Source organism: Rhinolophus hipposideros, assembly GCF_964194185.1.
Source record: "Rhinolophus hipposideros genome assembly, chromosome: 14".
In the NCBI taxonomy this organism is placed as follows: Eukaryota; Metazoa; Chordata; class Mammalia; order Chiroptera; family Rhinolophidae; genus Rhinolophus; species Rhinolophus hipposideros.
This window is the reverse complement of record NC_138060.1, coordinates 20,943,974-21,016,062: the sequence shown is the minus strand read 5'-3', so window position 1 is coordinate 21,016,062 and position 72,089 is coordinate 20,943,974.

Here is a 72,089-nt window from a genome sequence, read left to right as displayed (position 1 = left end):
AGCTCTAATGCGTCTTTTGGAGCAAAAATGAATATAAGACATGATATGATATGATATGATATTTTATGATATGATATGATATGATATGATATGATATGATATGATATGATATGATATATGATATGATATGATATGATGATATGATATGACATAAGACCTGGTATGTTATGTTATGTTATGTTATGTTATGTTATGTTATATTCCTAGTCTTATATTATATTAAAATAAGACCAGGTTTTATATTAATTTTTGCTCCAAAAGACGCATTAGAGCTGATGGTCCAGCTAGGTCTTATTTTCGGGGAAACACAGCAGATAGGTAGATGTACAAAGCTATGTGTATAAGATATTCATTGCAGCAGTATTTATAACAGCAAAACCATGGAAATAACATAAACGTTCATCAATGGGAGACCAGTTAAATAAATTATATACATACAATGGAACTGTCAATTGTTCAATAAAGGAATCTCTAGCTACAGAAATAAAAAATTATCCGGGATACATAAGTACATTTTAAGGACTAGAGCAGGGCAGTGTTTACAGTATACACAGTTATATTCTAAAAAGTGCATATTCTGAATATACACAGAATAAAGTCTATTCTAAATATGAATATACAATAAAGTGTTAAAGTTTTTATTTCTGGGGGAGAGAAATAAGAAATTCAGCGTCAAGGTTTAGAGAATCCGAACAATAAATACCCTTATGAATGTGCTGCCTGTAGGTGTGTTACCTAGGCAGAAAAGTAAACAAGATTTGAAGTCTCCTCATCCTCTAACTTACAGAAACTTTTTGTGGACTCCAACTTTTTTACCAGGACATTCCTAGTACGTCTAAAACCAATATAGACTCAATTTACATGTACTCATAAGGGGAAAAATTCAGAAGAAGGAAATTTTATAACTGTAGTTATTTCTGTATAGTGAGATTATGAATAATTATGGGTTTTTCCCCTGCATTTTCATAACTTTCTACATTAAATATATCTATCATTTTATAAACTGTAAAAAAGTTATAAGTTATAAGATTTTATATGCCACAGTTAAAACACTAGGTTAGAGAAAGATATACCATGCTAGCACTAATTAAAAGAAAGCTAGGGTAATTAATATAGAGCACTATAATTTCAGACAAAACAGAATTCAGACCAAGGAAACTTACCAGGGCTAAAGTAGGGAATTATGTAATGATGAACTGGTCAATCCTTCAAGAAGATATAATCATCTTTAACATGTATGCACCTAACAACAGAGCATTAAAATAAGTCAGGCAAGAATTGATAGAACTGTAAGGTGAGATAAACAAGTCCATTATTATATTTGTATGTCAAGCACCTCTCTTTAAATAATTGATATATCAAACAGACAGAAAATCAGTTATAACAGAAATAACCTGAAAAAAGTTTATCATTCATCTTGATTTGACATTTATTGAATACTGCATTCAACATCAGAATAGACATCCTTCTCAGACTCACATGGAATCTCACATAGACCACATTCTGGGCTATAATACACACATTAACAAATCTAAAATTAAAAAATGTATATTCTCAGTCCACAATTAAACTACAAATCTATAACAGAAAAGCAGATGGAAAATCCCCAAATATTTGGAGATTAAACAACACACATATAAATAGCACATGGGTCAAAGAAGTCTCAAGAGTAATTTTTAAATATTTTGAATTCAATGAAAACGGAAATGCAATTCACCAAAATTTGTAGAATGCAGTAAAACTGATGGGAAATTTATGCCATTAAATTCATATATTGTAAAATAATAAAAAGTAGAAATTAATAATCTCATCTTCTACAATGGGAAACAAGAAAAGAAGAGCAATTTAAACCAGAGAAGAAAAGAAATAATAATTAAAACAGAAATCAATAAAACTGAAAACAGGAAAACAACAGAAAAAATAGTAACCAAAAGCAGCTGGTTCTTTGAAAGAATCAATAAAATTAATTAACAAACCTCTACTCAAGCTGAGAGAGAGAGAGAGAGAGAGAGAGAGAGAGAGAGAGAGAGAGACAGACTGATGACTAGTGGCACAAATTTGATTATTTAGATAAAATAGACCAATACTTGAAATATACAAACTACCAAAACTCACAGTGAGAAATAGAAAATCTGCTAAAGCCTAAATCTATGAAACAAACTGAATCAATAATTAATACCCTTTCCAAAAAGAAAACACCAGGCCCAAATGATTTCACTAGTGAATTCCAACAAGTGTTTAAGGAACAAATAATGCCAAGCCGCTACAATCTCTTCCAGAAAACAGAAGCAGAAGGAACAATTCCTAACTCATTTTATAAGAAGAACACTACAAAATACCAAAATAAGATGAAGACATTACAGAAAAGGAAAACTACAGATCAAAAGCTCTCATGAACATTGATATAAAAATCCTCAACAAAACATCAGGAAATTGAACTGCAACAATGTATAATATAAAAAAGAATTGTACACCGTGGCCAAGTTATGGAATTTATCCCAAGCGTGAAAAACTGGGTCAACGTCAAAAAAAAAAAAAAATCAATCAATGCCACACACTAAAGAAGAAATGTCATGTGATCACATCTATTAATACAGAAAAAGTATTTGACAAAATTCAACACCCATCCATTCATTACGAAAACTCTGAAAAAAGTATAAACAGAGAGAATCTTCCTCAACTTGATAAAAAAAATCTACAAAAAGATGGACAGCTAACATCATATTTAATAGTAAGAAACTGAACTATTTTTTACTAAGATCAGGAACAAAACAAGGATGCACTCTCTAATAACTGCCATTCAAAATAATATTGGAAGCCCTAGACAGTGCAATAAGGAAATAAAAGGTATCAAATACAAGGAAAGGTAGAAATACAAATACCTTTTGTCACCAATGACATTATTGTCTACCTAGAAAATCCCAAAGAATCAATTTTAAAAACTCCTAAATTTCTTTAAAAGCTAAACCAAGTTTTCCCATACAACCCAGAAATCATGCTCCTGTGTTATTTACCCAACTGATTTGAAAACTTATGTCCACACAAACACCTGCATATCAATGTTCAGAGCAGTTTTATTTATAATCACCCAAAACAGGAAGCAACTAAAATGTCCTTCAATAGGTGGAAAAACTGTGATATATCCCTGCAATGTAATATGCTTCATTAATCAAAAGAAATAAGTGGTCAAGCCAAGAAAAAAACATAGCTGAGTCTTAAATGTATGTTTCTAAGTGAAAGAAGCCAATTGAAAAAGGCTGTATACCATATGATCCCAATTACGTGACATTCTGAAAAAGGCAAAACTGTAGAGACAGTAAAAGATCAGTTGTTGCCAGAGTATAGGAGGAGGGGAAGAGGGTTAAAATTGTAAGGCACAGGGAATATTTTAGAGTGGTAAAATTATTCTGTATGATTCTGTAATTATGGATACACAGCACTAACAATTTGTCAGAACCCATGGAACTTCACAGCACAAAGAGTGAAACTTAATGTACATATATAGCAGTACCTCACACAGATGATCAAGGTCAACATCAACAGTGATAAATTATGTTCATTGTATGCACTCTTGATATAATGAAAATAGCTCTTTAGCTCTATAATCTTCTTCTCTAAAACATATAACATCACTCCAATCATGAGAAAAGCGTCATGAAAATCCCTACAGAGGGACATTCTACAAAGTATGTGACCAGTACTCCTCAAATTGTTAAGGTCGCCATGAACTAGGCAAGTCTAAGAAATTGTCACAACCAAGGAGCCTAAGGAGACATGAGCACTAAATGGAATGAAGTATCTTGGATGGGCTTCTGGAACAGAAAAGGGACATTAGGGAAAAACTAAGGAAATCTGCATAAACTATTCACTTTATTCAATAATAATGTGTCCATATTGGCTCATTAATTGTGATAATGCACCATAGCAACATAAGATGTTAATAATATACGGGAAACTGGGCTCAGGGTATACAGGAACTCTCTGCACTATCTTCATATTTTTTCTACAAATCTAAAACCATCATAAAGTTTATTTTTTAAAAGAAACTAAATAATTAAAAAATATACTACTTGAAGAATGACCCTAAAGACTTACATGAGAAAAAAAAAAATCTCTACTCAATTAGAATAGCGCTACAGGACCTCTGGGTAAAGACAATAGAATGATGACCAGAAACAGAATCTTCCTCTTCTAAAATACAATCAAATGAACAAAAAATAGTACCCTTCCCCACCCTCCAAAAAAAGAAGTTCCCTGTAATAATCAAGACGGAGGGGGCAATTTAACACCACAAAATTAAAATACATTGGCATCCAAATAAATACATGTAGAATTCCATAGCAGATCTACGAGAGCACACAGCAAGCCCATCCTCATTGCCATACCTCACAGACCATAAGATGAGTTGGACATAGTCCCTAGAACTTTCACTAATACCCTGAAATCAGGTGAGAAGCTAACTACTTTGTGGGTATCATTATCATTTTCTTATTCTCTCTGAGTAGAGGTAGAAAAGGACGCTGGGGCTTATATACTCTGAGAGAAAGGAAAACTTCAGTTCTGAATTGGAGAAATGGTCTGATAGCTAAGAGTATTCCCTTCACCATATGGGGCATATTCCCTTAATAAGTGTAATGACTTCCAATATGGGGAACACAGAACACAGAGTAGAGCTCAAATTGACAGAACCACTGCCACCCCATGCCATGCACCATCTCTTCTTTTACCCTTCCTTCAGAGACAGAACAGGAGTTAACATATAACTAATGCAGTAGTTAGAAAAAGGGCCGTGGAACCCTGGAGCTAAAAGGCAAATAGATCACTAACACTGCTGTGTTTCCCAAGAAATAAGATTGGTTCTTATATTAATTTTTGCTCCAAAAAGATGCATTAGGGCTTATGTTCAGGGGATGTCTTCCTGAACAATCATGCTAGGGGTTATTTTCCGGTTAGGTCTTATTTTCAGGGAAACACAATATATAAAAGACAAGGTAATCAAAATGAAAAAAAAAGGGGGGAAAATGCCTAACACGTCAACAGAGACAACCACCACCCTAAACATGAAAAAAATAACCTTAAAAATATCGCATTGTGTGTGCACACATATACATATGAACACATGCATCTATAGGTTGAGGTGAGTGTGTAGATATATGTACATGAATGAATAAAATGGAACCCAACCCACAAAAGAACATGACATAAAGAACATTCCCACAAGTGCTTTACACTATGGAACACGATAATAATAACACAAGCTCAATAAAAACAAGACTTCAAAGAGGGTATGATAGAACAAACAATGAGAAGAAAATGCAGACTGAAAGAAACAAATTGAAGACAAAAAAATGTTATTATTGCCGGGCCAATACATGAATTAGAAAGAAAGAGGGTCAGAAAAGATATAACTGAAAAAGTCTATTTTTGAATAATGGGAAAGTCTTGGTAACACACACAACAAACGCAAATATAAAAGACTAGAAGATTAAAGCAGTTAGAGAAAAGCGAATTGATGAAGAAGACCAACAAAACATCCAACTTAAAAATCATTGTTTTTGCTGAAGTAAACTAATCAATAAATACAGCCCAGAAGTATAATGCTATAGTAAATTAAAATTTTCCTGAAATGGTGTGTGTGTGTGCACATGTGCGCACACGTACCCCTGACCATTTGGAACAAAAGACCACAGTCCATTCCATGGAAACTCGACAAATAATATTCAACACTGAGTTCTCTCTTAGTATAATATATTCCAAGCACACAAAAAGAGCAAATAATGGGCTAGGGGAAAAAGTCAGGGATGCCTTCACAATTTTCCACAAGCAGCACGGAAACAGTGGGAATGGTAGTTTTAAAAAAAGAACATTAACATTCTATACCTGAAAGTGTAAAAATAACATAGCAAAAAGTAGGAGGGTGGGGAGGGGAGATTGAAAGGAGCCCTCATTTCTCTTAATTGCATAATAAATAAAAGGGAATTTTGTCATTAATTTCAACCACTTAGTGTTTTTCATAAGTTATTAGTTCTAGAAAAATATTTCAGAAATAAATGAATCATAAGTTTACCAAGTAGAAGGTGTAGTTCATGTATATAAATGTGTACATGGTTCAAATTGAGGATTATTTCTACCCTGTCCCACTGTTTTGAGTAAAAGCATTTGCTCCCAGAGTAGGCATGTGACATTGGGCATATTTTCCAAGAAAATAAACTGATATCATATAAATATAATTTATTAGTTGCTTTGATTTATTACTCTAGAACAGAGGTTAGCTAACTTGAAAAGGGGCAGGCAGTAAATATTTTTATCTTTACAGCCACAATTACTCAACTCTGCTGTTGGAATGCAAAAGCAGCCGTAGACCCCATAGTCCATAAGTAAATGAACAGGCAGGGGAGCTGTTTTATGATAAAATTTCATATAGAAAAGCAGGCAGCAGGCAGGATTTAGCCCATGGGTGGCAGTTTGTGTATCCTTGCTCCAGAATCAAAACTTGGTGCATATTGTATCAGAAAAAAAATTTTAATTTAAAAAATTTTCCAAAAACACTCTAACCTTTTGTCTATATTTTGTAACATATGCTTATTGTTAAAATATGTACATCTTGTTGAAAACTCAGAGAGAATTAAAAATTATATATAGTTCCACTACCCAAAAATAGAGGACATTTTGTATTAACAAATTTCCCTCTTTTTGTATGAATTGTTTTTCAGAGAAAAATGTATTGACGATTTTACATCCTGAATTTTAGATTATATTCTAAATAATACTTAAATAATTAAAAATTTTGTAAGCATGATGATTTTTAATACATGTGTAAAATTCTATCATACAGTTACTTCAAGATTTATGTATTCATCCCTTTTCATTAGGCATTTGAATATTCCATTTTATCCTTATAATGTAATGCTTAAATGATCATCTTTGTACCTAAATCCCTTTTTTATTAAATTTATTGGGGTGACACGGGTTAGAAAAATTAAATAGGTTTCAACGGTACAATTCTATAATATATCATCTGTATATTGCATTGTGTGTTCACCACCCAAAGTCAGTTCTCCTTTCATCACCATATGTTTGACCCCCTTCACCCTCTTCTACCACCCCCCCCTTACCTTTTTTGTATATCATTTTTTTAGAATACACTCACAGAAATGAAATTACAGAGTATGAACATTTTTTTTTAAGATTTTATTGGGGAAGGGGAACAGGACTTTATTGGGGAACAGCTCAGCTCAAGGTGCCGTGTTCAATCTTAGTTGCAGGGGGCCAAGCCCACCATCCCTTGCAGCACTCCAGGAATTGAACCGGCAACCTTGCGGTCGAGAGCCCACTGGCCCATGTGGGAATTGAACCAGCAGCCTTCGGAGTTAGGAGCATGGAGCTCTAATCGCCTGAGCCACCGGGCCGGCCCTGAACATTTTTGAGGCTTGCAATATGCTTTTCTAAATTCCTTTAAATTCCCATCTCTAGCATATGGGAGGTACCCATAAAAATTTTAAAGTTGCAGTTAGGAACCCTATCCCCTTAAAAAATAGAAAAATAAATTTGAAACTAATCTTTGAAATACTCCACCCAATACAAACTATGTATCACTTGGCTAAAAGAAAGTTTAACTCTTGTTCTATGGTAAGACATAGACATTTATTTGCTTCAAAGTAGAGGCTACAGAGGTAAGCACCACAACAAAATCTCAGAGCAGCATAATTAATCATCACGGACATTTCATTGTCAGTGCACATAAATCAAAGGCTAGAGCTTTTCTTCCCTGAGTGATATAAAACCAGCATAAACATAGAGAGAGAAATCTGATGCTTGTTCGTGGCTGATATGTATTGTTCCCTTCTCCTACAAATAAGTAGTAGAATGTTGCACATGAATGCCTTCTACCCTGTGATTTATTTTCTCTACCAGGTATTACTCAGAGAGAGGAAAGTGGAGCAGAAGCTTTCTCCCAGCACCCTGGCATAAAAATGTCAAACAATAAAATAATCTAAATATCAATGTAAATTGCCCAGGATACATCCAGCTTAAAATGCTCATGACCAATTCAACTGCTTAGAACAATTGTCTATCTCAAACCAGATGTGTAGAAGACCATATTTTCCATTTTTGAATTAACTGAAAAGACTGGAAACAGCACAGAAACTGGATCTCATAGACCCAGAGTAGAATCCCATTTTTGCTAGTCATTGCTGTGTGATTTGAGGCAATGTACAAATTCAAGCATGTTTCCTTTACTGCAAGATGGAGAAAATAATACCGATCTCATAGGTTGTAATTAAAAATAAATAATGTGCACTAAAGTGACTATTATGGGACCTGAAAAATAAGTCTCAATCAACGTCATTTGAATCAGAAGCTCTTCCCACATTCAAAGAATCAAAAACTTTTATTACATCTATCTCAATAATTTAGTATCTCTCTTAATGATAGCAAAGGTAAACTTCCACTGACTTAAACACGCTTAAACCTTATATTAATTTGTAAGAGCTCTAATTATGAAGCTCCTATAACTCTCTTTATTTCATTGAACACAGAACTAGATAAATAACTTTAGAACCTCATAAGCAAATTCACGTTCCAGGACAGAGTTGATCAAAATGAATTTTTATACGAACTGCCAATCCTCATATTTTTCAACCTTGTGTTTGTATAAAATTCAGACATCATTTCACTGTATACATTTTATATACACTATTATTGTTGCTTTCACTTTTATTAAAGAAATGATTAAGATCACCATAAAGTACATATTAAGACCTCCCGAGTGAATAGATATAATATTGTATGAGATACTTATTGAATTCATCAGAGTTGGGTATGAGGCACATATATTATAGAATTCTTAAAAATGCATGTTGTTGACTCAACCACAGTGCTTTAGTGGAAAATTTTCATTTGAATCTTTTTAAAATAGATACTACAATATCTTCCTGACAGATAAGCAAGATTATAGGGAATCTGTTAAAGTCCATTATACAAATTCACTGCTAGGTTTTAGGAGCCAAAAATAGGGCAGGTAGCTTCAGAATATTGGAACAGTAGATAGTTCCAACCTCTTTACCCATACTCTTTGTTACTGTAAAAGAAGAATCCCTGTGTAAGCCCACCATGATTCCTATTTATAATTGTAGTGGTTTCTTAGGAACAATTATTCCAGAAGTAGAACCTGAGCCAATGATTTGAGCATAATGAGCTGTTCAAATGCTCTCAGAAGAAACCAGTAAGGGGGTAACAAAAGGAGCATAGAAAAAAAGCAATAGCCAAGAAGAGCATGACTTCCGGTAAAAGTGTAGACCCAGCTTGATCCTGCTGGGAGCTCTAGAGTGCTAACTTATACCTCAGAGGCTGTCTTTCTGGTGTCAGTGGAGCTGGGCTTTTGTGTTCTATCAGAAAGTCATTCAGCCATAGGTAGGCTGGATGAGGAGGGAGGTTAATGACCAAGCATCTCTGACTCACCCTAAGGGGCAAGGGGGCTCTAGTATCCACGAACCAGTACTGGTGGCAGCCATCCTCATTTTGCAATATGGCCTCTCCCAAATGCCTCCAGGTCTAGCATAGGCAGTGACCAAACTCAGATCACTTTGTAGCTCCTATCACGTAGTTCCCAGCCAATCACAGGGACTGGCTAACATTGGCCTGCACCAGAGCCCCTTCCAAGAAGCCCCAGAACAAACATACCTGGAGGTCGGCTTCAGACCACAGCAGAACCTCAATTAGCCTCACAAGTGGCACACACAAAAGGCAGTCTCAACAGGCACCAGAGCTAGCTGGGGAGAATCCCATACCTCAGGGTAAGCCCCTTACACAGCAGTCTATTAGCAGTGGATGTGGCCAAACCCCACAGCCAGTCAGCCTGAGGGTCAATCTCACCCACTAACATGCCAATAGCAATCAAGGCTCAACTACAACAGGAAGGCACACCCAACCCATACAAGGGGCATACCTGGAGAACTTGGCTCAGGTGACCAGAGACACTGCACCACTGGGCCCCACAGAGCACTTACTATATAAGGCCATTCTACTATGTCTACCAAGAGACATAGCAGTTATACTACTACATAGAAAAAAACAAACAAACACACAGGGAGGTAGTCAAAATAGGGAGACACAGAAACATGTCCCAAATAAAAGAACAAAACAAAGCTCCAGAAAAAGAACTAAACAAAATGGAGACAAATAATCTACCAGATGCAAAATTCAAAACACTGTTTATAACGATGCTCATTATCTCAAGGAGAACGTCAACAAAGAGATAGGAAACATAAAAATGGAGATGGAAAACGTAAAAAGGAACCAGTCAGCAATAAAGAATACAATAACTGAAATGAAGAATACATTACAGAGAATCAACAGTAGGTTAGATGAAGGAGAGGATTGAATCAGCGATTTAGAAGATAAGTTTGCGGAAAACACCCAATCAGAACAACAAAAAGAAAAAAGAATCCAAAAAATATGACGACAGTTTATGGGGGCACTGGGACAAAATCAAGCATACCAATATTCTTATCATAGTGGTACCAGAGGGAGAAGACAGAAAGCAAGGAATTGAAAGCCTTTTTGAAGAAATAATGATGGCAGGAGAACTGACTCTGGGTGGTGAACATACAATGTGATATATACACATAATGTGATGATGTATTACAGAATTGTACACCTAAAATTTATGTAACTTTACTAACCACTGTCACCCCAATAAAATTTAATGAAAGAAAGAAAGAAAGAAAGAAGGAAGGAAGGAAGGAAGGAAGGAAGGAAGGAAGGAAGGAAGGAAGGAAGGAAGGAAGGAAGGAAGGAAGGAAAAATTCCTTAACCTGGCAAAGGAAATAGATATTTCAGCCCAGGAAGCATAGAGAGTGCCAAACAAGATGATCCCAAAGAGGCCCACACCAAGACACATCATAATTAAAATGTTAAAAGTTAAAGACATGAAAGAATCTTAGAAGTAGCAAAAGAAAAGCAGTTAGTTACTTACAAGGGAACTCCCATAAGACTGTCAATTGATTTTTCAATAGAAATTTTGCAAGCCAGAAGGGACTGGCACAAAATATTCACATGGATGAAAAAGCAAGGATCTACAACCAAGATTACTCTGCTCTACAAAGCTACCATTTAGAATAGAAGAACAGATAAAGAACTTCCCAGATAATAAATTGCTAAAGTTCATCACTATCAAACCAATATTACAAGACATCTTAGAGGGACTACTTTAAGACAAAAAATCAAAAACATGAATAATAAAACGACAATAACAACATATCTATCAACAATCACTTTAAAGGTAAATGGAGTAGATGTTCCAATCAAAACCAAAGGATAGTTGAATGGATAGGAAAACAAGACTCTTACATATCGTGCCTACAAGAGACTCATTTCAGATCAAAAGACACACACAGATTGAAAGTAAAGAGATGGGAAAAGATATTTCATAGAAATGGAAACAAACATAAAAAGGTGAAGTAGCAATACTTATATCTGAAAAAACAGATTTTTAAACAAAGGCTATAACAAGAACAAAGAAGGATCTACCGTGTTTCCCCAAAAATAAGACCTCGCTGGACCATCAGCTGTAATGCATCTTTTGGAGCAAAAATTAATATAAGACCTGGTCTTATTTTAACATAATACAAGACCAGGTCTTTATAATATAATACTGGTTCTTACATTAATTTTTGCTCCAAAGGACGCATTAGAGCTGATGGTCCAACTAGGTCTTATTTTTGGGAAAACACATTAGTAATCCCACTTCTGAGGATTTATCTGAAGAAACACAAAGCACTACCTCAAGGGAATGTGTGCATCCATATGTTCATTGCAGCATTGTTTACAATAGCCAGATTTGAAGGCAACATAGGCATCACTGAATGAATGAATGTATAAAGAGGAGGTGGTATATATATATACACAATAGAATATTACTCAGCCATAAAAAGAATGAAATCTTGCCATCTTCAACAACATGGATTGACCTAGAGGGTATTGTGCAGAGTGTAATAAGTAAGACAGAAAAGACAAATGTCACTTATAAGTGTAATATAAAGAACAGAATGAACAAAGCAGAAAAAGATCATAGATACAGAGAAGATTTTGATGGTTGCCAGATGGGAGGGGGATTGGTAATGGGTGCAAAAGAGGAAGGAATTAAGAAATACAAATTAGTTGTTATACAGTAATTATGGGGAATTATGGTATAGCATCAGAAGTACAGTTAATAATATCAAAATATCTATTTTTGCTTTCAGATGGGTACTAGATTTTTCAGTGTGATAGATGGAATGGGGGTTGAGGGCAGGGTGAAAAAGGTAAAGGGATTAAGAAATATAAATTGGTAGCTACAAAAGATCGTAGGAATACAAAGCATAGGAAATATAGTCAATAATATGGTAATAACTATGAATAGTGCCAGGTGAGTACTGGTCAGGGGGATCACTTCTTAAATTATATAAACGTCTAACCACTATGATGTACACACTGCAACTGAAAAATTTAAAAAGAGGGGAAAGGGTACGGGGAAAAAGTGGTTCAAATTTCCAGGTATAAAACAAACAAGTCTTGGGGATATAAAATACAGCACAGGAAATACAGTCAATAACATTGTGATAGCATGATACAGTATCAGATGGTAGCTGGACCTACCATGGTAATCACTTCTTTAGATACTGTATTTTGCCGTGTATAATGCATACTTTTGCCCAAACTTGTGAGGGAAAAATAAGGATGCTCATTATACATGGGTAGTACTAATTCTGTATCTATATAAACGTTTTTAATTCTTTTATTTATGCTTATGAGTTAAAAGTGTAACTCTAGAAATCAACAACCATATCCATATGCAAAATACTACCCTGGAATATGATAATCGGTTTGTTGAACTTACAATGAACTTGCAACGACAAAGAGTTCTTAGCCTTCTATGATGTTCAAACATTATAAATTTGTTACCAGTACATAAAATTTTTTGTACCTTGTATATGTTCTTGTGTTTTTGCAATTGTTTCTTACATAAAATTTATTGTACTATAATATGTTTAAAAATAAATGCTAAAATTCCTTCATAATACAAAAAAGCAAGTACTTAAATGTAAACAAATAAAAATTTGAATTAAAAAATTAAAATGAAAGATTCTTTTTCGAAAGTTTGGGCCAAAAACATGGGTGCGCATTATACATGGCAAAATACAGTATATAAATGTTGAAGAACTGTGGTGTACACCTGAAAGTAATATGATATTGCATATTAGCTATATTTTAAAAGAAGTCTTAAAAAATAATAATAAAATGAACAATCCCATCTACAATTGCATCAAAAAAATCACCTAGGAATAAATTTAACCAAGGAGGTAAAAGACCTGTACTTGGAAAACTGTAAGACACTGAAGAAAAAAATTGAAGATACAAATAAATGGAAGCATATGCCATGCTTATGAATAGAAAGAATTAACACAGTGGAAATGTCCATACTATCCAAAGCAATCTATAGATTCAATGCAATCCCTATCAAAATACCAACGGCATTTTTCACAGAACTAGAACAAATAATCTTAAAATTTATGTGGAACCACAAAAGCCCCCAAATAGCCACAGCAATCTTGAAAAAGAACAAAACTAGAGGTATCACACTACCTGACATCAAACTCTACTACAAGGCTATAGTAATCAAAACAGCATGGTACTGGCATAAAAACAGACACATAAATCTATGGAACATAACAGAGAGCCCAGAAACAAACCCACATCTACATGCTCATTTAATCTATGACAAAGGAGGCAAGAACACAGTGTGGGATAAAGACAGTCTATTCAATAAATGGTGTTGGGAAAACTGGACAGATTCATGCAAATAAATGAAACTAGACCACCTCCTTATACCACATACAAGAAGAAACTCAAAGTGGATTGAAGACTTAAATGTAAGACCTGAAACCATAAAACTCCTAGAAGAAAATATAGACAGTAAACTCTCAGACATTGCTTTTGGTGATATTTTTTCTGATCTGTCTCCTTGAACAAGGGAAACAAAAGAGAAAATAAACAAATGGAACTATATCAAACTAGAAATTTTTGCACATAGCAAAGGAAACCATCAACAAAATGAAAAAAACAGCCTACTTAATTAGAGAAGATACTCACCAATGATATACTTAATAAGGGGTTAATATCCAAAATTTATAAAGAACTCATACAACTCAACAACACAACAACAACAAAAAACAGTTAAAAATGGGAAGAGGTCTCTATAGGCCTTTCTTCAAAAAGGACATACATATGGCCACTACATATATGAAAAGATGCTCAATGTCGCTACTGATCAGAGAAATGCAAATTAAAACCACAATGAGCTATCACCTCACAGCTGTCAGGATGGCCATCATCAATAAATCAACACACAACAAGTGTTGGCGAGAATGCGGAGAAAAGGGAACCCTTGTGCACTGTTGGTGGGATTGCAGATTGGTGCAGCCTCTATCAAATTCACTTTGAAGGTTCCCCCAAAAAATTAAAAATAGAACTTATGACTCAGCAATTCCACTTCTGAGTATTTAACCAAAGAAACCCAAAACTAATTTGAAAAGATGTATGTACCCCTATGTTCATTGCAGTGCTATTTACAATAGCCAGGATATGGAAGCCACCCTAAGTGACCATCAATAGACGAGTGGATAAAGTTGTACATGTATACAATGGAATATTACTCATCCACAGAAAGAATGAAATCTTACCATTTGCGACAACATGGATGGACCTAGAGGGTATTATGCTAAGTGAAGTAAGGTAGACTGAGAAAGACAAATACCATATGATCTTACTTATTTTTGGAATCTAAAGAACAGAATAAATGAACGAACAAAACAGAAACAGACTCATAGATGCAGAGAACTGATGGTTGCTAGAGGAAAGGGGTTGGGGAGCTGGGTGAAAAAGATGAAGAGATTAGGAAATATAAATTGGTACCAGTTACAAAGTAGTCACAGAGATGTAAAAGTACAGCATAGAGAATACAGTCAGTAACATTGCAACAACTAGGTATAGTGCCAGGTGGACACTAGACTAATTGGGGGAGGTCACTTCATAAATTTTGTAAATGCCTAACCACTATGCTGTTCACCTGAAGCTAATATAATATTGAATGTCAATGGTAACTAAAAAAATAAGTAATTCTTAAAATTTCTGAATACAACAACAACAAAAGAATAAGCTATGTTTTCTCTAGACTTGAGGACAGGGAGTGCTGCTATGAATGGTTTGAAGATATCCCCATTTCTTTAAAACAATCTTTAACTTATCAAGGTCCTATAAGAAGGGGACATAGAGTGAGGTGTACGTAGAATACTCCTTCAGACTTAAACCAACAACTTTAGCAATGAGTGTGATGAGAATAGCAGAAAATCATAGGGAGCAGGCTAAGCCATGACACTGAACCACACTTTGTGAATGTATTTATAACACATTCCTATCATGTGTATGTTTCAGTGAAATGCAGGCTTTTAATGAAATGAAGCACAACATTTCACAAAAAGTTAGGGAGCTGATATCTAAAGTATGCAATTTTCTAAATTACTATAATTGAAGTTGTTGTTACGTAGTGAGAGGGATGACTTCAAGAGTTCCCTAATTGGTCTCCAAGCATGCCAAGATTTCACCAGATAATGAAATGTTCTCATTAACCCATGCTTCTTTAAAGTCCTCAGAGAAAACTGCTAGTTTTCAGGTGAGTGAAGATGCCAACACTTCCACCGCTCTGTGTTTCTGATGGGTGAGTTGATGCAGGAGAGAGATTTACATGCAACTGCTCCTTCCACATCACCGGCTTTTCTTATGGGCAGGCGGGTGGATGAGTGGGTGGAGGAAGCTACCAATCATTCATGACTTCCCAAGACATTCAAGAAATTTTCTACGGGTAACAGACACATTGGCAGCTATATAGTTATGTTGTTTACAAAGACGTATAGTGAGTAATTTTATTTCTCTACTAATGTAATTTCAATACATCTGGTTGCTGAGGAAGCCAAGCACAGAGAGAAAAGCATGTTTACCTGCTCAGGGTTAATGACTTTGTTGAACACTGATGATGGTTACCTTGGTGAACTTGCCTGCACATGCACTACTGGAGAGATCTGCCTACCACCATACCACTAGCCTCCAACCCATGCCCCATATGCCCGGTCCAAGATCCCAAAGTACTCAGAGAAATGAAATGAGTGGAAAAGATGTGATTGAGAGGAAGCCCACTGATTGTTTTTATTTTCCTGTAATTATATTAGGATATCCCTTGCTGTGAAACAAAATGGTCACATATTTAGAGGAAGACAAGAAAAAGAAAACGTGAGATGGGAGAAAGAGAGAAAAGTGGAGAGGAAGGGAATGAAGTCCATGCTGTCCTCATAAAATAAATAGAAATATTCCCTCTTCCTCTATGTTTTGAAAGAGCTTGTGCAGAATTGATATTATTTATTTCCTAAATGATTGATAGAAATAATCAGTAAAGCAAGCTGAACCTGTAGTTTTCTTTTTGGGTAGCATTTTTAAATAAACTTTTTATTTTTTCACTAAATTTATTGGGGTGACATTGGTTTAAAAAATTATATAGGTTTCAAGCGTACATTTCTATAATATATTATCTCTATACAAAGGGTGCCAAAAAATGTACATATATTAACAGATGTTATCTGTATATTACTTTTCGAAGTTAAATTGACTTATGGTAGCAATGTGTAGTATGACGTTCACTCAAAACATCCTGTTAATCAAATGAATGTTAGCGTCATTCATTGTATTACAATTTTAATACAAAAAGTTTTTGCCTTGCTTGAAATGTGTATACATTTTTCTGGCACCTTCTGAATTGCGTTGTGTATTCACCACCCAGAGTCAGTTTTCCTTCCATCACCATATATTTGACCCCCTTTACCCTCTTTTACATTCCCTCTTCCCCCCTTATCCTCTAGTACCACTAAACCTTTGTCTATGAGTTTTTGCTTGTTTGTCTTGTTTATTTCTTTGTTTATATCCCAAATATGAATGAAACTATATGGTTCTCAACTTTTTCTTTCTGACTTATTTTGCTTACATGATAATCTCAAGATCCATCCATGTTGTCCCAAATGGCAGTCTTTCATCTTTTCTTAAAGTCAAGTAATATTTCATTGTATACATGTACCACATCTTCTTAATCCAGTCATCTATCGAAGGATACTTTGGTTGTTTTCATGTCTTAGTCAACATGAATAATTCTGCAATGAACATAGGAGGTATATATATATATATATAGATATAGATATAGATATAGATATAGATATAGATATATATTTATAGATAAATGTCTTCAGAATTTTTAGGTAGATACTTAGGAGAGGGACTGCTGCATCATACAGTAATTCTAGTCTTAATTTTTTGAGGAACCTCCATACTGTTTGCTTAATGGCTGTACCAGTTTACATTTCGACTAGCATTGTATGAGGGTTCCATTTTTCCCATAAGTCTCCCTGCAGTCTTCTGATGGGACTGTCTGCCTCTACTAATTTTATTAATAATCTGGCAAGAGTGCTGGATGCCGTACCAGGTACTGTCTTATGATAAATCAGTTAACTTCAACTGATGTGTGAGGCTGTTATTCTTCCCATTCGTTGAGGGTCCAAGGTCCTAACAGCAGTAACTGACTGATTTAAACCTAGGTTTCCCTGCCTCTTAGTTCAGTACTTCTTTAAACTCAAGAAGCAGTGTCTTTTTTGTAGGGACTTCTGGGTGAGTCCTCTGGAAATCAGGTTTTCCTTTTAATTTCTTATTTCCAAGGTATCACTTGGTCTTAGCTTTACTTTGAGATCAGTCACCTGAGTCCCAGACGGCTCTCTGATTTTAAGCTCCTAAAAATATTAAACAACAAGGAGAAGTAGGGAAAGAAGATTAGATCGTATATCTCTGACTATCTTGAATAACATTTCTTCCATTACAACCCACTGGAGAACACTGGTTATTTGATCATTCTTTTTTTTTTTTTTCACAAAAGCAACCCTTAAAATAATAAATCCTTAATTTAAATTAATATCTTCAATCTACTCTTCCATCTCACCCTCTCAAATCCGATCTGCAGAACATGAAATGAAGTTAAAATATACTGACTTTCTGTCAACCACGTCCTTAAGGAACAGATTCAAGGATCTGCTTTGTTTGAAATGATCATCATGAGTTGACTCGTAAAAAGTAAGTAGTTCTATAGTTTCATACACGTCAAAATCTGCAACACATTATTTCCTAATTGCTGTTTTGTGACCGCACACAGGTATAAAATCCATGTAGTTGTTTGGGTAGTTCTCGGGCACTGCCTATACTCCACAAAATAGCAAACTGCAACGATTGTATCCTGTGGCTCAAGATTTTCAAAGCCTTTCTGTCTCATATAAAAGATTCTGTCATGGTCATGTAGCCTTCTGGGCCTCAGTTTCCTGCCAGTTTCCATAAAATGGAAACTGGACATAATTGACCTAAATAACTTTAAGGTTCCTTCCCTGTCTAACATTTTAGAATACTATTTTAAATACATTTAGCCGGCATTGTACTAACTAGGATTTTTTTATCTCAGTGATTTTTTAATTTTGATCTTACTCACTTGTGGACAACTAGAACTGGTAAGAAATGACTTACAGATATACTTAAAAATACTGAATTCACAGCTAAATTAAATGGAATGTTTCTTAGGTCAGTTCTAATTTTGTCATTTACTCCAGTTAAACACAAGGTCCTTATACCTCATGTCTCACCTAAGCTGTGGAAGCTCTAACTGGGAATCGACAGATGAATACCAGTTAATCTCCATTTCCACTTTTCTGCAAGCTTGGGTTTAGAGAAATAAGCCCTAGAAAATAGAAAGCAAGATACTAAACAGAGTTAAATCAATGTAAAGTGACCCAAAATAGAGGGATGAAAACAACTTTTTAGGTTAGAAAATACTCCCAAGGACCTGTTTCTAATCAGAATTATCATCTGCAAAAAAGCATTGGGCAGACAGCAATTATGTGAACAAAACACTGAACAGGGGACTGGATTCTAGGCTTAGCTTCCCAAATAACCAAAATCATAATTCAAAAGCAACTGATAAGTGCTAATTTGTAGGGAAACAAATGCAGCATGTGAAAAAATAACCATATACAGCATATATATATATATATATATATATATATATATATATATATATATAAAACTAAAGTTGTTATCGCAGAAATAAAATAATAAAATCAAAACACTTTAGAACCAGAAGAAATCAGAGATCTAATTAGTCTAATTGCCCCAGTGTATAAATAAGAAAATTTGTGAATAATCATTGCCATTGTACATTAGTATGAAAGGAATAATTTTAACTGAAGTAAAACAATGTCTTTTTTTAACATTTTCAACTTTATATCAAATTAGATAACAATTACATATATATCATAAAATTAATAAACCAAGCAGATTTTTCTACATAATTCAAGTCAGATTTTTTTTCTTTTATTGGGGAAGTGTGGACTTCCAGGACTTTTTTCCAATTCAAATTGTTGTCCTTTCAGTCTTAGTTGTGGAGGGCGCAGCTCAGGTCCAGGTCCAGTTGCCATTTCTAGTTGCAGGGGGCGCAGCCCACCATCCCTTGTGGGAATCGAATCAGCAATCTCGTGGTTGAGAGAACGCGCTCCAACCAACTGAGCCATCCGTGAGCTCAGTGGCAGCTTAGCTCAAGGTGCCGTGTTCAATCTTAGTTGCAGGGGGCCAAGCCCACCATCCCTTGAGGGACTCGAGGAATTGAACTGGCAACCTTGTGGTTGAGAGCCCACTGGCCCATGAGGGAATCGAACCGGCAGCCTTCGGAGTTAGGAGCATGGAGCTCTAACTGCCTGAGCCCTGGAGCCGGCCCTCAAGTCAGATTTAATAGTCTCTTCATTGATTCTTTGTACTGAGAAAGGGACTAACAACAGACTTTTTGTAATCTTCAACTTCTTTAGTACTGAGGAGTTCTTCTTTATTTACTTCAAGATTTTTGTCTGTGGCTTTAATTTGGAGAAGTGTTTCTAGGATATTCTTTTCTAAGGAGGTATTTTTTTATATGTACTCTTTCATGTCTGCTTCAACCTTATTTTTCTCCCATTCTTCAGTTTTCCAAGATTCCTGGTATAAAACTTTTAGGAGATACATTGTATAAGCAAAATTCTGTCTCTTTAAAAGGCACCCATCTGTCTTGATGTAAGCGCATCTGTGGTCTTCAGTATCGCTCTCCTACAAGTTCAATAAGTTTCTTCTTTGCATGTTCATCTAAATTCAAACAGGAAAGTTTAACCCTTAAGGTTACCACTCGTGCTTTGGAGTTTTGAATAGATGGTCCTGATGAAACATAATCAGCTATGTCAATTTCAGTTGGCAAATGCTTCTCGCATTTCTCATCACTGTCTAGTACAGCTGGCCACCCAGTGCAGAAATCTCTTAAGAGCTTCACAGTGCCTTTTCATTGCTACAGGAGCCAAATGCAGAAAATTGAGGATCTTTGAAAGTCCTAGATTTCTCTCCTTTGCCCTGGCACTCCCTTTCTTACTAGACAACCCATTCGAACAGGAAAAGGTACTGCCCAGGGTTTAAACGGTGCTGCTATAGGGTAAACACTAGGCCAGTCCTGGTCTCTGTCCTAGATGGTAGTGTCTATCTTCTCAGTGGCCTTTCAGATGTGAATATTCTTTCTGTTGTACATGGGTCTGGTCTCCGGGCAAGAGTAGCTAGAGACAGGGGACATGGCAGTGGAGAAGGCATGCAGGGTCCTGGCCCACAGCTGAAGGTGAGCCACACAGGGAACACTGTGGCCACCATGGCTGCCAAGACATGTATTAACTAGGATTAATGAACATGTATTAACTGGCGTGTTCCCAATAGTTCTCAAAATATAGTATGCCTCAGATTCCCCTGGAGGGCATGTTAAAGCACAGATTGCTGGGCCCCACCCCGGACTGCTCTGATTCATTAGGTCTGGGATGGGTCTAAACTTCCAACAGATTCCCAGGTGATGCTGCTGCTGCTCCTGATTTAGACCAACCCATTGCTTTCCTCTCCAATATTCCACAGATAAACGTAAAGAAGGGGAGAGGAGTAAGATTGTCCAACATCATACAATTAGCCTGTTCCAGAGCCAGTTCTACTGGTCATCAGCCCTTTGTACTGTTTCTGCATGGTCTCCCATGTTGTCTAAGTTTTTCTGTAACATTTGGAGGCATTTCCTAAAGAATATTGTTAATATGTTTCTCTGCAGTACAGTGTTATATGGTGCCTTTGGTGGACACAGTAAGTAGATTGCATATGCCATGACAGAAGACTTATAACATGAGAAATGAAACACTCAGGGAAATTACATGTTCCCTACCTTTTAATTTCATCAATATTGCTTAGTATCAGCATGTTTAACTTCAACCTATTATTTATGTTTTTGTAACTCCCCTGACTTCAAAAGTGCTAATGCAGGCCTATCTTGTTTTATTGCACTTCACTTTATTGTATTTCACAGATGTTGCATTTTTTACAAATTGAAGGCAGACCCTCTACCAGCAAAAAGATTATGACTCATTTTATTGCGGTACTTTCTTTATTGCCGTGGTCTAGAACCGACCCTGCAACATCTCTGAGGTGTACTTGTATTCATTCTATTGCCAGAAATATAAGTGAAAATAATCAAAGCCACTTTACATAATAATGTAACATTTCAAATGAAATATAGAGGGAATTTTTCATGCATGACAAAACTATCAAGAACACCATCTATCCTATAAGCCAAGCAAATAAGGGACCTTAGTAGTACATAATATGACTGTGTCTTAAGATGGAAAACCCAAGAAGTCCAATGCTGAAACCTGTAACTGTTGTATGAATATGAAGACAAAAGACCTGTATTCTGTTAACTATGTGGCATTTTGTGCATCATACAAAACAAAGAAGTTCAATGGAGCTGTTATTCATTACATTCTATTATATAATTCCATCCCCTCCAGTTGACCCTCTTAGATGAAACAACCCTGGCAGGAAGAAGAGGCAGAGGAAGGGAAGGAGAAGAAATGCAGAGGGAAGAAGACAAAGCTGCTTCTCAGACCATCAGACCCTAATAAAACTGGCAACTCAGTGAGGTTGGGCAAGTCCTAAGACATGAAAAACCCTGAGGCCAGTCCAAATGACAGGCTATTAATTGGGGCTTCTCCTAGTCACCTGTGGTCCAGCTAAGCAATCAATCACAAGGCAAAGCAATGGTGGGACTTTGTAACTACATGTCAGAGGCACTAGACCAGATTAATAGGCTTCTAGGAAGTGGACTAATTAAATCAACATCAACACCTTCTCAACAACGCTGAAGTTTAAGTTCAGTTTTTCTTTTTGTGCAGGGGTGGGAGAGTTCGTGAGAGGGGAATGGGCAGTGAGCACTGATTGAGATCCAACTCACCATTGCTTAAACGACAGCAACCATTAGCTAGAAGTACATAATTTTTTTTTATCCTCCCTCTCCTATTAAACCATTGTCTTTTTTTATGGCTTATTTGCTTACGTAGAAGAGTGAATCTCAACTCCAGCTTTCTATCAGAATCACCTGAGGAGTCTCAGAAAACAATAGATGCCCAGTTCCCGACTCAAACAAATTAAATGAAAATCTCTGTAACTGGGGCCTCCTCAGTTGCTTCTGACGTGCAGTCTAGTGTGAGAAAGCCTTTTCTAGGACCTTCTCCATAAGAATTAACAATGTCCAGTTACAGTTCTACCCCCATGCAACATCAAGGTATATGTTTTATAGAGAAACTCAGTAATTTCCACTCAGAAAGGAATAATTGTAGATGTGTTAAGAATATAGACTCCGGTACCACACTGCCTGGGTTCAAATTCCCTGGCCTACCTATCATTTGTTTACTTCGGTCAAGTCACTCAATCTCCTCCTGCTTCACTTTCCTGCTCTGTAAAAGGAGGATAATGTTTTTACTTATGACATAGGGTTGTTGTAAGATTAAATCACAACCGTGCCTGTTACATAGTAAATGCTATCATTATTTCCCAACATCTCCAAGAGACAAGATAGCATAATGGCTGAAAACAGACTTGAGAATAAAATAGACTCGTTTTTAGGTTCTGATTCTGCCAATGTACCAACTGTGTGATCCTGCAGAAGTTATTTGATTTCCTTGGTTATCAATAAAATAGAGATATAGAGACAATAACAGTGCCTATTTTAAATGGTTGTCAGGAAGATTAAATGTCACAGGCTTAGCATAGATCCTGGCTCAACAATAAATTCCTGTCATGATTATTAGAACTTAAAAGGAAGGAATGGATTCATTATACACTTCAGTAAAATCTTGGGGTGACTTCCATCTCAGGTGAGAGGGAACACTGTGTTTATAGACGTCACCAATCTTGCTCCAGGAAAGTGGATAAAGGAGAACTATCCACAAACAAATTGGTTGAGCTTGAAACTACAGACCTCAGTTATCCCTGGGAGAAAATGGATTATCATCATTAACGTCTGCTGTCTCCAGCCAGATGCCAGAGCCAGAGGCATCTTAATTATAAGCAGCTTCACAAATTAATCTCCATAATTCTAATACTTCAGAAATTAACCTCTTGTCCTGAGAAGGTCAAGTAAAATGTCAGTCCCAGATGGAACCTGAAGGGGCATTCAGATTCAACATCAACAATACAGTTGGCTACACAGCTGTGCATTCTTCCTCCAAACTGACATCCATTTTTCCAAAAGCATGAGCTCTAAAGATGTTTAAAAAATTAAAATCTGAGGTAGAATCCTTTTTTTTAGTCAGAGTACATCTGGAGACTCAATAAGAGTTGAACTTTTATTTGGCCAAAGTCTTATTTTGGATAGGGAGATGACAAAACACACACACACACACACACACACACAATACACTGGGAGTGCCAAATAAATGTATACAAGTGGACACTTTGGTCAACGTTGCTCAAGCAGTAGTTCTCCATAATCAGAAGTGTCTGGATGCTGATGGTAACCACTTTGAGCACCTCTTGTAATTGCAGAAGTCAAACATGACTGGTATGCATCTTTTGTAATCGGTATATATTACAATTTTAATAGCTTTTTCCTTCCTTAAAATATTTATACATGTTTTTGGCACCCTCTGTATATATACGTTTGCAGGTCAGTGTAGCAAAGCAAGATGAATATGATCCCTGCTGATTATAAGGTACAACTTTCTTTAACTTGAAATGGAGGGCACACATATATTTAGCCTCTGGTTAGCAGCAAGAAACCACAGATCCATAAAAAATAATGTAGCCCAAATGGGTGTGAATGTTCCTGTGTTCATAACTCAACACATCCCATTTACACCACCCACAGTAGCTGTCAAATGAGATCGTATGTTACAGACAAAAACAATAAGAGTAGCACTGTTTTAATAACAAATGTTTGTTACTTCAGGTAAATTTTTAAAATACATCAATTTTATGTACAATTATTGAGCTGTCAAGAATAAAATGTAGTGTTAATGAGCAAAAGGTGGTAGATGAATCCTGCCAGAAATAAAATTGCTACTAAAGTAAAAAAACAAACAAACAAACAAAAAAAGTATCATTTGAAAGAAGGCAACAGTCAACCCAAAGATGGTTTGGGGAACTACGTATAAGCATCTTATCAAACATCTGAGCTTTTATAAGGAAATCTTACATAATCTCTTTTTTCATTCTCCTATTTTTGGTGTTTAGAATTTTGCTCTATTAGCTGGCAAAACAAATATAAGAGAATTATTTTTTCTCAAGATATTCAACCAAAAAACCATAGCAGAGAAAGAGTTCACATCTTTTTTTTTTTTTTTTTTTGGACAAGGCATGTATCTGTGGTTCTTGATTTTCCCATCTATAAAATAGGAATGAGAGATCCTTCCTTCCCATAGTTCACTCCCCTCCCCCAAAAGAGTAACAACTGAATATAGGGGGGCGGGGGGCTGGTATTTCTATTATGTGATTGTCTGCCAAGTGCCTACACCTTCATATGGAGTATTTCAATTAATCTATACAAAAATTTTCTTAGATGGCTTTTAACAGCCACTTTCTCAACAATGGAAACTGAGGTTCAGTGAAATTAAACCATTTGTTCCTACAGAGAACAGAGTTGAATCCAGATCTGCTATGGCTCCTTCTCCTGCATGGAAAGAAACAGCACAGGAGCGAAGCCATGGCATAGCCTCACCCTGCCAAACCTCAGGTAGACGTAATTCCAAGAAAGGGATCTGTCTGATCAGAAAAGGCCTGCCTACTAACTTCCTGCCAGTGTTCTGAGAGCATACTTTGATTTGGTCATAAAACTAAGTTATATAATAGGTTAGCAATGCTTGAAAGGCACAGAGGTGTTATGGGTTGAATTGTGTCCCCCAAAAAAAGGTATGCTGGAGTCCTAACCCCAGTACCTTAGAAAGTAACCTTATTTGGAGACAGGGTCTTTACAGAGGTAATCAAATTAAAATGAGGTCATTAGAGTGGGCCCTTATTCAATATGACTGACGTACTTTCAAAAAAGGGGAAATAAGGACACAGAGACAGACACACACAGAGGGAGAGTGCCATGGGAAGACTGGAGTGATGTTATCACAAGCCAAGGAACTACTAGAAACTAGGAGACAGGCCTGGAGCAGACACTTCCCTAACACCTTCAAGGGATCATGGTCCAATGGACACATTTATGTCAGACTCCAGGATTGGCAAACAATAAATTTATATTGTTTAAGTCACCCAGTCTGTGGCACTTTGTTATGACAGCTCTAGGAAATGAACACAAGGGGTAAGAATATGGTGCCATGAGAGTCACATATTAACAATCCTCTGTTAGAATGTGAGTGACCTCATTTACCTCTGATTCCTGGCCCAGAACCTGGAAAATAAGATGCTCAAATAAAAATTTTGTTGAATTGAATAATATGGGGAAAGTATAATGGGAAGTTTTCCCTTTGTCAATGCTATACTGCAAAAGCAGGTCGCACCTTGATTGCTTCTGCAAGAATTCTTTGGGAGAAAATAAAAGATTGACTCGATGCTTACATAGCGAGAGAGAGAAGGTTGAGTGGAGTCCAGAAAACTGGAAAATGAATAAACTGAGTGAGGAAACTCTCTTTTACAGTGTCTCACTTTGGTGTCACACCTATAGGGTGTCGGGAGGAAAATTAAAGTGAAGGAGAAGATTATTATTCACCATGATAGGATTTTTTTATTTACTTGAGACTCAAGTTAACAACATGTCTAGAGTGCTGAAGGCACAAATGCAATTTACTCTGTGATTGAATGCTGTCAGAGGAAGTAACCCCACTCATTTGAAAACTTTATCTCACTGTGTTAGGTCATTTCTCAGGGCCGCACTATTTGCATGAAGGAATTTTAGATATCGTATTTCAACATGTTTATGAACACACACACAAAAAAGTAAAATTAGCATACAGGTGGGGCTTAATTATCATGGAGGCAGGCCCTTTGGTTTAAAAACTAAGGAGTTAGCTAAAATGGGCTGACCTTATAGCTTTCCAACACCAAACTGGCGTGTCTCATGGACAGTTTTCAGATCTGCGCCCAGGAGTTACTCATGAGTGTCCTCCTCAAAGGAAATTCAGTGGGAAATGGAGAATCTGAGAACCTGACTGAAGGAGAGCTCTACCTGAAAATTTACTCTCATGAATGCAAATTTCCTTACACCCCAAAATAATAATTATTGTTATTATTAATATTTGCTTCTTGCTTACTCTGCGCTATGCACTGTGCTGAGTGCTCTTCTTACATTATCTTATTCAATCATTATGAAGATCCATTTAATACTCACTACACTTCTAGAGTGAGTATTATGATTCTGTTTTATAGGTAAGATGGTGCTCTAGCAGGGCAAGTAACTCGCCCAAGTTCATTCCATTAGTAAGTGAAGGGGCCAATATTTGAACCTACAGTCTTTCACTCCCAAGTATTTTACCTGTGAAGTCTCCTTCTAATTTATACTATCTCATTTCCTTTGACCCACTTGCTAACCTTCTTTACCATGACAAAGTTTTTTGGGATATAAAGCCAAAACAGGAAGCTATCAACTCAGTTCTGGGAGAGCAGTGTGAATCGTATAGAGAGAGCAGTATGAATTGTTATTACTATGATTACAAAAACAATGAAAAAAATGAATATAATCCTTACCTCATAAATATATGTATAGCCACTATACATCCCAGATTTTTGAGGGGACAGCCCTAGTTTTAAATATCTAGGTCACTTATATCTACTTGGACTACAAATAAATGTAGTTATCCTCAAAGACAGATGGAATCCAGAAGTGTATTAAGCAAACCTGGGCAAAATTTTAAAAGCTTGAGCAAAAGAATAAACACCCTGTAGGAATGACCAAAAGCTCCTTTTACATTACCATAAACATAATGATGCTAATTAACCCAATCAAAAACAAAACAAAAACCAAGGACAAATAAGATTCACACCAAGGTAAACCTCAAAATCTAATATAACAATCATTACAGGATAAGCACCCACTGTTCACTGAGCATCTTCTATGTGCCAATATGTTACATAAACTCTCATTTAATCATTATTCTCTTTTTATTTTTCAGATGAAAGAACTTATGCTCAACAAAGCAATGTAAATTGCGCAATAAGGCTAGTAAGTGGCAGAGCCAATATTTGGATGTAGTTGTGATGCTAAAAACTGCCATCTTTCCACTGAATTGATTTTTAATTCTAACCCATTATCTACCGCCAGACCACATGTGGGTTTCAAAGAAAGGTTGTTGTAACAAAGTACCAAGTCTGCATTGGCAGACAGGAGTCTAATAATTAACTTTGCGAACTTGCCACTATGCCCTTACATTGGCAACACTGTACAAAGAGCTCGGTAAGGTTTCATAACCTTGGTATATCAGTGTTTCACAGATGTGTTCATGTAGACGTGTGGCGGTGTCTTGCTGAGTGGCATTCATTATTGTTCTGTGTTTTTGTGTGCCATCGTGAGAAGGTCTAAGCTTGAATTAGAGCAACGAACAAACATTAAATTTCTTGTTAAACTTAGCAAGAGTGGAAGTGAAATCAGGAACATGTTAATCCAAGTTTATGGGGATAATGACATGAAGAAAATGGCAGTGTACAAATGGTTTAAATGTTTTTCTGAGGAGAGAGAATGCGTCACTGATGAAGAGAGGTCAGGGCAGCCAGTAACAAGCAGAACTGACAAAAACAATTGCAAAAATTTGTCAAATTCTGAATCAAAATCATCAGCAGACTGTGAGAAGCATAGCAGACCAAGTAACATCAATAGAGAAACAGAAAAAACTTCACTGAAAATCTTGGAATGAGAAAGGTGTGTGCAAAAATGGTCCCAAAGGAGCTCACCAATGAACAAAAGCAAAGGAGAGTTGAAGTTTGCCAAGACCTTTTGGAGAGGCAAGACGATGTTTTGGGCTGTGTTATCACTAGTGATGAAACATAGGTGTGCCAATACGACCCAGAAACAAAGCTTCAATGGAAGTCAGCCAATTCTTTATGACCAAAATAGTTCTGTCAGTCCAAATCAAGAGTCAAAAACAACGTCGCTAACCTTTTTTGATATCAGAGGGATTATTCATTATGAATTTGTACCAACCGGACAAATAATTAATCAAATTTACTATTTGGAAGAGCTGAAAAGGCTGCGTGAAAAAATTAGACGACCTGAACTTTCCACCAACAATTCATGGCTCTTGCATCACAACAATTCACCAGCTCACACAGCATTGTCTGTGAGGGCATTTTTAGCCAATAAACAAATAACTGTATTGGAACACTCTGCCTACTCACCTGATCTGGCCCCCAATGACTTCTTTCTTTACCTGAAGATAAAGGATATATTGAAAGGAAGACATTTTGATGACATTCAGGACATCAAGGTTAATATGTCGACAGTTCTGAAGGCCATTCTAGAAAAAAGAGTTCCAAAATTGCTTTGAAGAGTGGACTAGGCACTGGCATCAGTGCATAGCTTCCCAAGAGTAGTACTTGGAAGGTGACCATAGTGATATTCAGCAATGAGGTATGGAGCACTTTTTCTAGGATGAGTTTGCAAACTTAATTGTCAGACCGTATACCAAATCGTATATCAGTCTCAGAGAGGAAACAAGACAGAAGACAGACTTCAGCTTGGAAAAAGTCGGGGAGGGGTTCCTAGTATTTTGAGCTAATGCCCATGAAGTACTTGACATTTATGTGATCATTATCTAATGTGAAGCATAAGTTTCATGAGAGTAATAGATTAGTCCATCAGCCTGGTGGTGTTATTCTCCCCAGATTTCAAATTCCTCAAAAAGGAGAGAAAAATTCTGAGAGAGCAAAATCCTTCCCTCAAAACTGACTAGTTCAGAAAAATGTGCAATTTACAATAATTTTACTTTTTTTTCTTATTTTCAAGACTCCCTTTGACATATTGAGAGAGTTATATTTTAAAATTATCAGATGGGTGTGGGTATAAAGAGAGTGAATTTCATTCTCTACCACAGACAGAACGCCATTGTTCGGGTACCTACCGTCTTCTATTTCATCCTATTCAAAATAACACAAAATCAAATTACAGCAAGAAAGTGTACAAATGTTCCTGGCTATCTCCATTTTATTTCTTTCCATTAGCCTCAAAAAAAAAAAAAATGTGAATTCAAGAATGTAAAAAACCCAGACTGTTAGAGAAGGAAGATACTATCTATTTTTCCCTCCCTGACACATTGTGATACGCATACTTTATGGTGGTTAGATTTAGGCAAGTAATTCATAACATGACAGAGGCAGCATTGAAACAGACTTACAGCTTATTTTTAATAAGTGCTAATACATTTATGTCCTTCTTGCCAGACCCCCTTCTACAAACATTTGGCTTCCCAGATGATATCCATGAAAATTAATGATCTGTCACTAGGCTTGCCTATGTCTTAATGAAGTAGTTATTCAGAGTGATTGAAGGCAGGTGTGAGAAACCTGCTTCTCCTGTGAATGATAAAGCACTTTCCTCATTCTTTGCACAAATTTAATTAGGTGAAAAAAAAATTAATTACTGCCGAACAATGATTTTGCATTTTCAACAAGTGAAATCGTTTTTGTTGGTGTTGGAAAGCTTTTCTGCCTGGAAAAGGCAATAAACAGGAGACATACCAAAAATTCAGGTGCATTTGTAAATTCTTTGTTTGTGACAAGCAACATGCATGATTCATAAAAGTGAATATCTTTACTGAGCAACTCATAATGCCTAGGGCTAAGTACTATGAAAAAACTTAAAAGAGTGGGCTTTGGTGAAGAGTAACTGCATGTGCAAGAGGAAGACCCACACTAAATAGAGTGATCTCCAAGGAGAGAGCGATGGAGTTGAAATCAGCACGCCAACGAAAGCCAGCCAGGAGGAGGTATGCAGGAAGAATGGTACAGGCAGAGGAACACCTAGCACAGAGACTCACAGGCTGGAACAAACTTGTCACATCAGGCAGACCTTCTTCACTCTGACATCAGTAATACTTTGGGCTGGATATTCTTGGTTATTGGGTGTTATTCTGTGTGTCGTAGGAGGTTCAGCAGCATCCCTGGTCTCTACCCACTAGGTGCCAGTAGTACCTCATTCCTCTGCAGTTGTAACAACCCACATGTCCGCAGACATTGCCTGGGTGGGGAACATCTCCCATGGTTGAGAACTGTACTTCCAGAGAAGATGTGCGCTGTGTGGCTGGAGCAAGGGGAACAAATAAATTGACAGGAAGGAAATAAAATTAAGCCAGAGCTAAGTCAACCGTGCAGCCCCACTTCAGGGCTCACGACCTCAGACAACTCTGGACCTCAGACAACTCTGCTCCCAGGCATACCATAGGGCCTCGTGTCAAATTCACACAGGCAAACATTGTAGTCTGACAGAACGAAGGGCTTCATCTATCGCAAGAAGCCAGAAAACACCCGTAGTGTTTGGTGCCCCGCTGCCTGTGTCCATCCTCAGCATATCAGCGCCCTCTGTACCCACTCTGCCACCTTGCCTGTGGGACTGGGCTCCCCACAGCCTGCCTCCAGAGGCTCTGGCAGGCTGTTTATCCAGACAGTGAATGCCTTGGTTACTCTGCAGAAGAGAGAAGACATATCATCTCAGAAATTAAGAAAGGTGAACGCACCAAGACTTTAGAGATAATGGTTTCATGAGGATGGAGGTTACAGAAGGTACCTTCCTAAGAAAGAAATAAGCCATACGCAAATGAGGAATCTGGAATTTAATGCATGTTTTTATACATATTTCTCATCTATTTTGTTTCTTTATCTATAAAATGGGATCGCTTTCATTAAATACCTGTTTAGCCACCAGATAGGTCTGGGGATGGCCCTAAATAAACCATTAAAAATCATAGACAAATGGGTGAAAGGGAGGCAGAGAAGCTCAAGGGAGCAAAGCAGCAATGGATTATACCAAGAAAGTTAGCTTTGCTCGAGGATAAATTACTAATATATAATTACGGAACATGTTGACTGGAAACAAGAATATGTTTCTTTTTTTCTCTGAGCCCCAAAATGAAATGGTGTTCCAAAGTCTGAGCTCAAAAAAGGACCGTTCCAATCCTTTGTTTGTGAGGAATTAAACAAACAAATTAAATAAATACATCTTGCATTTCAAAGACAGTTATAAATACAGTAGAGCTGTTTGTGCATATTTCTTCTATATCACTTACTTTCTTCTATATCATATCTCCTAAAAGTCAAAATTTAGTAAGAGAATATATAAAGAAAGGTAAGTGCAATTGGAATTATTTTATCCAGGATAGGAGAAAGCTGGTGGTCTTTTTATGGTTCACCTAACACTGTATGTGCCATGAAGTTCTAAGAATCTCACTCATGCAGATACATTAGGTCTCACAGAATGCCATGAAGCAGGTGTTATTATTTTCCCCACTGTAAAGATGAGAAATATAGGCACAGAGAGATCAAGTGACTCAAACAATACATGACTGAAAGTTGCACAGCTACTAAACAAAGGAGGCAAGATTTGAATCCAAGCAGGGTCTATGAGGCAACCACTCCCCATACTGTTTCTCAATGACAAGTTAGTGGGAAGAAACACCAGGGTTGTTCGTTTGCTTTGGTTTGTTTGGACAGAATCAAGAAACACAATTCCCCTAAGAATCAAATGGCTCAACACACAGAAAGTAGGATGCCAGGATAAGTGCAGAAAAAAACCAAAACTGGCTATTTGGATTTAAAGATACCACACAAGATTACGTCCATGTCTATGGATATAGTTTCTGAAAATTTAAGAAAATAATAATAGTTTCTAACCATCAACAGCCAATTTATGATCAGAAATCGTGGAGAGAGGACTCACCGAAGACTTTGCATTCACTGGCCATTTCTGGCAGCACCATGACCCACCTCTTGGAATCCGACATCAAAGAGATAGGTCTTTGAGTTCCAGAAATCTCCGTGAGCTATTTCCCTGCCCACTTCACTCTCCAAGTTGTTAGACTTGTCTATTTTTTTTTCATTTTCCACAGTTCTTTGAAACCAACCAAGGGATGTAATACATTCTGTAGACAAGCACCTGGACAGTGTAATTTCAGGTCTGGGAGCCATCAAACAGCAAAATGCATGGTTCTATCACTGACACAAACATATTTCCTAATAAAGCGAAACAGTACAGGCTTCTTGTGGGCAATGCTGATGTCAGTGCAGACAGTAAAAGAAAGACTATTATTTGGACAGAATTTAAGTCAAAATAGCATACATGACTGAAAGATGGCAGAGCTATACGTGCATTTCTTTAGTCAGGGGTCATCACAAAAGAATAATTAGCAGATTTCATGAGTGCCCTACTCATCAATCAATGTCAACACTCGTAGATTATAACAGCATGAGAATCTTTGTTTTTTTCTCCAGTACCTCGCTGGACTGATCATAACGCCATTGCAAGAAATATATAAATAAATAATTCTTTAATAATGCATTCATGTTTTGACCAGAAAAGAAATGGCTAGTGCTTTATAAGGAGATAAAGCTATTTCTGGACATAATCAGGGAGGATAATTGGCAAGCACAGTTGAAGAATATGACCCATGCATAAACTGAGATGGATCAGGTTGGACTCCAAAGCTCATGACAGGTCCAAGACAAACTTCATTATTCAATCCATCAACACTCGTCCAGTTGCTCCTTTGTTCTAGGAACTGTGCTGTGTGTTGCAGGATCTCACTTAATCCTCTTTAACAATGATCAGGTTACATAAACGTCACTAGTCTTTTTAATTTTAAACAGATTAGGGCTCACGTCTCAGAAAGACTAAGTATCCTGCTAGGCAACCTGCCTCATAAAAGGCATGTGCAGGAATCCACCTGCAGATCTGTGTTCCAAGTAGAAGCTAAATAAATGATGGCTTCAGGATGTTAATCAAGATGATGTGTTCCTGCATATCACATAGCTCTCAATAGAGAGTGTTGACTCAGTGAGCCAAATAAGTCAATTAAACCACAAATAAATCCATATTAGGCACAGGGTAGAATAGAGGGAGATCTGTGGAACAAAGGGAGCAATGCTGGCATTTATAAACCAGCCATATCTGAGTTACTGAACCAGCCAAAGCTGCTTGGCAGCCCTACAGCCAACATGTGGCTCCTTCTGCCTGGACCTCTCTTCCTTCCCCTCTACATCTGGGGAACTCACGATGAAGCTATAACCTTCATCCTAAAATCAGAGACAGATCCCACATCTCAAGGTCCTGCCGTCCCTGACTAGACCACATTCCCCTGTTATATGCTCTCGTAACCAAGGAACTTCTACATAGAACTTCCCACAGTCAAGGTTTATATTACTATTTGTGTAACTTTGTCATTGATAGCTCTGCCCCCATGAGACTGCCTGCTCTCTCCTAGTGGCAGGGACCACTTTGGGTTTTGAAAACAACTGTGTCCCTATTGCCTGGGCAGGTGAAGCAAGCACCCAAATATTTACTGAATACGAAACGAAAGGTTCAATTCCCATAACAGCAGCCACCAGCAGAAGGCTGACTCTCAGAGGCTTCTCCAACCCTCTCACGCTCCTTTCCAACACTCGGCAGTGCACGGAGTAAGTCTAGAGGTTTCCGTGTCATAGACACAAAAAACTCATGTCAGTGTTGTATGCCAGCTTCATCTCGTTTCTCCTTTCACTTTGAGCCTAATTTCTTAGATGAGCAATTAGTACCCTGCCATAAATGGCAAGCCAAGCTGTCCACGGGTTGCTGGAACTCATCCTAACAAACGTAATGAAGGCATTTGCTTCCACGTGTTTAGCACCTGCCATTGACAGGATGCTGTTTGTAGGAGTGCTTTGGACAATGCAAAAAGAACCTGCAGAGATGGACTGCATGTGCTCTCACCAGAACACCCTGGGCAGATACTTCCCAGCTTCTTCCCAGCTGGGAGTAAAATGCATCTAATCAAGGTATTGGGATGAGAAATGTTTTTGAAGTCACAACAGTCCTGAAATGGGAGAAACTGTGTTATGGTCGATTCTATCACTAGCTTGCTACTGTTAAACAAAGCCAATGAAGTTCCCAGCAACCTCTTTCAATTTTGATTTTAAAGAAGAGCCTCTCTTTTCCCCCAAGAACATGATATCAAACCACTGAGTGCAATCTATGGTTTCTTCATAACAGGTGTTCTTCCAGAATCTTGGGTTCCCTCTTTAGCCAAGAAGCAAGGAATGAGTAGAAGTAGAAACCGGCTACCAAAAAAGCTTTCTGCTCCATCATTTGTCATACCACTTTATCTTTTTATGAACATCTTGTCTCATTTCCGTTCTTGACTAAACTTCCTTGACACATCATGTCCTTCCCCAGCCCAACTTAGGCGATTTCTCAGATCCTGAGACACTACTGAAACCCTTCACCCACTAGAACAACTGCTACCTCGGGTTTCCAGATGACGGTTCACTTACCCATCTCCGACCATTCTCTCACGCCTGCATTTCCACGTCCTGGACGGTCTTTGCCTGCAGGGGCCGCATCTGGCTTTGAAACTCAGATTTCTGGCTGGCTGTGTCACTTATTCAGGCGTCTGCAAACATTTTCTGTCAAGAGCCAGAGAGTAAATATTTTCAGCATTGCAGGCCATCAGGGCTCTGTCACAACTCCTGGATTCTGCCGTTGTAACACAGAAGCAACCAAAGACCACACATAAATGAGTAAGTGTGGCTGTATTCCAATAAAATTTTACTTCAACATTACATGGAAATTTGACTTTTGTGTAATTTTAACATGTCACAAAATGGGTTGGTGTTTTTTTTTTTTTATGTTTGTGCAATCATTTGACTACATTTCAAATGAAACACCATCCTTATTTCTTGAGCCATACAAAACCAGGTGAAGAACCATAGAGTGTCACCTACGCTTATCAAGTGTGTGACCTTGGGCATATAATTACTCCTCTGTGGAACTCAGTTTTATCATCTATAAAGTGACAGCCTCTCCCTCCGAGTTTTTGCAAAGTTAATTCATCACAAGCATTTAGAACGTTACCTGGCACATATCATGTGCTCATGTTGCTATTGTTGCTGTTATACTATATTTCCTAATAAATAATTTGAAAAATCTATTTGAGTCCATAGCTCCCCATACACGATCACTCAAGTGCTGAATGGTTGATTCTCTCTCTCAAACATCCAGTTCCCTTTCATTCCTTCCTTTGCTAATGCCTCAGCTCAGGATCTTGTCCTAACCCTCCAGGATTAGCAAAGAAGCCTTTTTCTTGCTCCCCCTGCCTTCATTTTTCCCTCCTAATTCATCCTCTGCACACCGGCCACTAGAATGACCATTCCAAAACCCAGATGCAACCATGTCATTCCTCCGTGATGATCGCCCTTTACCATTGCCCCAAAATGAGGTCTGTGGATCATTAATTCTAAAAGGTGTAAAAACCCATTTGCTTCCTTTTTGAAAGCACTGCATGTTTAAATAAGAGTAGACAAAATTGAATAAAACAAAATTAAACAGACTACTGTTTTTACTAAAGTACTTTTAGAACTTTTAATATGCTAATGTGCACTGTACATGGCCAAGAAGTCGACAAAAGGAGGTAATTTTCCAATTTTAAGTGATCATGATACCCTGTTCTCAGTGCTTATCTCCCTAAACTACTGTACTAAGGGACATACTTTAGAAAACTCTGGGGCATACAAGTCCTTTAGCTTGGCATATGATCTTCCATGGTGTGGGGACAGAGCCCCAGAGAGCAGTTTCGGCTCTTGGCCTCACTTGGCTGGCTAGGGTAGTAGCTGGCCATCAGCTGTAGCTGGTTAGCCAATTGGCCACTATTATAACTGCCACGGCTGCGTTGAGGAGTCAAGTCATGGAGAGAGTCGGTCGGTTGGCAGAAAACAGACAGCAAGGTCGCACGTCATATGAATCCAGCCTCCAGTGAGACTATAAGGGTACGACTCCCCTACCTATGGCTCCGTGAGTGTTCCTTTTTGGCTTCACCATATCCTGTGTTCTTATGTGGGGAGCGGAACCAGAGGCCCCGCAGGCTGCCCTGCACGACACATGGCGCAGCGAGCAGGGTCTCACACACGACACATGGTCCAGCTCCCAACCTGGCTACCTGACTACAACTTCATGTGGCTGTTGCATTTTTGGCATCTTGCTGCATCTTCTGTCTGGAATACTTGTCCCTTCCCACATCTGTCTTCCTTTTTGCCCTTTAAGAAGTACTCCCTACATAGCTTGGGCAAGGTTAAGGGGTTTGCCTTCGAGTTCGCCCAGGGACTTGTTCATTCTTTGATTAGCGCATTTATCACATTGTTGTTTATATATATATTTATATATATATAATATCTACTATATGATATATTATATATGTTAATATATATAATTATATATAATATATATTAATAAATATATAAATAAATATATATTATATAATATATATTATTACATATTATATATAAATATGTATAATTATATATAATATATACTATATGATATATTATATATTAACATATATTATATATTAACATATATAATATATCATATAGCATATATTATATATATTACATGTATAAATATATATTACATATGTAAATATATATATTACATGTACACATAATATATATACACAGTGTTTCCCCAAAAATAATACCGGGTCTTATGCTGTATTTCCCTGAAAATAAGACTGGGTCTTATATTACTTTTTGCTCCAAAAGATGCATTAGGGCACATTTTCGGGGGATGTCTTATTTTTTCATGTACAACAACCTACATTTATTCAAATACAGTCATGTCATCTTCTTCTGGAACATTGTCATAATGTACTAAATGCGTCCATCTGGCTAACGATCTTAACTGGGGCCTATTTTCGGGTAGGTCTTATTTTCAGGGAAACACGGCATACACACACACACACACATTTTTCCTTCAAAAGAATGACTGTGAGAGAACAGAAACTATATTCTGTCTGTTCACTTTTTAAAAGCCCTAAAATAAATAGTCTTTTGTTTATAAATCTGATTGCGTGCCTCGCACTTAGTCTATGAGGCAAACAGCATTTTCTGGTTGAAGACAATGAGACTCAGCATGTTAAATAAGTTATCCTCAAGACAAAAACTGATTCCGTGTTAGAATCCAGACACCACAGCTTTCCACTCCCAGCCTAGGGTCCTCTCCATTGCACTGCAGCCGCCCCTAACAAAGCTCACCCAACAATGCCTCAGTCCTAACCCCTCTCTGCTGGCTGCCCTGATGGAGACATGGGCTAAGGGGCAGCATCCAGAGGAAGCCCAGGCTGGGTGAGCTGGAGATCCAGACTCAAGTACTGCCCAGATGACCCAGCTATACAACCAGCGGTCAGAAGTCTACTGCTGACACCAAATCACAAGTTTTTACAGGGATCCACAAGGGAATCCTGCCAATTATGGGCTCAGGCTCACTTTCCCTCTCCTTGGCCAGCCTCCTACACCACCTTTGTCCTTTCCATGGGCTACTTGCTCTGAGTCTCTCTTCCTGCCTTCCCTTCCCAGAACTGCCATCTCTGATATTCCCATGATGGAGTCTTTTCGGCTCCATGCCTCCCTTGCTGTCTTCTCAAAAACAGGTTAATCACATGGAGATAATAAACAGTAGGTAATAACAATGACAAGCATGCGCAAGTGACTATGAGCATAATCTCAGCTTGAATTGGGAAAACCCATTGATGCTCCCTTAGCATCAAGGACCTGGGAACCTCTTCACTTTGGACTGAACTATGTTTCCAGCCCCCTCTCTCCTTATTTATGAACAAGGCCAACTTAAGATAATTTCATTCCTGTTGCACCTTCCAAAAGGCTTTTCTTCCCATCCCCCTAGTTAATGTGTAGGATCCTATTGGTCTGGATACGCACACCTATTAATACTGAAAGGGGAGGGAGAAAAGTCTCAAGGTCTCTCAAAAACCCTCTAATGTTTACGGATGAAGGTTACAGATCTAGGAAAAAAGAGAAGGCATATTCACATGAATTTCTAAAGAGAATTTCAGGAAAGTTCTACTTACAGAGGTAGGGCAGGATTAAGGAAATCTAAAAGAAATGGTGAGTAACCCTAAAACTAGCAATAGCAGAAAGCCAGAGTGCCGTAACCGACCCTCTAGGCTGCAGGGGCATAGAGAGGAAATGGTGTCAGGGAACCAAAGAAAGATGCCCAGGCAGGACTCTTAACAGAGTGAAATGCAGGCATCACTGATCTGCACATCAGGCATAGGAAGGATCAGGGTAAGAAATATTTCAGCTCCTCTCCGCCCTCCCTCCAGTCTCCTGCTGGTGCCCTCCATTGCCCAAACCTACTTGGAAGTCAGAGCTCAAGGAAGTCCAGGTGATAGAGTTCTTACGGGTCAGAGTCCTGGGCCATGAACAGGGCAGAGAGGATCAGAGAGTGATTGGGGTAGAAGGAGGTGGTGGGGAGTGGCAGGGTGCGAGGGACAAGCATAGAAAAACCAACGTGTGTCAAAAATTCCCAAGAAGATTCGCAACAAGAAAATACAAACATCTCCTTGGTTTTCTCCTATGGGGCTTTTTATGCAATGCTTACAAAGGCTCCCTGATTTATCCTTGCTCGCTTGATAAAACATTCTCTAGTGCTTCCCCTCTCCCATCCCCCCACCCCCAGTCTCTATCATATGGTGATAGTAGTGACATTGTCACAAAGGGCATCTGTTGTTTTTCTCCTCTTCCTGGTGCATTCTCCCTTTTTCTGGTCATCGAACCTCAACTTCCTTTGGGGAAAGACCTCCCTCTCAGCCCATATGGTCCAGCTGAGCTTCCTTTCAGCTCCAGAAGTGAGACTGTGATCCTAGCCAGTTAGCATGTGCCATCAACCTGGCCACAGCTATGGGGTCTATGACTCAAATTAGCCCAAAGAAATATAATTCAAAGACTTTTGATAGATGTCTTGGGAAAGATAACGTACTTTGAAATTTTGTTGTTAACCTGAGAAAATGTGAACCTGGAGTTTCCAGAAGCTATTTTTCCACCTCATGGAGAAGACTTGCCTGAGTCAAAAGCCAGCTCAGAGGAATGCAGAACTGAATTATAGAGGTGGTAAGAAGAAAGGGCAGGAGGAGAGGGAGAAGTGGGAGAGGGGAGAAAATGGGGGAAGGAGAGGGAGAGAGAGAAGGAGAGAGGGAGAGACACCCAACCTGAAGAAATTATTTGAGCCCCTGAATCAAGTTGCATCTTCAGGAATCAAGTAACCTGAACCTCTCTGGTATATAATCCACTAAATTCTTCTTTTGGACTTGAGGCAGTTTAAGTTGGAGCTTGGTTTCTTGAAACTAAAACCTCTAGATTAGTACAGGTGGTATTTAACTAGGGGCCTCACACTTGGATAAGACTATGCAATGAAACACTCTTGAGAATTATGTAAGACTTGGCCGAAAGCTTTGAGATCGGCTGAAGGCATCATATTGCTAACAATGTCACAGGCTTTGGTATGTGAGTCGATGACAAGGTCTCCTGTGTTATGGCCAGCCTTGGTGTCTCTGTGTTCTCTTAACCACCCCAGGACCTCAGAGAGTCTCAACTAACAAATACCGTGGCAGAGATTCCAGAGTTTTAATGAATTCCCTGAGGCACTGTCTCCTTCCGCATCCTTCTGGCTCCCCTAATCTATACTTATAGATGGAACACAAACTTTTTCCTTTTTTCAGCCCATACTCTCCTCTTAGGCCATGCAGCTCTCTTTTCCTGAAATAAGATTTTAAAAATTGGTTAAAACAAGTGTCAGAACTAGAGGTACCCTGCATTGGGAACACAATTTTCAGCTTAGCAAGCCTCTAGTGGCCTCCTTTGAGTGGGGGTTGCAGGGTGTCCTCTCAGCTCTGAGAAGGGGTCAGATTTCAAACTCAGGGAATGCTCAGCACTGTTCATATCCTACAGGTGCAAAGCTATCATCTTGACTCAAGCACTACCAGTGAACGGGGCATGGTCTTCCAAGTATATTTAGAGAAATGTTTTCCTAAAACACTAGCTCCATGGAGTACTTGTAGGGAAAAATTCGTCATGGTCAAATAAGTTTTTATAGGATTTAAACAGAGGACTTCTTGAGGTCTCTAATACAGTCATGTTCAAGGCTAACTTAAAAAGGGAAGACATCATATAGAATATTTTCCAAACTCATTTAACCATGGGTTTCTGTTTACTTGTTTGTTTGGGATGTGTAAAACATGTCTTGAAGAAATGCACAAAAGACCCTGAGAGAAATGTAAGGGATCATTCTCCAACTATCCAAGTAAGGAAAGCTTAGTGGACGAAAACGGAAAGCCATAGTCACCTGTGGTTTGCACAAGAGCTGTGCTATTTTAATATCACCAAGTCTCACCTAGCTGGCTCAAGCTTTCTGTCCCCCCACTCCACTCAGTTGAATTCCTAAGAAGACAACCATCAGTGTTGACTGTGAAAATGACAGGTGATGTCTGGCCAGGAAGCAACTATTGTAGTCCAAGTCCCTTGTGACCACAGCAGTCTACATTGCCCTATTGTTCACTTAGGGGGAAATCACAAAATCTGATCTTTCGCAGTCATAGCGCTGTGTGACATGCCCATGACCAAACTCCCTGAGCAACAGCAAAACAAATGGAAGCATCTGTCCTTCCAGGTTGATTTTTATTGCTAGTATGGTACAATTCAGTCTCATTCCACATCATTATATTTGATAACTGTCATAAAACCTGAAATCATTGACGTTTGATGTCAGCACAAAAGTCATTCCCTGAACTGAACCATGCCAGGCTCAATCAACAAACCCTTGTCAGCTTCCCTTTCTGCATGCACGTAAGTAACCCGTCTGGTCATTCTTGTCAAAAACTCCCAACAAAGGTATTAGGCAGGTGCTCAGAGGGTCTCACAGCCCAGGAGAAATGCTCTATCTCTGGTTCTCTTTTTAAGGGAAGACCACAATGGAACAAGATTTTCTTCATCCTATACTTAAATCTGGTGTTCTGAAGTTCAGAAGAAAATTTAAATATTTATAAGGCACCTGCCCAGAATCTTAGAATAAACTCATTTTAATCCGAAGATTTTTTTTTTTTTCAAAACCAGTGAATAGCTCAGTTGGTTCAAGTCCAGCGTTACAAAGGTAGCAATCTGGGATCCCAATCCTCCCCATGGCCCTGTTAGCAAAGTCCCAGAGAAAATCTCCGTTTCTCAGCGTAAAACACACCCTTTCCCCTCCCTGGCCCACTGAAAATCAATCGGTGTCGGGGGTAACATTGTCATAACTATTTTCATATGGTCAAATTAATGTGTTATAGAGAGTATAGATAAAGCATGTGAAGTAAATGTCCAATAAGTGTTTCTTTCCTTCTTGCAAATTTTTTCTTCTTACAGAAAGTTACTTAGGTTGGGATCTGTGGAAACAGAAGGCCAGTCCTTCAGGGCCCATCTTGCTCTGTGAACAACTTCATTTTGCCTTACAAGACCTTGAAGGAGTTCTCATGAGGCTTTGCTGGCAGTCTTATCAAAATACAAAACTAGGGCCGGCCCAGTGGCTCAGGCGGTTAGAGCTCCATGCTCCTAATTCCAAAGGCTGCCGGTTCGATTCCCCATGGGCCAGTGCGCTCTCAACCACAAGGTTGCCAGTTCAATTCTTCGAGTCCTGCAAGGGATGGTGGGCTGCGCCCCGTGCAACTGGCAACGGCAACTGGACCTGGAGCTGAGCTGCGCCCTCCACAACTAAGATTAAAAGGACAACAACTTGACTTGGAAAAAAGTCCTGAAAGTACACACTGTTCCCCAATAAAGTCCTGTTCCCCTTCCCCAATAAAATCTCAAAAAAAAAAAATTCATGTTTAAAAAAAATACAAAACTATATTTAGAAAAAAAATTCAGGTAGAAGAGTCTCATCGTGTGAAATGCACCTATATACTAACACATTTATTTAGATTAAAAAACAAAGTTGAACTTTTTTTCACAGAAAATTCTTTTTCACAGAAACATAAAAACTAGAACATTGAAGATATCAGTTAAAACTAGGGACTGTGAAGTGAGAGGGCTATGGGTTTAAGTCCCCGTCCCACCGCCTTCTAGCTACGTTAACTAAGTTATAAATCACCTGGGCATCATCCCTAAAATGGAAATAATATGTGAACCTACCTCAAAGGATTGTGAAAGCAAAAACAAGGCCAGCAAAATGCTTAGCACAGGGCCCAACACAATATAGCACATAATAAATCAGGAAGAGAGACTTTCCCCTCCTCCCCCAGAAAAGACTAAGAGCATAGACTCTTCAACCAGACTCTGAGTCCACATTCTGGTCCTGTGGTTCACTTGTTCTGTCATCTTTGGATAAATTACTTGAACATCTCTGCCTTGGTTTCTTTAACTATAAAAATGAGGATATGCCTACCACATAATGCTATGGGTGAATGAAAGAACTAATTCATGTAGAGGACTACAAACAGTGCCTGGAACTCAGTAAATGATATGTGTTGCCTACCACTCTCTAAATCCAAGTCTGCAACCTACCCAGTCTTAGCTGCCAACCCTGACAGGGAATCACAAGGCAGAGGTCCTGAATATCCCCATTGTCTTGATGATTTAAGGGCACATTAGACATATAACATGATTAGATGTGTCTAATGGGTAAAATATGACTTTGAGCCACACGGAATGGAAAGACCAGGGGTGTGAGAATCTAGAGATCTTGGTTTCCATCTACTCAACTGTTACTAGCTGCATGGCAGTCTGTTTCAATTGGAAAAGGACAATTATAAATAATGGATATTGTGGGGCTCACCAAGACCTTTTCCTGAGGCTTTTGCTTCCAACTTCCAGCTTCCGGAAAGGTTGGTTGCTGTCAGCTCACAGCTGCCACCCTCTATGCAAATTGCTGCAGGGCTGTAGGGAACTGCCCCACCCAGGATCAATGTTCCCTCCCAAAGGCTGGTTTTCTTTCATCTAGATACAACAGAAGCCCCACACTCTGCCTTACTCTTGGAAACTGCTCTCAAAGAGTAGTTTAGGGAATACAGACGTGAAATAACTCAGGCCATCACGAATGCATGTCACAAATGTTACAAAGTGGAAATGTGCATGTCATAAGAGTATATACAATGGAGATATGAAGTAGTAGGGGATAGGGAGGAGGAGTGGGATAGTGACTCAAGGAAGCTCAGATGGGGAAGTGATTTTTTTTTCACAGATTGCTATAAAAATAAGTATTTACATGGACCAGAAATCTCCTTCAAAAAACAAACCTTCCTTAATTGCTGACCAAGAAAGCCAGGGGCCTCTCCCCAATCCTCCTGGACAAAGGAAGTCATGATACCATCTCGGGGATGTAAGGCTGTCTAAATGTGGGGTTGCTGATTAAAAAGTTCACTGGCATATAAATATTAAGCATATCCTCTATTACCTAACCTTAGCAATAATTAATATATTTTCTGGATTCTGTCACCCTTATTTACTTGTTTTACATCTTAATTTGAGTGCCTTAAACCCCTACAATTTTAACATTGAAATCCTGGTTAGAATCTGGAATGAGAATTCTGACACATGTATGACACTAGAATGTAAGTTTTCACACTGCATTGCTAATGAGGTTATAACATGGCAGTACAGTCTTGACATATCTCTGGAGGTTCATTTGTCATAAATAGGGAGGAAGAACCCAGGTTAGTATTAATCGCTCTGCTTCCTGTCCCTTTGAAGAACCACTACCTCATGGGGTATTCAGAGGGATAGGCCAAGGGATAGGAAGCAGTTGAGAAAAAAGCCCATTGAAACAACAATAATCCCCCTTGTCTGTGGTTTCACTTTCCATGGTTTTAGTTACCCATGGTCAACTGCAGTCTAAAAATGTTAAATGGAAAATTCCAGAAATAAATAATTCATAAGTTTTAAATGGCACATCCTTCTGAGTGGGGTGATAAAATTTCACGCTGTCCTGCTCCATCTCACCCAGGACATGAATCATCCCTTTATCCAGAGTCTCCATACTGTAGATGCTCCCAGCCGCTTAGTCATTTAGTAGCCACTTAGTCACTCAGTAGCCAATCTGATACCAGTTATCAGATTGGTATCAGAGAGAAAGGTAGGGAGGAAGTGAGGAAGGGAAAGAGGGAGGAAGGGAGGGAGAGAGGAAGGAAAAGAGAGTGAGAGAGAGAGAGACCACATTCAAGTAACTTTTATTGAACTTTATCATAGGTATGTACATATAGGACAGAACAATATATGTAGGGTTATCATTATCTGCGGGTTCAGTTACACACTGGGGGTCTTAGAACACATCCCCTGTAGATAAGGGGAGACTGCTATACTCTTAAGTTAAGCTAAGTGTTTTAAATTTCGAAGGACCTTAGGATCCAAAGCTCACAGGTTACGTGGGCACATTTTTCTAGTATGACTCCCTTCCCAAACAATGCATAAGTCTCACTAGTCCTCGCTTATATGGTCCACTATACTCATAAATCAAAAAGCATTTCTCCATGTTTCAGCTGGTAAAAAGTATTTTTCCAGGTCTCAGGAAGTTTGCAGAAATAATCCAAGTAATCTGGGAGAAAAGGGGGTCTCTGTAATTCTCGACCCCTATGGAAATCAGGTTTTCAGTGGCCCAACAATATGTTTGGGGAACATGAACCTGAGTTAGTATTTGGCAAGATTTTCATTTTTGATGAATATTTTGTTTCCTTAGGTGGCTTTGTGTCTCAACCACAAAATATCACAGCTTGGTTTCTTAGGGAACATGTGATCCCCACTGACATTCAATTCCATCTCATAAACAGCTCTCCAGTCCACCCACTTCTCCCCATTCATGTGGAGGTCAAGCTGTCGACATCTCTCTCCTGTCCTCAAGCAATATCACCCTAACTGGTCTCCTTGCACCCTCCCTGTCACCCTTCCAGCTCAGTCCCCATACACCAATCGGAGAGATTACATTTACTGTAATTGTGAAAGAGAGAAAAGCATCCCCTGATGCTTTGGCAATATCAGCTAAATACTGGAGTTCCTAGGAGCTGACGTAGCTCTAAAACTTAGGCCTGGGTAGTTTCTTATTGATTATAATAATTTCACAAAACAACATCTGATGGATCATGATTAATCAAGACCAAAAAAAAAAAGACCTCTCTACAATCATGCCTGAACAGACAAAACATAATAAGCACTGTCCAAACCACAAAAAAGGCCCAATATTCCCCCCTTTATCCCCATCCTGAATAACAATGACTGCTGCTTCTTTACCAATTACAACTCTACCTTCAGTCCATTCCTCTCGTAGAAGATTATATTTGTTAAAAGACCCAATCATAGAATCATCTCATACAAGGACAGCCTTCAAATCACCTAACACAGCCCCAATACTGTCAGTCCTTTGTAATATCTTTTACAGAGACCCCCTACATTCTCCACAGGTTATCTCCTGTGTTGCAAATGACCACTGAACCCAACTTGTTGAAACATAGGTGTGCTGCTGGTGGTCTTTGGCTACAGAGCATTGAGCACTGCTTAGCTCAAAAAGCACAGGGTTCTTCAGCCAGAACCCCCTTGGTTCAATTCCCAGCTCTGCCACTTACTCCCACCACATCCTTCTTAGACCAAGTCAAACAACTTCTCTGTGACTCAGCCTGCTCACCCATACAATGGGGATAATATAATCATGTCTACCTCCTTCAATTTTTTGTGGGTTATAAGATAATACATGTAAAGTCCATAGAACACAGTATTTAAAATACACATCTGATCAAATCACTCCTGTTTAAGCTAATAGCCAAAGTCATCAATGTCTCTAAAAAAGCCTTTGTGAGTTGGCTGCTACCTACTCTCTTTAGTCTCATGATACCTCCATTTTCTTCTCTATAATATGGGCATAATAATATCAATATCAGTAATATCACAAAGATAAATTTCAAAAATATATTGACTGTGTCTTTGGAACACCTCTCACTGCCAGCACTTAATAGGCACATAGCAAATTTATTTTACCTTTCTCCTCTGAGAAAATTATTAACTCTCTCAGGGCCTCTGTTTTCTTAACTAGAAAATAGAATGATTGGATAAGACCAGTGCAAACCAAGTTGTGTTCTGTGGGATGTCCCATGGAGGTGCTTTGGGGGTTCTGCAAAATTGTATCTTAATTTTGTGGATGCTTTAACTAACATAAAATTGCTATTGTCATCCATAACCCCTGGAATCCGTGTAGAAAACAGGGTTTTAGCACAGTATCTCACACCAAATAGAAAATCAGTAAATATTTGTTGAACATATGAAATCCTAAATTCAAATTTTTCATTTTGAAATATATTTCATCAAAATGACCTCACATATGAGTATTACACTAACCATTATAAAACTGGAGTTTGTAAATTTATGCTACTGAAAATATTGATTTAATATGTTTTATATATTGGGATACCAAGTATTTTTTTGTAGAAAAGAAATAAAAGCGCTGCAGCTATAAAATTGATAGCTACAAACTTTTATAGAGTTATAAAAGTCATCTCTTATCATCTTCTGATTTGGGGTCCAGAGGTATTTATATATGCCTTGGAAGATCCCAAACACTTATCATCATTAAAAGAAAGCCACAAAATATCCTGTATCTTCTCAGCAGAAACATTGATTACTACCGTTGCTGCTTTTTAAACAGGTGAATTGTTAGCCTAAAGAAGTAGAAAACAATTTTCACTTTAGAAAAAGTGGTACCATCCTGTATTATCCATAGATCCCAAGACACTCACAAACACACCCACACACCGGAGCCAACCAGTACACCATGACTGCTGTTGGCTTCCTGACTCTGTGTGCAGTGAGAGACACTGGCAGTGCTGGGGACACACTAGTAACAAGCGCTTGAGAGGACTGCACTGTCTCCCACCTAAATATGCTATCAACTTATACTGAACCATTTTATTCTTACCCATCAGAACTCCACTGGGAAAAATTCAAAGAGGCAATGTTCAGCATGCCTCTGATTACACTAGCTGAGGTGTGACTCCTTAAACATGGACTGTTTAAGAAGTGATCATGATAACAGAAATTAGATTGGAAGAAACTTTGATAATCACCTCCAAAACATGGCTTCAGAAGCAATAATCAGAGTTTCAAAGTCTCAGCGGTGAGCTAAGCCAATCCTGTCACATAATAAGGAAACTGAGTTCCAGAGGAAGAACATGGCTTCTTCATGCCCCAGTGGCAATGTAAACATACTACACCACAACCTTAGTCTCCCAGCCCCTACCTCACACTCACTGCAGGAGTGGCCCACAAAACCTCAAGTCAAGAATTTAGCTTAAATTGGTCCCATTCTGATAGCACCCCCAAGCACTCGGCAGAAGCAAATAAAATGCGTTCTTGGAATAATCCACCCTCATCCTAGGCTTTGAAGAATTCCCATTGGCAATATTCCAAGAAATATATTCTTATAATAGAGATTCATTTAAAAACACAAAAAAAAATTAAGCAGATACCTTCTCACAAAGATTTCAGATACTAAAATATCAGATACTGAAATAAAATATGCGTTCATATTCATTTAAAGAAAGAAAATGAATTGCAAATGTAAGCAAGAAATTTTTAATTGTCAAGCAGGTTTCCAAAAAACTAAGCTAGTTATCAAAAATACATAATACTTGATATTAAAAACTCAAAGAATGACCTGGTTTCAGCTAAGGAGGAGTAAGCAAGCATACTCCACCTTATATCTTCCACCTTATATTTTCCCCTGAATGAAGCTATAAAACCTGGACAGAATACAGGGAACAGCTACCTGAGGACTCTGAAAAGTAAACAGGAGCATGAGAATTGGGGACGAAGCCTTGAATTTGAAGTACTACCAAACCAGTGGGGACTTCACCAGTTTTCCCCACTGGTATCGTCTGGCCTGGGATCACAATTGGGCATCGGCGCTGACAGAAAACACTCCAGAAGAGGGAAAATGTCCCCTACCGCTCAGAGTAAGAGAAATTCCTTGTGGTTTTTCTCTTTCTTCTGTTCCCTGCACCACAAGGGACACAAAGGCAGCTACAACAGCAGCACCAAGAGGCACCCACAGGAGCCTAAAGCTGGGGCAGAAGAACCTCCCTCTCCAAATCAGAGAATGTCATCCCAGTGGGTGTGGTAGAAACCCATTGCTCTGTCCATCTCTCTGTCTTTATACTGCTTGGTTTCAGGTGTGCATTATAATTGCCAAAACCTGGAAACAATCTAAATGCCCTTCAATGGGTGAATGGATGAACAAATTGTGGCACATCCCAATGATGGAATACTATACAGCAATAGAAAAGAACAAACTATTGATAACTCGACACCTTGGATGATTCTCCAATGCTCCACACTGAGTGAAAGAAGCCAGTCTCAAAAAGTTTACATACTGTATTTGATTCCATTTATAGAACATTCTGGAAAAGATGAAAGCACGGCAGAGAACAGATCAGTGATTACCAGGGACTAGAGGTAAATAACTTATAAGAACCTCTTTGGGGAAAGAACTTTCTACTCACTGCAGCTACTGAATGTACTCCGCTGTTTCATGAGATAATAAGATGCTATCATTAGAGGCATTTAAAGCCCGAGCTAGATAATATAGCTGGGATGTTATAGAAAGCATTCATGCTATAGAGTTTGGATAAACGCCCTCCAAACAGTTCATTCCACCTCCGAGAGACTCTAAATCTAAATAAAGTCTGATGTGCATTAAAGTATATCAGGCCACAGTTAACATTAAATATAGTCCCTCCACTTTTTTGGGTTGATAGTTCATGGAAAAACTCAACAAAGAAATACTTTTAAAAACAAGTTTTTGTGTGCAATGAACAAATTTGGAGTGACAACTTTATGGTAACTGCTGGGCTAAGCTCAGTTACAGAGACAGAAAAATATAAAACATATTCATCATCTGCTTGAAGTTTATAAGATTGCTGAGAAGAGGAGTGATTAATACCTGAAAAGTTAAATAATATACAAGCGTTAAGTATGAAGTTGGTACAAAAGTAATTGCAGTTTAAAAGGTTAAAAATTGCAAAAACCTCAATTACTTTTGCACCAACCTAATAGTAATGCACAGTAATTATATGAGAGACCAGGACTAAGACGAGTGTGTATAATTTCCAAATCCAATGGACAGGCAGTAAAGGCTGTGGGGAGCCAGAGGGGAATTTTACCGGATGTCTTCCATATGCCCATCTGGACCCCCTTTCTACCCTGTCTTCACCTGCTCTGTGCCCATAAGGCTGATCCATAGGGATAAATCAACAGACTCTCTTGTTTCCAGATTCTTATGTGATCAGTCAATGGGAGGCCCAGCAAGAGGTTCAGAGGCCTGGATGAGTGAGGTGAGCACATTATTCCCCCAGTCCCCACCCTGCCCATTCACTGAAGGCTCCTATCAGGTGATCATCTGTCTACAGCCCATTCTCAAAGATCTGGTCACCACTTCTTCCACTTGTCTCTTCAGCCCACGGGTGGTAATGGTTCCCAGGCGAAGCCTCAAGGGGCTTCACGATCCCTTTTGGATTTCCTTAACCTGGTCCCACCTTTGTAAATATGCCACTTATTAAATTGAATTCAAATCATTCAATTTGAGTTTGCCATTTGCTGGCACCCTGATTGATCCTACGGAGAAGGGAGGGTGTGCTCTGTGTGTTGTAGTGATCAGGGGAAGCTTTACAGTGGGAACAGGGTTTTGAAGTATGAGTAGAAGTTAGCCATTATTCTGTTTGTAAGGCTTCTCCAATGGCTAGTGGTTACATTAGGTGCAGACAGCAATTCACAATCAAGACAAGACACAATGATGAAGACACACATGATGGAGGCGCACAAAGCCTACTGAGGGTATGGTCCGCCAGGCTGATTTCAAGAAAAATGGTATGTGTAGACGTGCATGTGAGGTGAGAAAAGGGAGAAAACAGTCCAACACTATTTAGTGAGCTCATAATAGAAGCCAAGCAGCAGTGCTGAGCAAAACATATTGAATGGAAGCTATGTTATCTATTGTTTTATAACAAATCACCCCAAAACTCAGCAGATTAAAACAATAATTTTTTATTATCTTTGGGAGGGAGGGGTTCAGTAATTCAGGATGGTTTAGTAGGGCAGTTCTGATTTGGCTCTTTCATGAGTTTCCAGTCAAAACATCAGCTAGGGCTACAGTCATCTGAAGGCTAGCTTGGATCTAGGAGATCTGATTCCAGGATAGCTGAGAAGTTTATTCTGGATGTTAGGTCTTGCAACATGAGCTAAGGCTGCATAAACCTCCTGACATGGCAGCTGGCTTCCCCCAGAGCAGGCGATCACCAAAGAGCAGGGTGGGATCCATAATGTTTTGTATAACCTAGCCTCAAAATCACAATCTGTCATTTCCACAATGTTCTGTTGGTCACGCACATTAGCACAGTCACTGTGGGAGAGGAATACACACAAATATGACCGCAAGAGGGAAAAATCACTGCAGGCCGTCTTGGAGACTACGACGTGGAGCTTACGGTTTCTGTAAATAATAATAACAGTCATACACACCAAAGGAGTACTTATCATCTGTAGTCAGTACTGGGAAGGGAACCCAGGGAATCATTAGGTCACTAGCAGAGGATCTGACTGAAGCTGGAGGCAGAGCTGGGGAGTGACTCATATCAGTCACAAGGTGAGGTAAGGATACCTGACCGGGAACCCTTGGCTTCTTGCCAGGTTTAATTCTTGTATACTCAACCATGTTTTCACCTGGAATTTTTCTTGACTACAGTTTCAGTGGCAAGGAGCAGGGCAATCCTCAGAATTCTTTTTTCCTTTTTTCCACCTGCTTTCAACTCTCTACTTCTCCCCCACCATGTTTCCTTTGTCTTGTTCAAAAGTAGACCTGTTACTATTTTCCCACCAGCTAACAGGCACAATCTCCGTCATTTTCTAAGTTCCTCATGGCAATTCTTGTTAAACTGAGAAAAAAAATCAATAAAAATCACAATACATACAGAAATATATGTATTACTTCAATCTCCCCATTTGGAAAAGTTAAAAAAAAAATTCTAGACCATACCCTAGATAATACTGAGAACAATAAGATGCAGCCATTTGAGTCTTTAAGTTAAGTCAGATGATAGAAGTGACCTCTGGCTACAGAAATAGCTGGAGGGGGCCCTGTCAGGCCTGCAGCCACTGAAGTCCTCGTCTAATATTGAGGAAGCCTCCGAACTGAAGAGGAAAGACAGAAGCACAGGTCCTAATGATGCTTATAGTGGTCTGCTCTGTTTTCTTTCCCAGGAGAACAAGGGACAAGGCACAACCCAAAGAGTCTGGTGTCCCCCTGGACAAGTAATTTTCACTGGGAGAGACAGCCTTCTAAGGAGGAGCCCTTTGGAATCTCATGGGGATAGAGTCTGGAACAGCTACTCAAGTGATGGAATGACACTCAACATTTATGGGAATGTCTATCCACCATTAGAACCCCTGCTCTTGAACTGTGGCTCTCAAATTACCATGTGTCAGAATCATCAGCAAAGCTTGTTAAAGCATCGACTTCTGGGCCCTAACCCCAGAGTTTCTCATGCAGAGAGTCTGGGGTGGGGTCTGAGAATTTACATTTCTAACAAGTTCCAGCAATGCTGGTGCTGCTGGTCTGGGGACCACACTGGAAGAACCACTGGAATACGCCTGGTTTTCAACCTGGGCTACACACTGGATTACCCAGGGAAGTTAAAAGTACAGATGACTGACTCACTCCTCAGATATTCTGATGTAGCTAGTGTGGGGTGTAGCCTTGTCATTGGGATTTTCAGAGCTCCCTCAGGTGGTGTTCATGTGCTAATCTTACCCTAAAGCCATCAGCGTTCCATCCCAGTGAACCTGCTCACTGCCACTTCACACAGACAGCATTTCCAGAAAACAGCAGGTGAGAGCTCAGCTTTTTACCCTGGACTCTGATACCTCAGGGTTTCAGGGGCACTGCCTCGGGGCTCCGGGGCTTGTTACCTTCTCTTACTTGAATAAGAACAGCTCCTCTTTCATCATTTCTTGTGCTGTCCTTCCTCCTAAGGATTTATTGGAAGAAAGTGTCCCTTGGCTAAAAGAAATATTTGAAAACCGCTGATAGAAGAGAAAGGACACTAAACTGAAAATCAGCAGACCTTGCCTTTAGCTATGTAAGGATCATCTAACCTCTCTGAGCTTCAGCTTCTCACGTGATCATCTCTAAAAACATCAGCTAACGATTGCATAGCTGTTGCAATTACAGTTTGTAATCATATGTAGTAGTTGGCAATTTGCTTCACACGATCATCACAATAACTCTGTAAGATAAATGACATCAGAGTCCCTATTTCGTAGATGGGAGAATCACCTACAATTCAGGTTGAATAACACACCTTCATTTATCCAGTGAAGGCAATACTCAATCCAGATCTGAGAGTACAAATTCTGCTTACTTGTACATCATGATGCTGCTTTTAACGTCTTCTCTTTCATGACTGATGGGGATCTTTACCTCATTTTTCTCTTCTCCACACAAGGGGAGCAATTTTCTAAAAGCTCAGCCCCTCCATAAGAACCTGGGACTATTTTCATCCACGGATAGGCATGAAGGGGTCATTTAAACGCAATGGTCCTCAAAGCATGGCCTCCAGACGTGCAGCATTTCATCACCTGGGAACTTGGTAGAAATGCAAACTCTCAGGCCCGGCCCCAGATCTACTAAATCAGAAACTCTGGGGGTGGAGCCCAGCAATCTGTCCTGTAACAAGCTCCCTAGGTGACAGTGATGTGTGCTAACACTTAAGAGCTAGTGGTGAAGGATCTTTTATGCTATGTTCAGGAGCTTGTCGTTGAGGAAACATGGTCCCATAGGTAGTGGTGCTGACGCAGACTCATATGGGCTCGGAAGAACCGATTGTTCAATTTTCAGGATTTTTGCAAGCTGGTTAGAAATAGTTACACCATGGATATTGGCAAACACTAAATCTGAGCTCCCTGCCGCCCCCCACCCCCAGCCCAGAGAGCTAGTTTACCAGAATACAATAACACTGATTACATTCTCATAAGTGGGCCACAATCTTATTCCTAAGGTCAAGACTCTGCCTGGAGGAGAACGGGCCCTGCCTTGATTTTTGCCAGGTGCCTTCACCTGTTCTGTTTACCAGAAACTGAAGAATGCACAGCCATATTTGCTTTAAAATTTCAGTAGCTTGCCATGGATTTTAGAATAGAGCACAAATGCCTTCCATGGTCAGACTCTAACTTCCACGCCAGTCTCATCTCTAATCACCCTCCCCACCTACGCTGTCTACACCAGGCTCCAGCCATACTGCAAATCATCTCCCATTTCTCTACTTCACCATGCCATCTCTACTGCTGGGCCACTGCATATGTTATTCCCTCAGTGTGGAAAACCCTTCCTCCCTATCCCACTCATTCTCTAGGTCTGAACTCATATACATCTCCTCCAGAAGTTGCCTTCATACCTTTTTCCTCCCAAGCCTTCCCCTGCCCACTCCCTACCGCCAGCCTGGTTTAAGACATACCCTTCCTCTGTTCTCCCAGGGCACCTTGCGATGCCCTCATCGAAGTACTCGTCACCTGTATAACCAGTAATTGTCTGGTTGCTTATCTCTCTCTGTAACTAGGGTATAAACTTCTTGAAAGCACAACTGCTTTAATCACTATAGTATCTCCAACACCTAGCACAATGTCTGGTAGTACGTAGTGAATAAATGTTTATTTAAATTCATGAATATGAATTCCCTGATTCTAATCTTTTACCTGCCTACCTCTCCAGATATTGACACATCCTAGACACCCCAAAGTCATGCTCCACCAACTTCCCTTCACCATCTTGGATTTTCTGGATATGACCCGCTGCCCTGGACAATCATCAGTATATCATTGCAGCCCCAGCAGTGGTCAGCCTGCCTAGTGATTTTCTTTCCAAAGTTTACAGCCGGATATGTATTTCTATTGTCCCATAAAGCCATCCTCCCCCACCTCAGTCTGGCTGTGGTCCCACAGAAACTTATCTGTGCCTGTCCCCTAAATCAGGATATCTTTAAGATCTAAAACTTGATTCTACCTACATACCAGTTACCTACCAGTTCACCTATATCTATTCCCAACAGAACTATGTACTTTTATTCACCAAAGACACATTCTAGAATGAACATAGTAGCCCTATTCTTAATAGCCAAAACTGGAAACAAGTCAAATGACCATCTACAATAGAATGCATAATGAATTGTAGGATATTCATGCAATGGAAAACTGTACCCAGCAATGAGACTGAAGTACAACTATCTGCAACCAAATGAATGAATCACAAAACATGATGAAGAGCAAACGAAGCCAGACACAAAAGACTGCATACTATATGGTTCCGTTTATATGAAATTTTCAAAAATACATGAAAATGATCTGTGGCGTTAGGACTCAGGATAGCAGGAGATTAATGACTAGAGGAGATACATGGGGGCCACCGAGATGCTGGAAATATAACGTTTCTTGATCCAGGGGCTGGCTACTCTGTAATTCTGAAAAGTCATTATAATTCAATTGATAATTTATATACTATATCTCTGTATATGCAGTATTCTTCAGTGAAAAGTTTTCATTTAAAAAGTTAAAATGTCTAAGGTATTGTGCTGGGTGCATTGTGGGGAAGCAAAAAGTATCACGCAGCATTCTCTGGTTTCTGGACTGTTGGAGAAGAGTTAGGATCTGTACACCTGAAAACAAAACTAACAGTGTAGACTGTGAGTGACAAGAGACCCGCTCACAGTGGTGAGCTACAGCTGGTTTATATGTGCTGATTGTACACATCTCTCCCCAACCCCACATGCAGTGACATTAAATCAGTAGCTTGAAATCAACCATGATTGGAATATTTATTTCACAGAAATTGGCAAATGCTACAAATCAGGGCTTTTCCCCCAGGGAGCTCGTTGTTAAACACTTACCAGCACACCACTAGCTAAGAAACCTAAAGTATTACTGGAATTAGCACTAACACCAACATCTCAGCATGCCTTAGTCCCATCACAGCCCAGGGACAAAGAATGCAAGCTTTTTTAAAAAACTTCTAGAAGCAATCGTTTCACAAGGTAAGAGAAACAAAAGTGCCCACCAACTCTCAGCTCTGGGATACATCACCTTACTGCCCTCTAGTGGTAAGTAAACTCTTGCATGCTTTTCTAGAAATTGGGTTCAACCCAACAAATTCCAGACACCACACATAGTCCTTGGTTTAGTTTATGATGCCTATCGCTGAATACCATTTATTCTATAAATTCTCTAAATTATAGAGGGACAGAATTGATAAGCCATATTAATATGCAAAGCATCAATTTTTCTCTTGCCAGAAAATACAAGGGTTGAAAACAAAACATCACGCAGAGAATAAAGAAATCTATATATCTTGATGTCAGTGCAAACCTGACTCAGCAACCCAGTCTCACCCAGCATGCTATTTACAAATTTACAAGAAAGCTTGTAGAATTTTAGAAATCCTACCACTTGGTAAATAATGCATCTCGTTCAGCGAGACTCATGTAGTAAATAATACATCAGACACAAAGGATCTGAACTCTAGAGCAAAAAATGGGACTGGTGAAAATTTCAGGTGATCGGAACCAGGCATGTGCTCGCCATTATGCAATATTAGTAACATTAACACTGCCTAAGTACAGGATGTATTTTTTATAAAGTAGAACGGAAAAACGGGGGAGGATGGAGAGAATAAGTTTAATTTCTAAGAATTAAAACAGGAACTGTCTGTTCTGGAATTATACATGAAAGAATGTGATGGAAAGCACTGCTGGGAAGTATTTAATCCTTTAGACTTAAGGATATTACAGTAGTTGGGAAGATTCATGTGTTGGTCTTCACTGTGCCCGTAGGAGTTCGGCAAAGCAATCTACAGCCAGCACCTGGGGGATGAGCAGAGGAAAGTTAAAGTGGCTTCCAAGCACTTTCAACCAGCCTCAGTTCTTCAAGTGTTCGCAGACATCCAAGCCCCAAGGTGCAGCTCAAACCACAATCTGGTGTTCCTTCCACTATTGTAGATGCACTGAATTACTGAATTTTAGGAGATATTGTGTTTTTGTGTGTGTTTTGTTTTTGTTTTTTTTTTTGACTGACAAACCAAACCAGGAGGAGCAAAAAGAACAATGTTGCTATGGTTTCTGCAACTAACTAAAACACTTCCAGCCTGCATTTGTAGATGGCTGAGTGGGTATGATATATTGTAGTAGATATCCTTCCAGGCTGCCCAGAAGCCCTCATCTGACTTCTTATAATTACAGACATGGCTCCTCACCACAAAAGTGGCACATTACCCAGATCTAGTCAATCATATCACACCAGTACTTTGAATAAAATGAATGATCAGGACTGGGGCTTGTCACCAAAGAGGAGCCAGTCCAGATTCCTTCCTTGAACTGGTAAACACACATTCTAAGAGGTGTATTTTATCTGAAGCCCACACGGCCGGGGGGGGGGGGGAGGAGAGGAAAGAAATGGAGAGAGGAAGGGAGAGAGGGAGGGAGAGAAACATGGAGACTCAATGATAGCATTTGAGCTTCCAAATTTAGCCATTCTAGGCGGTAAAATGAGCCCCTCACCTTCAGACTTCTCAGCTGCATGAGTCCCAAATTCACTTTTTAATGTGTGCTTGATTTTTTTTCTGTCAGTTGCAACTAAACAAACCTAATGTACGGGGGACAGAAGGTTCATATTACAGGTATCAAATGATCTATTTCGTCTGGATATTGGCTTCTCAGCAGTGAGTCTGGGGAAAAGAAATGGATTATCAAATGGTAAAGTCTGATAAGCCATGAAGAATCGCAAGTAAATACTGGAAGCAAAGGCCAGGGCCATTTAGAATGCAACCTTTATCACTCTTGAAAGGGAGGGAAGTGGGTTTGTTTTAGGTTTACCAACTCCATCTTTATAGATCAGAATACTAACTACTCTTGATGTTAAAAATCATTCAAAATATTGATTCTCCTAAATAGAGAGGCACAGTACTACTAAGCAGTACTTACAAAGCTTTACTGTTTTACTTATATCATATTAACCCCATATGGGAGGTTCTATTGTTATCCTAAATTAACAGATTAGAAAATGGAGGCACAGAGAGTTTAAGTAACTCGCCCAAAGTCATCCAGCTAGTAAGTGACATAGCCAGGATTTGCATGCAGATGTTCCAGTTCTGGAGTCCACACCTTTCATCACTAGGCTACCCTGCCTCTCAGAAATGCAATGGAAGCATTGGGATTAAAATTCAGATGTATAGGATTCCGACTTTCAGCCCTCCGATTTTTCCCTGAAAAGGTAGTGCCAATGCAGCCCAAAGGGGCAAGGGGGACTACTGCATTTTCTTTTCTCTGGTCTATGCATATTTGGACACATCTTCAACCTATGTTGGCCTTATTACTTTTATACATTTATCTTGTTCCTACTAGGGCGGAATGTTGCCTTAAGAACCCTAAGTTTGCTACAACCTTCTGACTTCAACCAATACCATTCTTCAGGGGACTCAATATTCAGGCAAGGTCACTGCCTGACCACCAGTCCTGCCTATGCCAGCCTGCCAACTGAATCATCAACTCAAATGTCACAGATCCACGCCTAAATATGGTCTTCATCCAAAAGTTCCCATTTCTGTCAAATAGAACAATAAAATCTCCTAATCTAGTTCTCAACCTTATATTCTTTCATTCATTCATCCATTCCTTTGTCCCTCCATTTCCTTCCCTTCTACATCCAATCACCATTCCCTGTTGCTTATATGTGTCTCAGGCAATTCCATTCCAGTTGCCTCCACACCAACCCAAGCCTCCATCTCATTCTGAACTGTTAGAACAGCTGCTCAATTAACCTCCCCATTCCATTTCACTTACAATATAGTTTCATTCGTTCATTCATGTATTCACCTAATCTTCTTAGTCCTACTATATGCCAGACTCCCATGCAAGGGGAGCACAAAAGGAGGTAGTCCCCCTGAACTCCTGTAGCTTCCTTAAACACCAGCGAGAAATTGTGTCTTATATCAAACTTACCCAAAGCTCCCCATTACCTACAGAAACGAGTGCCTGACATTTTAGCCTTCATTCTAGACCTTCTAAAACTCAGCCCCAACCGAACTTACCAGCCATGTTTCCCACTATTCCTTCCATGTGCTTTTTGCTCCATATAAACCATAGTCATCAAACTCACCATTGGCACTGAACTCAGTTCTTGGAATGTCCCTATGGCCACCACCTGATGATAAGCACACTGAGAATACAGATTGTGCTTTATATTACTTTATAATGTCAAAAACCATGCCCCTCACAATGACATATCCATCAATTCCCTCTGCAGGACTTTTGGGTCAGATCTAAGAATGCCATCATTAGTCAGACAAAGGCTGCCCTCAAAAATTTTATACTTATAAAGTCCTATAGAAAAGATGGGGTCTTTACAATCCACACAGAACATTATATACACGGCCCCAGCATCCTAGAGCTTGCATTTGTAGAGTATGAGGGAGGGAGAAAGAAAGATTAACAGCAAGGTCTGGTAACTTCCAAAACAACCCAACAGACTGTGATCTGGAAGCTGCTGAGTCTGCCTCTTCTCTGATGTTTTAAGTCATCCACACAACCAAATGGAATTTAGTACAGACATGCTACAGACAGAGCCCAAAACTGGTGTCCACGTCGTATCTCAGAGTCAGAGACACAAGCCAATAGAGAGACACTGTTAAAACTCTGGTTCTCTCTGGCCCTGGGTTTGTCAGCTACCAAGGAAACAACAGGGAAAAGACTGTGCTTAGATCTTTGATGTCTAAGGCATGCGGCCTGTGATCTTTCCAAAATGGATTTCAATGCAGCCTTTCCAGAAAACACATGAATGCCAACTTCCCCTGCCCAAAAGTTAGCCTTCAGGGAGACAGAACATTTTTCTCAAACTTGACAAACTTCTGGAATTTGAATAAAATAGGTCTGCCTATGGCCTTAGAAACCATCATTAGCCTCTATACACAAAGACAGTAATTAAGTCATATAAATAGAAACATAGTACCATGACCTGGTAATTACATGGCCAATAAATTTGCCTGCAAGTTTGTAAAGCATTCCTCAAATACAGATTCAGATCAGAATTAACAATAGCCCCTATCCTGCTTGCCAACCAAGATTTCTAAGAAATAGTATATCAAAATGGCAGCCCAAATTTCAAAGTCACCAGATTTGGGAGAAAAAAAAGAGAGGTGTAGGGGGGTTTCACGTTTTCAAATTCTTGGCATGATCAGCCCAGAAAGATGGAACTGAGCTTGAGCTGACCTGCATATTAAATTGATATTTTGCTGTAGCAAGCATTGGTACTTTACCTCCCGCACCCCACACTGCACAGATTTTGCTAACCAAAAAAAAAAAAAAAAAAAAAAGCTCAATGTTTGTAAATAAAGCCCATAGATTTTTAAAAAATATTGGAAAGTATGTGTCTGCCATAGAAATCTTTGCTATTTATGGATTCACACTCTAGTGTGACACCATGGTTTTCTGAAACAGAATAGGAAGTAGATGAGAAGGTGTTGCAAATATTAATCAGTAGAGCGCTGTGAATTCTCTTGGATCTCTCAACCTCTATTTTGGAATAAGGAAATAATGCTTCCAATTGTATTCTAGGCTTAACTACTCTGCATCTCTAGGTCTCCTAATGGCATTGTGCATGACTGTTAAAATGAGTGGAGGACTAGACTTTCAGCTGAATAATGTTGCCAGGGAAACTGCCTACCTACCATCCCAATATGTCTCTCTCTCATAGAACAGACAATTCTGCATGTATGCCTTTTTTTCCCATAATAAAACAGAGCTGGAAATTTACCCTGAAAATTTTTATAGTTGCAAAGTTCTATAGAAAAAATGGGAACTTTACAATCCATACAGAATGTTACATCCACCTATCAGGCATTTTCCCAGAATCCTATAGAGTGCTTCCATCTGTAGAGTGGGAGGGAGAGAGGGAGAAAAAAAAGATGAACAGCAAGGGCTGGTAACTTTTAACAGACTCTGACAGTCTGTGATCTGGACACTGCTGAGGCTGCAGCCTACCTGGGGTTTTAACTCATCTACTCAAATAGAATAAAAATGCAGTCCTTCTAAAATGATAAAAATGATAGGAAGTTCTCTTGTCCTTTCTCCCCACTTAATATCAAATGACTTTTAATATGGGGTAAACTTTCCCTTTGTGCTTTTCTCCCAGAGAGTTTCAAATAGATGGAAGAGACTAATAGACAATTCTAACTTTTCAAACTTCCAGTCTCACTTCCATCATTCAGGTTGATTATTCCACTCACCCTATCTGGACGATGGAAACCTGTTTCGGTTGTTTTCCTTCATACAGGTCTGCTCTTCCTACTTAATTTGGGAGAGCTAGTGGAGCAGTTAAATAGAAAAGGAATTCTAGGAGCTCCTGGGTTTGAGCCCCAGCTCTGGCTCTTCCTAGCTACAGATTTAAGACTTTTTAACCTCACTTACTCTCACTTTCATCATCTATAAAATGAGAAAATTCCTGTAGTCTCACAAATTTGTTTGGAGGCTCATATAAGACTCTGATCTGATCACTGAAATGTGAACTTTTAAAAATTGTGCCTATTTGTCCTTTTATTTTAAAATGTGGAGATAAGTCTATTGAAATGGGTATTAAAAGTTAGAGGCCCAGGGTCAAATGAATGAGGAAAGGAACAAATACTTTAACAATTTTAATATTCTATTTAATGCTCTTTACAACTCTATGAGGTAAGATTTATGACTTTCATTTTACAGATAAAGAAACTGAGGCTCTGAGGGCTAAATATCTATCCCTACGTAATATAACTAATGCGTCAAAGACCCATAATTTGAACCCAGGCCTATCTCACCCCAACCTATGTATTCTTTCTCAAGTGAAGGAAAGACTAGCTGGATTTAAAACAGTAGCAAGATTACAGCATCAGCCAGACTGGCAGGTCCGCACATGGATGCATTAGAACTGTTTCAATGGTAAATGGCAGAAAGCCAACCCCAACTAGTTGAGTACAAAGGGCTTCCATGACACAATTAAGGGTGGTGGGATTTGCTTCAGTCTTAGCAGGATATGGATGATCAAATGAGGCTTCTAGATAGATTTCCCTATCTCCTCTTGATTTTCCTCTGAGTTGGCTCCATACTCAAACAGGACTTCCTTTCATAGTGGGAAGATGGTCAACACAGTTACAGTCCTTACATTTTATCAGCATTGAAGATAGCAGGGAAGAGCAAAAGTCTATTGCCCTGAAGTCTTAAGAAAGTTCTTATTGAGTCTCTTGAGTCTTTACAGCTCTGAGTGTCAGATGCCCCTCACTGATTTCACTATGACCCAGAGAAAATGATGCCCCAATTAGCTCAGGTGTGGGTCAGGTCAAACAGATGCCAAAGTTTAGAGACTTTTTAGAAGTCTTTAGGGGGTTACAAGTAAACAGCCCTTGGTTATAAATAAATATTAAGAACCACAAAATTGCAAGACGTTTCTTTATAAGCGCTGAAGAAATTACTTACCTATTTGGATTATTCTGTGTCAAGTCATGAAAGATCCCTGAAACTCATCAGTGGACAATAACTCGTACTTTTAGAATCAGAGCTTTAGATCACTAGGATTAGCAATCAAAACCAAAAGAGATTCAGTCTCCCTTTGTTGAAGGAGATCACTGAGAGAACGTGACCTCCAGTTGACCCTCGAGCTGGACTCAGGCAACAGGAAACTCCTTACCTCTCCCTTGTCCTTGGAATGTACTTTCCACCCACTATTCCTGTAGCCAGAGCTGTTCCAAGGATACAGCCTTGAGGGAGTAAGGAGTCCACCTAGACTGAATGTGTGACTGAACGTAATTAAGTTTATATAAACTTTTAAGATTCTGGTGGGCTTTGAGAAGATCTACTTGTCTTGCGGTACCCAAGGCAAGACTCATATGTAAGTTCCCTTGTTTATTGAATCTGCCACCTACCAACCTGGAGTAATACGCCTCCTTCTTTGGTCTCTTCTTTCCCTTCATGTATGAGGGCCAATTTCAGAGTTCACTCAGGGAACTCCCAGAGTTGCTAACCAACACCCTTCCTTTGCCCATTCCAGGAAATAATATATATATATATATATATATATATATATATATATATATATATATATATATATATATATATAATGCCAAATGAAGCTGATATATGAGATCTCCACATTTTTAGATTCTGAGGGAAAGGACCGTTCTGAAAGTGAAGGGGTGTCTATAGGTCTCTATAATATCCTAACCACTTTTAAATTTTTGGAGTTTTATCTCATTCATTTTTACTCACACCATCTCTTCTACCTCCCCTTTATATAAAATCCACTTCTATTTTGAGAATTTTAGGGTTTGGTCTAGATACAAGAGAACTGATGGGAAAGAGAGAATAAAATATTTGCAGTAGCCACTTGTTCACACTGCTCAGAATTCTGCCCTGGAACTAATGCTATTCCCTAAGGTAATGTTCAAGACTACAAGAGAGGAACACCCAAGACAAGGTCCTAATCCTCACGTCATGAGGAATGGCCACAGACAACCCACCTGCCTTCCCCCACTACTGGCACAGAGAACATGCCCTGATACAAACTGCTCCTCTAGCAGCAGTTTCTTCATTTAAGCAGGCCTGGTCCACCTTGGGGACAAGATCCTTAGGAAGCTGTGTCTGCATTTTAGTATCTTGACCAGTATATGTTAGCCTTGCGGAGGGGGGAAAGGGGAGTGCACGGATACAGACTACTCGAAATCAAGTTCTCTGATATGGAGTCCACAGCATTGCCTCAAGGAGAATATCCTCGATCATCTAATATGCTACAAATCCCATTGAGAATGTTTTGAAAGCTAAAGACTCTCCTGAGAAGAAGCCACATACATTAAACAATTTTATATAATTTCAAGGTGTTTGTGGACCAAATCTAGAGATCCTAGACCCCAGGTTAAAAACCTCTGTTCTAGCCTCGGAGCAAGCGTACCTTAGGGAGTAAAAGTAGTGACTGACAGGCGGACCAGTCCCTGCCTATGTTTAAAGGTAAAGGGAGAAGAGGTGTGTCTTGGCTGGGGATGATTTGCAGCCCAAGGTCACATTTGGCCATGTTTGGAGTCACGTGAGACTGTCAGGACCCAGGTGATTCTATTGTCATCTTGTGGCAGAGGCCAGGGATACAGCTAAGATCCTACATTACACAGGAGAGCCCCCCAATGACAAAGAATTAGGCCCACAGTGCTAAGGAATAGAAGCTTGAGAACCACAATTCCACTTGAAAAGGAATGGAAGAGACGGACAGAAAAATAGATTAGCAATTTGTTTTGAAAAAGCCATGCTAGAACTGGACCTGGAGTATGATAAGCCCACTGAAGAGGACACACTCCAGGCCTGAGTGGGGCTTAGAAATATGTCCCTTGTTACTGTTTTTATCCAGCATGTTGTGTGCCACTGACTTCCATACATCGTACTCTAACCAGTCCACTCCTCCTCCCAAACTCCTACTTAGTCTAGCTTTAGACAAATCCAAGTGAGTGGTGGTCACTAAAGATAAAAAATCCCTACGTACTACAATTCACAAGAAGGGCCACTCATTTCCAGACACTATTGTGTTAAGACACAAGTACATTTAGCAATCCTACATTTTCCTGTTTCCAGGAGACCTTATTTAAGTCATTGTACTTCTTGTGTCTCAATGTGTTTCTATAGCCTGGATTATAAGCCCTACCACACTAGGGGAGGCAGCCAGGGAAAGAGGTTAGGAGTATGGACTCAAAAGCCAAAATGCTGGGTCAAAGCCCAGGTCTGCTACTCACTAGCTGTGTGCCCTCCATCACATTGCTCACCTTCTCTGTGCCTCAGTCTCTTCATCGGTAAAACAGGAATAATCATAGCACCTTCCTCATGGAGTTCTGAGGATTAAAGAAATATTACATGTAAAGTGCTTAGATTATGCTTGGACTGTTGGTTATCGTTCTTGCTGCGGTCCATCAGCATCGTGGGAGAATTATAGGAGGGAGAATTATATGAGATTTACAAGACCTTGTATAACATAGAATAAGATTTTTTATTAGTTATTTGCCACCCAAATGGTAAGGTATCCACTTTTAAATACATGTGTTTTGTAATCTTAATTTAAATCAAACATATGCTTACTAATTATCCTCTTTTATGTTTCCACAAAGCTAGCTCATATGTCAATATTATTTTAGAAGTACTGCTCCTGCTGTTCACTCTAAATTAGGGGGAGAGGGAAATTAAAAGTTGCCATTAAAATGCCAAAGTGGCAAAACAACACAATGGTATTTGTTCAGAAAGGTTTGAAGGAATAAAACTGATTCCCAATCTTGGCTTAATTGATTCAGTACCATATTCTTCAAAACGTTTTAATGGTTCCTAGCATTCTACCGCAGAAGATCTAGACGTCTTGGTCAAGCATTCTGCCATCTGGCAAAACCAACCTGCCACATAACCACATGGCTCACTAGTCCTGTCTGAGACCGTTTCTTGCCAAACTCTAAACATATCATTTCCTCTTTCTCTGCTGCCACTGTTGATCCAAATGTCTGAGGCACACATATCACCACCTCCTTAAATTTGATCAACCTTCCCGTCAAATGCCCCCTATGCCATGAAGACTTTTCAGAACACTCCACTTCCTCCTGCCCAACTTAAACAGCATCTTTTCTTCCTTTGAATTCCCATAATCTTTGATTTACACTTCGCAGGTGTTTTTAAACCAGTGAACCTAACAACATTGCACAGAGTATTGGAAATAGACGTTTCCATTTGAGCAGAAGAAATGATTCCTACAGCTCCCATCCTATTGTAATAGACAGACCTTGGAAGGACAGGAAATGAATTGTGAATTTGTAATCTGGGGCTTGTGAGTCAGAGCAATTCCCTCTGGCTTAATCAATGGCCAAATTATACTGTTTATTTCAGAAACCAAGCACACAAGCCCTGTCCTCCCAAAATCAGGAATAGTCAAAGTCAAATTTTGCTGGCAGCTTTAGAGCTACGGAATCAGAGAATGGGCAGGGTTAGGAAATCACCAAGTCCTTTCAATTATTTACATTAATTGTCATTATTGGCAGACCTGGGACCTTTAAGACCCAAGAAAGGTAAAATATTAGTACCTGGACTACATATCTTCACCATTTCTATTTTTTGTTGGGCCTTCTCAAGATTGCATCATTACTCATTCTTTCATTCCCTCCATTACTTAGCTTAAATATGAGTTGCTCTGAAAGATCATTGGTAATTCACATAAAATACAGTCTTGTTACTTTTCTTTTCTTTAAAAGAAGCATGATAATTGCAAACTGCAACAAACGGAGCTGAAAATAACTCCCCAGGCAGTTGTGCATTAGGAATTAGATTAAAATGAGCCCAATTTATTTTTAAATGACCTGGTAATTTGTAGGAAAGATTTAAGCTGCTTAAATTTTCATCAGTGGAAAACTGGGAAGTTCATGTAAACCAATCGTTGGTCACTGGGGTGAGAGAATGAAGCCTTCTCCCAGGAGCCCAGAGAGGCAGTGTTGATGAATTGTTTAAAGATGTATGCTCCAACAGCAACAGGAAAGAAAAAAACCCTAATTTAACACGAGTTAAATCTTCTTTAAAAGTCTGAAATAAAGCAAGTTCAATGTCAGCTCACAATTATAAGTGCCAAAATCTGTGCTGGGAACTAATTTTCCAAGTAAAATTAGGGTTTGAAATCAAAGCCCTAGAAATTTGGAGGATTTTTGAGGCACCTTGTCTGCTTGCACTTGTGACAGGAAGGATTTGGTTCTCATCGTGGGACTGAGTGAAGTGACATCAAACTTCTCCCACACTCACTGCAACATGGAGACTTTGTTAGGGCACTCAGGCTGGAGCCACCATATCTCTGCAAAACTATCATCTCCACTGCCTCACTACTGATTTCCTGAATATGTTTGGAGTCAGTTCTCACGAGGCATCCATAAAAAATGTTTCTGCTATTCCTCTTTCATTTAAACTCCAAGCTATGGTAGTGATGTTGCTTATGCAGTCAAGGTAACTGTCAGAATTTCATATTCTCTGATACAAAAGATTTTTTTAAGTTAATTAATCCAAATGAGCTTAACCCCGCCTTGGGAGGAGACCATTACAATCCTTCTAATCTTCTAAATGCATGACGTATGAAATATATTCTAGTAATGTAAAAATCTTTCAAATGAGCCATCTACTAGCTCTATTCTTTAATCAAGATATACTAAATCTCCTCTTGATATATATGACTACTAATTTTCCTTCTGTTTCACATCAACCACTTCTCCATGGATTATATCACTATACAGAGAGAGAGATGAATGCGTGTATACATATGTAGCCATATAGATGTATAGATACATACATATTTCACACATCCAAAATCAAAAGAAACAGTTTGATAGTCATTGATAATCAACTCAAATCTTTGAATAATCCACTCTAAGGAGGAAGATGTTAATATAATTATTTTAAAAAGAAAAAAAATGCACAATGGTTTAACTCATCCAGAAACTAACAGCATAAATATACAGTACCACAAACAGTTATTTACTGGTGCCAAAAATATGTCACACTCAAGCGAGGCATAGAAAAGTTTGAAAGATGAGCCCAGCACTGTGCCAGATGTCTTCTGTTTGCTTGTTTTCTCTTCCAGAAACACTTGCTCTCCTTAACCCTGCTTTCTGTCTGAGAGAGGCTGACATATTTGTATTGCGTCAAAAAAATCCAAAGCCTTCTGGCTTCTGGCTAGGTTTGGCCAGTGGGGAGCCCCAGCAGGAGACGAGGGGGAAGGAGATACATTCTCTGTGACGTCACCCTAGGTTGGCTGCATCCTCAACAGGTCACAGGATCTCTCAAGACTGTTGCCAACACACATCTCTTCTTCCTGGTTCTGGAAATCTCTCTCTTCCCTCATTTCTCCATGCCAGGGATTGTGACAGCTTCACCATTTAGCCCCGTGTTCCCTCAGTATCTCTTGCAGTTTCCTTACAGTCTTCTAAAACCTTTATAATTAGGTTTCTCTGTAAATAAATTCTCATCAAACTCTCCTAATCTAAGTCTGCCATCTGTTTCCTCCTACAAACTGACGGCTGCAGGTGACATTCCTGCCTTTCCAACCTTCACAATCTGGCCAAAGAAAAGTTTCTATATAAATCTAACAGCTGCCATTAAGTAAATGCAAAGATATACATGGTCAAAAGGAGGAAGGGGTCACTTTGAGTTAAGATCTAAAAGGTTTTGTAAAGCCCATGGCATTCGAGATGGACCTTCAAGGACCAACAGGCAAGGCTGGTGGAGACAGGGCAATCGCACAAGGTGAAGGAGAGATCAGGCCCAAGCTTAAATGGCAACAAAGTGCACGCAGTTCTCAGAGGCACCTGATGTCCAGTGTGTCTAAGTGAAGAAGAGAGAACAATGAAAAAAGCCTGGAAAATGAGTTTGACACCATGGTTTAAAAGACTCTGAACTTCTGGCTAAACAGTTCTTACAAATACTTTTGTGTAAAAAATGAAAACCTGAGAAACTTTATGCAAAAAATAAAAAGAGAGAGAGAGATTAGCAAAGTATTATAATTATGGTGTGTGTTTAATAAATCTTTATCCCTGTAGATTGTAATTTTCATCCGACCAGGGGCCATGCCTGTTTTGTTCTGCTGTACATAGCCAGGCACATATTACTTATTTGACAGCTGATGATGAATGAATGTTTGAATAATTAAAGATATTTTAGCTAAAAAAAAAAGTCTTTTATAGAGACTAGGAAAATAAAGTGAGAATGGAACTTAAACTAAGGTCTGATCAATGAGAATGGGAAGGAGGATAAAATAGATAATCCAAGATCTTCTGGTCAGAACCATATCTATTTCAAGTGTGGCCATCTCCTCAACACCACACAGGCAGCTTTCACATGCAATGAAAACTCTTCACGTTCAACACTTAGGGCCATAGAAAAATAAAACATAGACCATACCCTGAACGACCCAGATATGGAAATAAATTTAAATCTCATAAAGGAGAAAATATACAACATCATCATTAATTATGCACTAAATTATGAAGATTCACTTTTAGGGTTATAAAAATTCAGAAAGAAAAGGAAATCAAGGAAAAATGAGTAAATTTAGAGATTAAAAACTTAAACTATGTGGATAGGCCAGGGTTCCCCAAAGCTTACTCGGGTACCATAAGTGAGCCCCAACATGAATTCACACAAGATGAGCAAATGGTAATGGATTTCTACAATGTGTTTTTGAAAATACTTGCTTTGTTCTTAAAAATTGGAATATTTGTTGAAGAAGATTTAACTATATTATAGCAATGATGCAGAGATGTGGCAAAGAGCCGTAAGATGGGAAGCAGGGGTGAGAGGCAGAATGACACAAATACTTACAGCAATTATCTTTCAAAAAGAAAACTCCATTTCGAATAAGGAAGAGGGGTTTAATCATCTGGTTTGGTGATCCTAAAGGCTCAGATTCAGCAGAGAAGGGAGTCAAGTGTACACAGAGGGTGTAATTCTGAAATCCAGATGACCAAGAGCTCCAGATATAATCAAATTCCTAAGGCCTTCACAGATTAGATGCAAACCACTGGAAATTTCTAGTATCGTTACAACTTCCAAAAATCTTTCACATAGTTCTTCTCAAACACTGTAAAACTTTGGAAAAGTTCATAACCTCTCTACACATCAACGCCTTCATCTGTAAAAATGGGCTAACACCACAATGGGATTATTAGATGGGTTAAGTGATATTTTCTTGAAAATATCTGGTACATGGTATGTGAAGACTAAATGTCTCTTTCTCTTTTCTAATGGTGAGATTTCATTCAGAGAAGAATATAGTATTAACTAGACACCCACGTACCATGTTGGAAGTTATTCATTCTAGTTACATAAAAGAGCAGTGCCAGATGCTCCACTGTATGAATTAGGGCTCCTGGCCCCAAATGGTAGGAAAGAACTCAAGTTAACTAAACAAAACAGAATAGTCTATTATAAGTATGATAGGGGCCCCAAGAAGGAAATGGAACCATGGTTGGTAAGTATCCAAATGTTCTCTCAATATCTGATCTCACTCCTTATATGTGCTTGCCTTATTTTTTCTCTTTGAAGAGTAACTTCTGCTTCTCCAGTCCTGATACACATTTTAGTGGTTCAGTCACTCAGAGGAACTGAATCACTCCCCTTGTTTCAAATCCATATCCCAGGGAAGGATTCTAATTGGCTTAGTTTGAGTGTCGAGTGCCAATGGATTTGCCAATGGATTGAATAGGGTGGAAATTTTAGCCATATGGCTGCAGGACAACCCCTATTGTGGGTCAAAGGGTCTGTTAAGAGGATGAGGTTTTTATTATAAATTGGACAGATTCAAAAAGTCATCCAACGTAGGTGTCCTATTGCTTAACAATTCTTGTTGCCTTTGCCATCGTCAGGTTACTATAATTTTTTTTAAGTCAGAACTAATATGCAGCAATGTAATATCAAGTCATATAAGTGTTATACTCTTAAAATCACTAATTCCTCTCAAGAAAATTTACTCTAAGGAAATAATTAATTGGAAGAAAAACAAACAGGCAGACACTTCTCTAGTATTTTCTTACTAATATCAAGCAAGGCTTGGTAAATATCTAACTGTAGAGAATCATTAATTAAATTACAGAATGTCAAATTTTGATGGAATATTATGCAGTCATTAAAAATGATCAACAGGAAATGAGGTGGGTACATTCTTATTCTCTCTTTCTGTCTCTCATAAATGACCATAATCAATGTTTTTGATAAAAAGCATAATTGTGTGTCTTGTGTTTGCTTTCAATTAACTGTGACCAACCATATAAGCCAATTCAAATACCTGTGAGAACAAAATACTTTGTAAATTTGAAAAATAAGTTTTTAAATATAAATTCACAAAAATAGACCTGTGAGTAACATTAAAAAATAGACATTGCTTTGTTAAAAGAAAGGAATTAAGGGTAATTATTCCATTTTTTCAAAATTTGATTAATAACAGTAAAAACGATAACAATCACATTGTCACGATTATATAGCTTAGCCTCTGTACCAGGTACTGCACTGTGTGTTTCACATAAATTAGTTAATATAATCCTCAGAACAATTCTGTGAAATTGGCATTATAATTGCCATTTACAGTTGAAAACTTAAGGTTTTGACAAGTCAAGCAAATTGCCAACTTAATGTGACTTAAAAGCCATCCAGCCATGATTAGACTCTAAGTCTAGATGATTCCGTACCTGGTCACTACTTTTCAAAACTGTGCTTTAACATTTTGCGTGTGTGTGTGTGTGTGTGTGTGGTGTGCACATGCGTGTATGTGTTTAAAAATATGAATGGAAAAGTTCAGAGTGAAATAAAAATATAATAGACCCAATTTCCATTGAGAGCCAACTGAAAACTGGGGAAGAATGGAACAAAGCACAGCTATTCCAGCATTCCCTCAGGAACGGTCAAAGTGTCAGTTATCCAAAACAATTTATGACTAGTTAACAACATTAACTCAAAAACACTCAATGTTTACATTCTATAACTTCCACTCCTTCGATAACCCTTTCAGAAAGATATCTCCTTTCACAAACTAATCTCAACCAAAACAATAAGCTGATAGAAGAACTCTTAGTATAATTTATATTTGCTGAGATAGTAATGCATCTTTTTCTATCATGATTTCCCCCCAGGCAAAATGAAGCAAGTACATCACATTTTAAAATCATTCCACAGATCGAATCACTCAGAGATATGATATAATTAGTCTTATGCTAGTATGCATTTAATTAAATTAGGAACAATTAATTAAATGACAAAAAAGATGAAAACATCAAAAATTAACATACCGTTGACATTAATATGTCAAAAGGAGAATGTGATTTGGATACAAATATTTAAATTGATAGAATTCTCACAAAGAATAAAAATGCTCTATTGCAAACATTCTGGCTATGAAAGAATCAGAAAGTCTTTTTAAGTTACTGAAATGGGAAAACTATGTATTCCCCATAGTTTCTGTGAGGCATCGTACAAGAGAAATTAAGAATAGAATATTATAAACTGAACCAAGGAAGATATTCTTAGTGTATGTTTTCCATAAAGCTCTGTCATTTTGCATTTTTGAGGTCACATGCCCTTGAATAACAGGTTCAATGTCCTTAACTACATTTTCAGCACAATATAAATCTGTTTCTTACACAGGATGAATTAATGTCTACAGAGGACAATTTTACCAATCATCAATATATGCTAGTGAATGCTAAGGTATGATGATGAGTTACGTTTACAAAGGCCTGATAGCACAGAGATCAAACATCAATCATTAAGTGACATAAAATTTAAGTAGAAGTAGAATGAACCAGGAACATAAAAAAAAAATTAGCATCTTTTTTTTTGCTTACAACATTATCCCCTCCAAGGGAAGCACTTTGACAAGTCCAACACTGATATAAAGGCTTTCCTTTTGGTTTTTCTACTCGTTGCAATTAATTGCTCTAGAATACCCCTAACATTTTCTTGCTTGTTATTGGATGGCCCATTGAGAGGGACCCGGCTACACACACTCCGTAAAACTAATATAGGAGAATTCAGAAGAATAAATAG